Source organism: Macaca fascicularis, chromosome 7 (genome assembly GCF_037993035.2).
Source record: "Macaca fascicularis isolate 582-1 chromosome 7, T2T-MFA8v1.1".
Lineage (NCBI taxonomy): Eukaryota > Metazoa > Chordata > Mammalia > Primates > Cercopithecidae > Macaca > Macaca fascicularis.
In genome coordinates, this window is record NC_088381.1 from 123,551,060 (window position 1) to 123,623,148 (window position 72,089).

A 72,089-nucleotide genomic window follows, 5' to 3' on the forward strand; every position below is an offset into this window, starting at 1 on the left:
AAAAAGCACAAGATTCTGAACCAGTAAAGACCCTATCAGAGTACATGCCACTGTCCTGAATGTCTTGCTCCCTCTACTCCCCACCTTGCATGTCTTTATTTCTATTATAATAGCAGAATTCCAAACACCAAGTTCCTTCCATGTCAGATAACAGACTTTACTAGACTTACCATCAGCCTTTTGTGGGTGAGGTAACCAAGACAAAGCAAGTTTGTTTCTTGTTATAGATGACATACAGAAAGTCAGCTGGAAGTAGGACTTACTGCACCAAGGTTTCCGTCTAACTTACTCATAGGCTTAAGAGGGAAAATGTCTGCTCATGCAATTTATCCCAAGAGAAAGTTTAGAAGCAGGGGTAATTGCAGAGAAAAATTCCACAAACTGTGGCATTTTTACGATTGGCAAAATAAGCCACCCAACTCGATTTAAATGATTAGAATCAGCACAACTGAGGCTTCAATGTGGGACCATTTGTCTTCCTGCCAGAAAATGAACAAATGGCAGATTCTGTTACTACCATTTTAATGACAGCCATATTGTTTCCTTTTATTTGAAGTGTTTGAATGTTTAGAGTCCCAAACTTAAATTACCCTAATCATGATAGAGCAAATAAGCACATTTTAGTGATATTGACACTTCCCACAACCATAGCCCTCAGCAACATCAATAGCCAGATCTGAAGAGAAGATCTGAAGTTTGAGAGCCGCACTTTAAAAGCTTCATTAACTACAGAGCAGAATCAAGTTGAAATTCATTAAGTGTTAAGGCTTGATATCTTTACTTCCTTGAGAGATCATGTGATGATTTCACCTGGCTTCTTGGTGTGTCTGATGAGATCGTATTTTACATGCCTTTATGGAAGTGGCTGAGGGATTCAAGGTTACAAATTCCAAATGAAATCTGGAAGGGAGTTCACCAGCTGCTGAATTATAAGGTGAGTGATAGGACTTGGGATTGAGGCTACTTTCTATGCCATAACTTAAATAAAAGAAAAAAAACTCTTTTCCCAAAGCGGTTGTAGATTGAGGGTGGCCTAATTAGGCCCGGGAGGGACGGAGCTGAATGAGATGATGTGTAATTTGATGTCTTAGACATTATAAATGTTGAAATATTTTGCAGTTTGCAAAAAATTTTTAGGTGTTATTCATAGTCCTGGCCTTTGGCTCCCCCCAGGGCCCGTTCTACACAGGTCTTAGGGTCTGCGGGCTCAGCTGCTCTACACTGGCCTTCGCATCTACAAGTGTGGCTGGCCACCAGCTGGCCACCTTCTAATCCTCAGTTCTTTAGTAACTGTACACCAGGGTTTTTCTGGAAATTAAGACCAGTAAGCTCACCAGCCTCGTATTACTGCCATCCTTGGTTACCACCCCCAATTTAAAGGCCCCCTGAGCCAGTTATAAATTTATTGCTTCTCAGCTGCAAACCTACTTTTCATTGTTTGTCCTAAAATGGAGCTGGGTCCTTTAAACATTTCTCCTTTGGAGCAGATGCACTTATGTTAAGCTTTGTCAGTAGAAGTTGTTGGAGGGACATGGAAGGAAAAGGACCTTCTCTTCCTGGTTCTGGTGTTTTCTGTCTGCTTACTGCTCCTATGGTATGGCTGCCAAGAACATGTGTGTGTGTGTGTGTATGTATATGTGTGTGTGTGTATATATATATATATGGACTTACAGGGTTATTTACCTGTAGTGAGTTTTACCAACCACCACAGGAAGAATCTTGTAGATACCGTAGTGGCTGGCTTCCCCCACTAGGCCTGCCAGCCTAGGGGGAGTTTTCTAGTGTGATAGGCAGAGTAATGGCCCCAGATATGTTCATGTCCTGATCTCTAGAAGATATGATTAGGTTTTGTTACATGGCAAAGAGTTTGTTACATGGCAAAGGTTACAGATGGAATTCAAGTTGCTCGTCAACTGACCTAAAGATGAGGGATGATTTTGGATATCTGGCTGGGCCCTATGTAATCACAAGGGTCCTTTAAATGTGGAAGATGGAGACAGAACATTCAGTCAGGTAATGAGAAGTGACCATGGAAGCGACTTTGGAGTGCTGCAGTGTGAGGACTCATCCTGCCACTGCTGATTTTGAAGATGAACGGGGGCCATGAGGCAAGGACTAGGCTTTCTGGAAGCTGAAAAGGACAAGGAAGAGGGTTCTTCCCTAGAGTCTCCAAAAGGAACCCAGCCCTGACAGCTGGGTTGGGACTTGTGTTCAACTTCTGACTTCCAGGATTGTAAGAGAATAAATCTGTGTTGGTTTAGATTTGTGGTCATTTGTTATAGCACCCACAAGAAACTGATAGCACCACTTTTGGCTGTGGCTTCCTGCCCGTCTGCACCCTGGGTGGGAGTTTTGTACTTGTCCAACAGTGGAACAGCTCTCACCCAGGGCAACCCAGCTAGCTTCTCTGCCACTCCTGGGCTGCAGCCATGCCTTCTCCATGAGGTTTGAGCCTCCCCTTCCAAGTTTGTCTTTTCCTGCAAACTCTTCCTCAGCCCCAGAGTATTTTTTTTTTTTTTTTGAGACAGAGTCTCGCTTTGTTGCCCAGGCTGGAGTGCAATGGCGTGATCTTAGCTCACTGCAATCTCTGCCTCCCGGGTTCAAGCGATTCTCATGCCTCAGCCTCCCAAGTAGCTGAGATTACAGGTACCTGCCTTCACGCCCAGCTAATTTTTGTATATTTAGTAGGGACAGAGTTTCACCATGTTGGCCAGGCTGGTCTTGAACTCCTGACCTCAAATGATCTGCCTGCCTCGGCCTCCCAAAGTGCTGGCATTACAGGCATGAGCCACCGCACCCGGCCCAGGGTATTCTTTAGTGCTGTTTTTACCCATATGTAGGTCATCTCCTGTGGCAATGAATAACTATATTAAACTTTTTCTGTTCGAGTTTTGTGGGGTTTGTCTCCATATTGGACCTTGACTGATGCACTCTTCAATCAAATATCCTCCCCCAGCTTCTCATCCCCACACTGCCTCATGCTTCCTCACTTCTGACCCAACATCTTGTTTTCTTTTCACCTGGGCCATCCACTCCTTTTGATAACCCTTTCCTTTGGGAAACCGATACCCCTCCCCTATTCTTTAAAAGAAAACTCTGTTCCCCTGAGCCTCACGCTATCTAGAAACATTGCTCTCCCCTTTGCTGTCACCCATTCACCCCTTGGTCACTTCTCCCCATGTGTTAGAAACTGGCATCTGCCTTCCAGCTTCCTCTCCAGTGCAAATTCCACAGTCGTTGCAGGTGATTTGACTGACTGTGGATCTAACCCAGCGCTCTAGGCTCACAATTCTTAGACCTTGACTCATGTATAGTTTCTCACAACTGATGAAGCGAATTACCACTAGTGGCTTAAAGCAACACAAATTTTTTCTTTTACAGTTCTGGAAGCCAAAGTCCAAAGTAAGTCGCATGGGCTAAAGTCAAGATGTCATCAGGATTGGTTCCTCTGGCAGCTCCAGTGGGGAGTCTCTTCCCTGACATTCTCTAGCTTCTGGAGGCCCCCTGCATTCCTGGGTTTGTCGGCCCTTCCTCACAACACTCCAGCCTCTTGCTTTGTCATCATGTTCCCCTTGACCTTTGTATTGGTCTGGATTCTCCAGAGAAACAGAAGCAATAGGAAAGACATCTATGTGTAAAGGGATTTAATATAAGGAATAGACTCACAAGCTTATGAAGGGTGAGAAGCCGCATGGTCTGTGTTTGGCAAGCTGGAGACCCAGGACAGCCGACAGTAGTTTCAGTCTGAGTTCGAAGGCCTGAGAACCAGGAGAGCTTATGGTATAATTTTCAGCCAGAATATGAGCATGAAGACAGGAGAAAGTTGATGTCCCAGCTTGAAGACAGGCAGAGAGTGAATTCTCTCTTACTGAGACTTTTGTTCTATTCAGGCCTTCAATGAATTGGGTGAGGCCAGCTCACACCGGGGAGGGCAATCTGCTTTACTCAGTCTACAGATCCTTATGTTAATTTCATATAGAAACAGCCTCACAGACACACCCAGAATAATGTTTAACCAAATGGGTTAACTGGGTACTCCATAGCCCAGTCAGGTTGACTCATAAACATGATCTTGACCTATTGCATTAAACATAAAAGGCTTCTTGCCTCCCTCATATGAGGACCCTTGTGATTATATTTAGGGCCTATCGGGTAATCCAGGCTAATTGTCCCTTCTCAAAGTCCTTAATCACATTTCCCCTTGCCTGGCAACGTAACACATTCACAGGTTCTGGGGATTAGGATGTGGCTATCTCTTGGGGGACCATTATTCAGACTATTGCAACTCGAAAGACCTTCATCTTTTTCATGCTTAAGACCACAGCTTGAACCTTGCTATTGTTCTCCAGTATTCTACCCTCTGATACAACCTCTCACTATTCCAGATTTCTTAGCTGCTAAATTCCATTGTTCCTGTCGTTTGCCCTCATGGAGGTGTTAGCCCCTTGACAGCTTTAAAAATTGTTTTAAATAATATATATTTATTTATCTGTAATTCATTATAGACATGTCTTTTGTCAATATATTACATTCTTTTACCCTCTTGTCCCTCACACATGCTTTGCAAAGAGCTCCAAATCTGTGTATTAATATATCAAAGTGGACGCTCACATGTATAGAGACGAAATTGCAAAGTGGGGTGTGATTCCGAAACATGCAGGACTCTGAAAATGGAAGATGGAGAAATGATGTTGCTACTCCTAATTCCTGTATCCATGATCATATAAATGGGAGTTAGAAATTAGGAGAGAAGGGAATTTTTCAGAGATTGCTGTTATTGTACTGTGAGTCCCACTGCCGTCAAGAGTCAGGAATGGGGGAACCCTTCATCTAAAGAGGGAGGACCTTCCACGAGACCAACCTGGCAGTTTGTTATGCATCCTCTGCATTTGGAAAACAGAGTAGACTGGGGTCTGACTCCGTCCCAGAAAATACAAAGGTCAAGACATGGCTACTTTGATGGCAAAATAAGGGAGTGGTGGCTATGCTGGATGGCCTGCATTTCCCAAATTTTTCAGAACAAAGGGTGTGTAGATGTCTGCCATGGACCAGACATGAGTCATGTTAGAGAGAAAGCCAGTGGGATTGTCTTGGCATCTATCCAGTAGGGCCATCTGGAGGAAGAAGAGACCTCATCAGACAAAAGGCAAAGAAGCCACTAGACACCTATGAACTGAGGAAGAAGTCAGCGACTAGTTGGAATAGCATGTTCTTGCTCTCAAGGGAGTTGCAGGTGCGAGATCATTAAGCGTGGAAATGAAGGACCTGAAGTTGATAGAATCACACCAGGACACCAGGGAGCTCAGGTCCCAGAGTCACTGCCTGGAGGAAAGCTGAGCAGGGCAGTGCCCACAGCACAATTTGCATGGGTGAGAAATGATCTTCTATTCTGTTTACCCACTAGGGCTTATTAGTTAACACTGCATTTTATAGCCTTGTTGCATGTTCCCACAAACAGCATACCCATTGTACCTCAGAGGGTTGTGAGAAAAATGGGATGGCCTGTGGAGGGCCTGGTGCGTGTTGGGCCCTCAGCAAGTGTTCGTCTCCCTCCTTCCCTGTGAGCACACGCCAAGGGCCAGCCTGTGTTCCGAGGCGTGTCTGTAGCAGGGAGCTGGCCCTTGTTGCCAGAAAGCCAGTTTAGGTCCTTTGAGCACCGTCTCCTGATTGTTGGTTTGTCTTTCTTATTCTTTCTAATTTGGGTTCCAATATTAGGATTATGTATAGATGTCAATAGAAAGTAGCACCTTGGTTGATATTGAGCCCTATCTGGATTAAGCCAGTTCCTTCTCGGCTTCACTTCTAGGGTGGTTTTTGTTTGTTTGTGTTCTTGCTTGCTTTTTGGCTAGGAAGAAAGGCACTTGCCTAAAAATATGGGGATGCTACAGTATATCTACGGAGGATTTGTGATTTTTGTTCATTCAACAAGTTTTTATTGTACATCTTCTAGGAACCAAGCAGAAGTTCTGGGGCTAGAACCACAGCAAAGAACAATAGAGACATACTGGTGCTTCCATAAAGCTCAGGACAGCCGTGGGGATGACAAAGACAGAAAACCAAGCAGGAAGGGCACTGAGCCTAGGCTAAGGAGGGCTCCTAGAAGGACACAATGTCTAAGCTAAGGCCTGAAGCAGTACAGGGAAAGAAGAGAATGGAGGGTGCTGGAGAGCAGAGAGGGAGCAGGGGATGGAGCAGGAAGTACAGGAGAGGACAATGGAATAACGTTGCATGTGTTTCCATCTTTGTCCAAATAGTTCTGCCTTCCTGTTGTTGAACAGGTGCATGGTAATGATAATATGAAAATTCTATACATAGAATTCACTCTCAAAGCATTTCTGAATGAGAACTAGCACATTGATAATGGCATTCATTTATGGGTTATGATATGGTTTGGTTGTGTCCCCACCAAATCTCAACTTGAATTGTATCTCCCAGAATTCCCACGTGTTGTGGGAGGGATCCAGGGGGAGGTAATTCAATCATGGGGGTTGGTCTTTCCTGTGCTGTTCTCATGATAGTGAATAAGCCTCACAAGATCTGATGGGTTTATCAGGGGTTTCCGCTTTGGCTTCTTGCTCATTTTCTCTTTCCGCCGCCATGTAAGGAGTGCCTTTCACTTCCTGCCATGATTCTGAGGCCTCCCCAGCTATGTGGAAGTGTAAGTCCAATTAAACCTTTTTTGTTCCCAGTTTCAGATATGTCTTTATCAGCAGTGTGAACATGAACTAATACAGGTTATGAATTAGAAATCAAGATTTGGCTTAAGCATCACATCTGCTTTGAAACTTTCCTGCCCATGTGTGGTCTGGCTATCTAAATGTCACATCACACCTCCTTCTCCCTTACTGCCTGTCTACCAGAGGGGCTGAAAACCAAATATTCACTTTTCCAACTTCCCTTGCAGCTAAAAGTGGCCATGTAAACTAGATCTGGGCTGTGACCACTAAGTAAAAGTCTGCAAGGGAGGCTTCTGGAAAAGCAAAAGTTCTCTTGGAGTTTTTTTTTTTTTTTTTTTTTTTTTTTTAAGAACATATGAGCTGATCCAGCCCTTTTTCCTTTTCTCCTTTTCTTGCCTTGAACATAGACATGATGGCTGGTGATGCAGCAGCCATCTTGTGACCAAGAAGAAAGGCCAAAAGAATTGCAGGAGAATTGGCCCTAAAATCAATGAAACTCTCACCCACCCCTTTAACCTCTTGTCTGCAGACTTCTAGGTATGTAAAAACAAAACAAAACAACAACAAAAAAACAAAATAAAAACCTAAGACTAAGTACCATTGGTTTTATTTAAATCACTCTAGTGAACTGTAGGCAAAATAAGTCCTATTACATCAAACTGGGCAGAATCTGGTAGTCCTTCCTCTGAGTTCCCATCTCACATGTTGCATAGGTCTACATTCAATTACCATTGAGTGTTTGTTATTTTTGTTATTTGTTAACTTTCATCCTCTTTCATCTGACTTTCCCAATACTGTAAGTTCCTTGGAGTCACAGACTGACTTTGGTGACCCCAAATCTACTACTATGCCTGGCAATGTTAGCTGCTTACTGATGCTTTGTGATACTTAGTAATGCTTAGTGAACAAGTGAATGGCTGACCGAATGTGGTTATGTGGAGGGTGATGTGGGGGAGGAGTCGTCATTAGTGGCAGTGAGATCAATGAAGAGATTTTAGCAGTGAGAATCCAGGGAAGAGGTGATGAGAGCCCAAGCTGTAAAAAAGCAGGCCCATCTCAGGACAGAGAAAGGGATGGGTTCGGGAGTTATTTAGGAGACAGAAGAGAGAGGACCTGGTAGCGCTGAGGGTAAGAGTGAAAGAGAAGAGGGGCTCAAGGATGGCTGGAAGATCCTTAATGTGTGGTGGATTTGGGCATGCACCAGTCCTGGGATCTTGGACAAGCTCTTCAAACATGTTGCTGCCTTTGTCACCTCATCTGGAAAACAAGGATAACAGTAATGTGCACTGTGAGAAATAAATGACTTAGTGTGTGTAAATTGCTCATATCGGTGCCTGGCACAGAGTAAGTGTTCAGGCTGTGTTTTCAGTTACCATCATCATCATCACCGATATGGGGGCAGGATAGCAGGAAAGTGGGGAGACTGTTGAGAAAGAAGGGTGAGAGTGAGCAGGAAGGGGCACTCGGGAGGAATGGAGAGGAAGAGGTAGGTTGGTAGCAGTGACTTTAGGATGCTAAACACTTCCTCTCTCTCCCTTGGAAAGAAAGATTTCATTTAAAGTGGGACTGCAAGTTGTTTAATGAGCTCAAAAGGAATGGGATTAGGGACAGCCTGCTTTTATTCAAGGCGTGTGTCAACGGGTTATGCTGCTTTGATTATTGTTTTAAACATGTCCCAGGAGGCTTGGGGTGAGAAAAGAAGGGTTGAGGATGCTCATTTTTAATGTGAAGAGTTGTAAGCTATTCTGGGCACAGTAGGAGTCTCAAGAGGGTTGTACCTAACAGATTTCTGCAACAATTAATGAAGCCCAACAGCAAGAATATCATAGGAGGCACAGTATGAGGGCCATTAGCCTCGAGGCAGTGGAGGATCCTGCATGATTAGGCAGGAGGAAATGGTAGGGCAGAAACCACACTCAAAATACTGCAGCCGGGAGCCATGTACGAGCTTCCATGGGAACAGTGAGCTCCCACTTATGACGTGCCTAACAGGGTCCAGTATTTTACACGTTACTTTCATCCTCTTGATTTCCCTGCAAGAGTGGGCTAATATTATGCCCATTTTAAGAATGAGGAAACCAAGGATTGAAGAGATTAAGCAACATTTCCATGATCCACAAACCCAGAAGAGGTAGGACTAGGATTCAAGTCAGACCTGGCTACCAAAATGTGGCTATTTCCTTCTCACTGTGTTGTGCCGCAGGACACCATATGCAGGAGATTTTATTTGGTGAATTTTTGTCTCTGTATTACAGGAGGTGTTTTTCAGCTCATACTCAGTCTGAAGTTTACTTGCCACTGGCAAGAGCAGAGTATAAACACTAAATCACAGGCTGAGGATGGAGGGCCCAGCGGGAGACATGGCTGCAATGCAGGGAGGAAAACCTCACACTGCATGTAATGGTTACTTTTTTTTTTTTTTTTTTTTTTTTTGAGACAGAGTCTTGCTGCTCCATCGCCCAGGCTGGAGTGCAGTGGAGCTATCTCCACTCACTGTAAGCTCCGCCTCCCAGGTTCAGGCCATTCTCCTGCCTCAGTCTGCCGAGTAGCTGGGACTACAGGCGCCCACCACCACGCCCGGCTAATTTTTTGTATTTTTAGTAGAGACGGGGTTTCACCGTGTTGGCCAGGATGGTCTCGATCTCCTGACCTCGTGATCCACTCGCCTTGGCCTCCCAAAGTGCTGGGATTACAGGTGTGAGCCACTGCGCCTGGCCGTTATGGTTAATTTCATGTGTCAACCTGGTGCCCAGCTATTTGGTCAGACATTATTCTGGGTGTTTCTGCGAGGGTACTTTGGGATGAGATTAACATTGAAATCTGTAGACTGAGTAAAGCAGATTGCCTTCCCTAGTGTAGATGGGCCTCATTCAATCAGCTGAAGGCCTGAGTAGAACAAATACTCTGACCCTCCCCTGAGTCTTTCTGAAGGAAGTCAGACCCTCCTGCCTGATTTCCTTCAAACCAGGATAGTTTTTTTTCCTGCCTGCACGACTTGAACAGAAGCATTGGCTCTTCCTGGGCCTCCAGCTTGCCGACTCTCCCTGCAGACCTTGGGACTTACTAGCTTCCGTAATTGCATAAGCCAATTCCTTATAATAAATCACTTATAATAGAACCTGTCTACCCTCTTGGTTCTATTTCTCTGGGGAACCCTGTTGATACACTGCAGTACCTTATGTGTATATGCCAACAAGTTGTGGTAAAACAAGAAAGTGCCTTTCCCTTCAAAATGGAAACTTTTTATAGAAATATGTGGACTTGGAGCAGATATTAGTTATCCCTTGCATTTAGTGTTATGGACCCTGGTTCAAGGAAAGGAACAAGTCAGGGGGCAAGGCGTTGATGAACAGGGCAGTTGACAGCTCTTTTCCTTAGGCCCTAGAACTACTACCACCAGACTTCCATCACAGCCCCTGTGAATGCTCTGTTGACCACGCTGGTGTCTGATGACCAGTCTGGAAGCTCTGCCTTGCTCCTCGTCCTGGCATGAAGATAGATGGGGAGAGGGCCCATGTTGCTTGGAACAGAATCTGCAGAAAATGCAAAACCAAAGAAAAGAAAGACATTTCCTTTAACCATATCTGGCTAAAGCTGTTCAATTCCAACAAGGAGAATTTGGAAATTAATATGAGTCTATCCCAGTATGGATTATTTATCTTTTATTGTATATAATTATGATTGATAACTGTAATGATAGTAATATAGTAATAACAGTGGTGAGCATGAATTGAATAATTGCAATGTTTTAGCTGCTATGCTAAGCACTTTCAGGATATCATCTCATTAAACCTTCCACTAAATGAAGTAGATTCCATTATTATCCCATTGTACAGATGAGAAAACTGAGACCCAAAGGGATTCATTGACTTGCCCAAGATCGTACAGCTCCTAAGTGGCTTAATCAAGGCGTCACCCAGGTAATGTGACACTGGAACCTCTGTGCTCTCAACCTCATTCCCTAGAGTGAATGTGGTCATTCTTACCTGGTTCTTTGTGCTGGCTTCATAAAGTTAAAGAACCCTCTTCAGTTCTTGAATAAGGTAGCCCTCAACTGACAACTGCAGTCAAGATTTGGGTGTCCAGACTGGACTGAGGAGGTGCACAGCTTGCCTATTAAATGCTGCCTTAGCCAAGCTTGTCCCAGCCAGGTGAGCCATCTTTTCAGGTGACAGTTCCCACTCACAGTAACATTTGCTGCTTCTTAGGATGTCAGCATTGTAATCAAACCACCTTTAAGTAGATAGCCTTTTGTTCCAAATTCTTGTTCTGGTCCTCAAGCTGTGTAGTCATCAGTAACGGACCTAAACTTTTACAGCCCCAATCTTTGTATCTGTCCAGCAAGGATTCTAACACCTTCTCATAGATCATTGTGAGGACTAGTGGATAAACGTGGGTCAAGCATCTTACACTGCCTGGCATGTAGACGGTACTCAATGAATGTTCATCTCCCAGAGCAACAGCTATATTTTCTTGGTCTTATACCCCTCACCCACCAACACCTAAGACTTGGAGACATCTTAGGGTTTTTTTCAATGTGCATGAATAGAATCCTTCAATCAGACATCGTTAAACACAAATATGGTGGTGCAAATATGATGCTAAGCACCGTGAATTAGGCCTCTGGTTCCCAATTGTCCCGGTTTCCTGAGGTGGGGTCAGCATGGCAAGTCCCTGGTTTGTTACAGTTTGTCCACCCTTGGTGTGGGCTCACAGGGAAGGGTGGAAGCTTTGAAGAAACTGAGACTTGGATGGAGTCTGCTGTGTGCACTTTAGGGACTGGAGTATGAGTTCTCCAAGCTCATTGCGGAGAGGCATGCACGGGCTTGATTGTGTGGGCTGGTAGCTCACATCCCAGGGCGTAACTTTTGAGAAAGACCTTCCTAGTATGCAGGAAAAAGAATGATAGATTTCTGTCACTTGGAGGTGGCAAGGATGGTGTTTTCTTCAGCAGTAGGAAGGAAGCATCAGGATAAAGAAGTTTCTGCAGTTCCTGGATGTCATTTTACTTTCTCTCCTGCTTGTTATTTCACAAGGCCTCACGGGACGTGGCAGACTCTTGACTCCTCCATGAAGTGGAGACAGGCCAGCACCTGCGATGAGGGCTGCCTCGATGACTTGTGGTTGTGTCAAAGGTGTTTGCTCAAGAATAAGCTGTTTGCTCTTCATCCTGACATCTGCTAAGCCCAGGTGCTGGAGCTATTTTTGGTAGCTGACTTCAGGAATTACTTTTCGCTATCCCCAAGCAGATCTCATAAACCCATAATCGCTGAACCTCTGTGTGTGTGCGCGCGCGCTCGGGTGCATGTGTGCTTCATAAGCTTGCTCACTGATAATAAACCAGATTTAGAGTCTTAAAAAGCTCCCTATCTGATTTTCCACACTTTCTTACGACCACTAGTTCCTCTTTAACCACCAGGGGATAGTCTTTGAGGAAGAGAATTGTTCTGAGCAATGCCTGGTCTAATGTGCTCTTCTGGTTGCACTTGGCTCTCAGGGTTCCTAGGGTGGACAGGCAGACTTTACAGGATCTGAAGGAGCATCCGGAAAGGACATCCTGCAGTTTTGCACTTCTTGTCATGCCAAGGTTCTTCTGCTTCAGAAATGAACCCTAAGACAGGTCATAAGCCAGGCCAAGGAGGGAAAAATAACTGGAAAATGAGGAGAATTGAGAAAGAGAAAGTAGATTTTTTTTTTTTTTTATTCTGAGACAGGATCTTGCTCTGTCACCCAGGCTGGAGTGCAGCGGTGTGATCATGGTTCACTGCAGACTTGAACTCCTGGCCTTAAGCAATCCTCCTGCCTCAGCCTCCCAAAGCACTGGGATTATAGGCACAAGCTCCTGCATCTGGCTGAAAGTAGATTTAAGTAGTTAAAGTACAGGTTTTTCAGTTAGATACAAGGAAGAATTGTCTCCCAGCAGGCTGAGAAATCATGATCCTAAGGAAGTGAAAGGACACTTCTAACAGATGCCATTTAAAGCAGCAGCAGCAGCAGCAACAACAACAACCATGATCTTTTAAAAGGTCTTACCTCACACCAGGCACCGTGCTCAAGCCAGTACTGAATGATTCATTTAGTGGTTATTGTGTCTCTATGATATATGCCGTCTCAACCCCATTTTACGCATATGGAAATGGAGGCTCGTGGTTTAAGCCAGTGGCTCGAAATCACAAAGGGGTGCGTGGTGGCACCAGGCTTCAAATGTAGGTCTAACTCCAAATCCCTAGGTTGTTTTCTTTCTCCAATTTTGATTAATAGGCTCCAAAGCAATGTCAGTGTGAGATGATGTGGAGGTGGAATCCATATTGCCTATTTTACAGAGTAGTTATCCAGATACATGAGATTGCCTGTGTGAAAGCATTTTGAGGAGCATGCAATACTGTTCAAGTGTAAAGAGGCATCATCATCATCATTGTCATCATTGTCATCACCATCATCAGGGTCACTTAATTCCTCCAACTCTGCCAATGGATTCTTATGGCATTTCACATATCCAAGCACTAGGGGGAGGCAATAGACAATGCATATAAGCAAACTTAGTTTTGGAAGGAAAGTGTATTTTTCTTGTAAGTGATGCTCAGAGATTTAAAATAAATAAGCACAGGTTTGTATTAGGGACTGGCAGCCATTCCCATCAAAGTCTGATTTTGTTGAAGTGTTTCCCTGAAGGCACCTTCATCTATCACAAATACTTACGAATAGGGGGTATTGCCCAACAAAGACCTGACATCGACTTTTGTTTCATTGTTCTTGCTTCTTGCCTTCTTTCCCCACTGTGATTCTGCCTGTGATCACTTCTGCTCTCGTTGAGGTGCAGTTTTTCCTTTATTCTCCCCATTCCATTTTACTATGGACCATGTTTGTTGGTCACCTGAGGCAGAGCCAGTAAAGCATGTTCTCGATCTCTCCTGTCCCTTCATGGTGCTGCCCTGGGGTACCTTTGGCTGCCACAGAATCTCTTCCTCAGTCTGGGGGTTCCTGAGGTGACCTTCTTGGCTGTTGTATGAAGACCATTCTGACTCTTCGTACATCGTTCTCATCCACACTTTTCTTACTATGGTGATGTTGACTTCTCTTTCCATCCTTCTAGAATTCCACATCTGCCTTCATTTCCTTCCTGCTAGGTGGAGAGGATGTTGGACTAGGAGTTCAGGTCCTGTGAATACTACTTACTAGCTAGTTGGCCTTGAGACACAGGAGGACCCCACTGAGCCTTTGTTTCAGGCATAATTATAACTTCCATGTCTACTTCCCAGGTAAAGGACTATTTATTTTGTAGCCTAAATTAATCGGCCTAGGCTCTTCACGTAGAGTTATCTAAATAGTCCACCTTCTTTTCCATTTCGAATATTTCTGTGGGTCAGTCCCAAGGCTCTCATAAAGAAGCCCTCTCTGGGAGTGTCTGCACTGTTCCACCAGGTGCAAGTGATCTGCCAGCCAAGGTAGATTCTGCTGTGGCTTCCCTGGAAACCAAAGCTATTAGGGGTTGTGTCTGAGCTCATTAGGGCGGCTATGACTGATTATCATAGACTAGATATGGTTTATAAACAACAGAAGTGTATTTCTCACAGCTCGGGGGTCTAGAAGTCTGAGGTCAGAGTGCAGCATGGCCAGGTTCTGGCAAGGCCAGGCCCTCTCCTGGGTTACAGGCTGCTCACTTCTCTTTGGATCTTCCCACGGGAGGAAGAGAGCAAGAGTGAGAGTGAGAACGAGAGGGATAACTCTCTGGATCCCTTTTATAAAGGCGTTAATCCCATTCAATCCACCCACATGACCTATTAACCACCCAAAGGCCCCACCTCCTAATACCATCACATAGGGGATTAGGATTTCAGTGTATGAATTTTAGGGACACAAACATTCATTCCATAACAAGCTCTGTTGCCAAAGGGAAGTGCAGCTCTCTCCCCTGTGTGTTGCCTTCTGCAAGAAGGGTCCCAAAGCGGTGTTGCTTGAACCTCCATAAGCTAGAGTTCCTATTCCTCTCAGTTACCTCTCTCTCACCTACAGGCCTGGCTGGAGGTGGATTCCTGTAGTACCGCCCATACTTTCATTTTAAATAACGTCTATTCTCCTTTAACAACCGAGGACAAATACATTGTGCTCAACTCCCTCTTTCCTTAGGATGAGTCCTACCTTCCTTCCGCCCTCTGAAAATAGACTATTTGCTAGGCATGCCTTAATATTTTAAAGCCCATCAGGTGAAGAATCTTGAGTTCTTCCCAGACTTTCCATGCATGTTTCCTGTTGTCAGGCCTGTCCCTGTGGCTCCTGAATATATTGAAGTCCCAGTGGTGGACAACAGAGAGCTCTGACTGAAGACAAGAGCTCTGTTTTAGTTAAAAAAAGTTTCATTGTCATCAGAACTATCCCTCTCTTGTCTTGTCCTTCATGGCTCTTCTTCCTTCTTCAGCATTTCAACCTTGATTTCTTTCTTTCATCTTAAATATCACCATAAGGTGTTTAAAACTGAAGGTGTGTCAAAATGACAAAGGATTTGCTTCAAGGGGCTCCCCTGGACAAATTTCGGACAACCTGAGAATCAAAATTAGTAATAACAGTTATGAGTAATAACTCATTGCTATAAATAGCTCATTGCTATAAATATCCATCTATATTTATACTAAATAAAAGGGGAGGGTAGAAGGGAAAGCCTTTCTTTATAGAAGAATGCCAATTAATAAAAATGAATGATAGAATTACAAAAGCACCATTTTCAACCACCATGGTGATTGAAATAATTTTCATTATAATATTATTACAATTATTTTTATTAATTTTTATATTATTTTAATTATTACATAGTAATTCAGGCAAGAATTATTAGTGGTTTCTAAAACCATTGGCTGAGCCGTTGTTGGGGAAGAGGATGTTCACAGTCTCAAAGTATCGTCACATAGATTACTTACTAATTACAAAGGGAAAAGGGAACTTTTATGGTGGAGAAATTTGGCAGACACCGCTATAACTAAGTGATCAAACTTAACATCAATAATAGACAAATCATCATTATGGCCTTTGGTGTGACATATGAGGACACAACACCACCTGCATAGAATTCCTGCCAAAAATGTTGAATTTGAATCTAATCAAGAAGAAACAACCAAATAAACCCAAATTGAAGGACATTCTGCAAAACAACTGGCCTGGATTCTTCAAATAGTCAGTGTCATAAAAGACAAAAAGTCTGGGAACTATTCCAGATTAAAAGAAACTAACAAGACATTCAACTAACTGCAATGTGTAATCGATGATTGGATTTTGGATACTGGAGGAAAATTGGACTCTAAAGAATATTATTAGCACAAGTAAGAAAATTTAAATGTAGACTACAATAGTATTACATCAATGTTATAAATGTAATCTGGTTAATAAAGAAACAGTTAAAATTAAATTTAATATTCATTATTTATGCACATGTGTCTCAAATAATCTCTGTGTTGTTTTAAAAAATCTCTATATCTTATGGGCTGGTCCTTACTCACTCCTTCTCTAATCTTCTCTCTCAATTTTCTTTCCTTTACTTTTCTGTTAGAGGGAACTAACACAAAAATAAGGGAACGTAACCAAGAAATGGCCGTTTGAAGGGTACCATTATTAACTGGTGTTTCCCTTTGGGACAATTGTGGTATAGACAAAGCCTTTCATGGCCAGAGCCACTTCTGTTTTTGTTGAACAAGGGCTTGCATGATACTGGCTTGAGCTATTTTTACTTCCTTTGGACCCTGATGGTTGACTTATTTGAAAAGCACAGAATTTCCTTTCTTTGCTCTTTCTAGCTCTGTATCCAGGGCAGGAGCCTGGAACCAGGGAGGCTCCATAAAAGGGTCATCTGGATTCTGTAGCTCCTTGAACTAGACCATGGGCAGTGAAGCTGGCAGTTCCTTGCCAAGAAGAGAAAAGCTATTGTTTCAAAAAAATTATTACTTTTATTTATTATTATCTGAGTTCCAGCAGTCAAAATGCCTGAAGGAGGATAAGGTTGATTTCATAAACAATAGAATTAAAAAGAATGAATAATTATGTAAGGACAGACTTTCTTGCCAAATACAAATCTTTTTCATGGCTTTGGAGGCATTTCCTTGGTTTTGCTTTTTGAGTTCGGGGAGGAGATAAATGGAACTTGATGTCAGGAGTGTTTTAAAGAAAGGATCACACTGTCAGAGCCAAGCCCCTGGTTGGGGGGATGATGAGAGAGATCCAGACAGGTCTGGGTGATCCTTGAGCATAGTAACCTGCACTTTCCTGCCCATGGTACAGCCCAAGGAGACCACATACTTCTTAGAGCTCTTCACAGGCATCCTGGCCCCGCAGAGGTGGAGAAGTCACACATGACTGGGCAACAGCCAGAGGGCTCTGAAGTTAGCCTCATAGAATCCTGATACCCCATTTAATGCAAAGAGAGTACCCAAATGTCCTTATTGCCTCCTGAAAGGGCAGGATGGAGCTAGGAGAGGACCACAGTGGGGATGAAGAAGACACAGTGTGCATGGACTTTTATTTAAACTTGGCAAGATGAAATTCACTACCATCAGCAAAATGGGGACTCACATTCAGAAATTAAAATTAATTTCTGATTTATATACAGTTAAATACTTTTATTTAAATATTTTTTATGTAACTAAATTTGCTATTATTTAAAATTAAATAATAACATTTCTGATTTATATAAAATTAATATTCTACTTTGACAGTCAGAGGCTGTGAAATTTGAATGGCTATGCTTATTCAAGCATAGGTTTAGCTGGAGCCTAAATGAACGAGAAGGCACTATTCTGGTGTTACCCATGGCAGACAGTGTCTGAGTTTTCTTGGCTTATTTTGGTTTGGATTACACGATTTCTCAGGACTGTAAGACTGACTATTTGAGCCCAGTTCTCCTGGTTCACCTGGGATTCCTGAGAGATAAAGAGGGCTACGGGAGGCTTGTGATGGCTCCTCCCCCTTTTCAGGCCTCGTTACTCATCCTCAGTCTGCACCCAGTGGCCTGAGCTGTGAGAAGATGGGTGCTGTGGTCTGAATGTGTCCCCCAGAGTTCATGTGTTGGCAACTTAATCCCCAACACAACAGTGTTGACAGGTGCTACCTTTAATGGATGAATGTTGTTATTGTGGGAGTCGGTTTGCTATAAAAGCAGGTGTGGCCCTCTCTTTTGTCTCTCTTGCCATATGATATCTTCCTCCATGTTGTGACCCAGCAAGAAGGCCTCACTAGATGCCATCCCTTTGGTCTTGGACTTTCCAGCCTCTAGAACCATGAGCCAAATAAATTTCTGTTCATTATAATTTGCCCAGTCTGTAGTATTCTGTTATAGTAGCAAAAGATGAACCAAGATGATGGGAATGGCTGTAAAGGCCCTGGGGGCACAGGAACGTGAGGGTGCCCGCAGGAGAAGCTTATCATCAGCGCCTAAGAAGTAGGAGGCTCTCTTCTACCCTAGATGGCAGGGGTACCTGCTGCACATTTTCTTTCAGCCATGCAAAGCCTACCTTACTTTTCTGGCAGGCAGGGATGCAGAGCTGCGATGAGCATGGAGCATGGTAAGAGGCATCATTTGCAGATGCGAGCTCCCCTCCTCTTCCCTATCCCCTCTCACTGGCAGTTATACAGTCTCTCTTTACAGTACGCAAGGCTGCACTGGGTGGCTGCCAGCTGTGGGCGCCGTTTGGTAGTTGTAAGGGAATCACACAGGCAAGTATGACCTTTGGAAATACAAGGCGGTTACTCGGGAGTCTGTAGCTTTAGGAGCCTTGGGGAGACTGCAATTCAATCTGTATCCTGTGGCTTTGAGTTTTAAATCTCAACTAATAAACTGTCCATTACATGAAAGACTCACAGATCCAGGAACCAGAATGCACCGTTTTGGGGAGGAGAGAGTAGGGCAGGGTGCCTCCTTCATCTCCAGAACAGTGTTGTCTGTTACTAAATGGCTTAGGACAGCAATGAGGTGGGGAGCTGGCCTTTGGCAGTTTTGGCGGTCTGATGAGTGGTTTATCTGTTGTTAAAGACTCTTATTCCCTCTCCTCCTCCTCAGTCCTCCGCTGATCCCAGCGCTGCAGGCAGTGACAGCTGGATCCTGCCTGGCCGTGCTTGCCTTTTAATGGAGGTGCAGCCCTCTTTAGACACACACAAAGCAAGGGTCAGCTCCCAGCCCTCCAGGAATCTGGCCCTGTGGTGGGGGGCCTGCTCATCAGGCACCTACCCTACAAGGAGTGTGGGTTCAGGGCACAGATTAGCAGCCAATTCCTTTATCCAGAAAAATGGGAATGACATGGGGCTGGAGGAAAGCATGATGGGAAACAAGATAAAAGGAAACACACGATAATGCAAATACAACTGTACAGGAAATCAGGAGAATAAATGAATTTGTGAACGATGAGGGCAAATGCAACTGCGCTTTACCTCCCAACTGTTTGGCAGCTAGGACAAAGATTGAAGTATAATAATGGGAAAGAGAATTTCTATTAATAATGATAGCTAAGATTTTCTGCCTTCTAGGTAGCAGGCACTGTTTAGGCACTTTACCGGGATTGTCTCATTTTATTCTCACAAGAGCTCTGTGAGGAGGTACTAGTTTAATGCCTATTTTACATATGAAGAAACAGAGAGGAAGGTTACATAACTGGTAAGTGGTGGACCGAGTTACAACATTACTCTGTCTGACTCCAAAGCCCAACCTCAAACTCTCAATCTATGCTATATATACTGCCTCAGCATATGGAAAAGGGATGCATAGCTCTTTCTGTCTTCGTCATCAAACCAAAATCTAGATTGGGGTGCCCCACTGGCCCAATGGGCCAACCCTGATTTTACCCAGTCACTACTGTGTCTGTAGTCGGAGAACAGAAAGCTTGTCTCAGGGAGCAGGTGCAATGAGGCAATGGGAGTTGCCATTCCAGAAGGTCACTTAGAGGCAGAGGGGCAGGGAGACCTTGCTTCTTTTCAGGCTTTTGCCTATTCCAGTGATGAATTCAGAAGTGAGGACAGCTATGCTGAAAACTAGGCATGAGGATAAATTTTTTTTTTTTTTTTTTTGAGACAGAGTCTCACTCTGTCACCCAGACTACAGTGCAGTGGCACGATCTCGGCTCACTGCAACCTCTGCCTCCCAGGTTCAAGCGATTATCCTGCCTCAACCTCCTGAGTAGCTGGGATTACAAGCGTGCACCACCACACCCAGCTAATTTTTGTATTTTTAGTAGAGATGGGGCTTCTCCATGTTGGCCAGGCTGGTCTCAAACTCCTGGCCTCAAGTGATTGGCCCACCTTAGCCTCCCAAAGTGCTGGGATTACAGGCGTCAGCCACTGTGCCCAGCCGAAACCATTTCCTTTAATTAAGTATCATGTCATTTCATCTGACCCATCTCAGGTGCCCTCATTCTCTTGGCCTCACCTGCGTTCCAGACTCAGGGCTTGCTCCACCTCAGCTGCTGCAGTGACACTGGCTCTGGCAAGGCTCTGATGTGGGGCTGAGGCCCAGAATCTTTCTGCCTCCTCCCTGCGGCACTGCTGGATGTGAATGAGCATCATGCCACAAGGTGTGCCATCTGGCTCCCCGGGGGCAATAGGTCTTTTGATATAACTCCGAAATTCAAAGTGTGACTGTGGGTCACATTCTACCAATGAGAATGAAGTTAGGTGAATAAATTCCCTGTCCATTCTTCTCTTTGATGGACATGTTTTCTCTATATAGCTTGGCCTGTGATGTCCTGTGTGGCCAAGAAGATACACATGTTGGGAATTGAATGCATCTCTTGAAACTTGTTGAGGAGCAGTGGGCAGCATTTACGCTCCATCCTTCCCTGACTTGCTTTCCTTTTTCCTCAGGTGCACTGCCCTGGCACTGTACTTCCTAAAGCATTAGCCCTTAATCCTCGTCTCAGGACATGCTTTCAAGGAATTCAGGCTGAGAGTGCTCTAACATGGGCTTTAGAGTAAAAAGCGAAATTTCTTCTGAAGTTTTCCTCTAGATTACTGTCCTGTCCCATTTAGTTTTAAGGAAAGATGACTTTGGTTCATGGATTAGGCTGTCCAAGAAGCAGAGCCCTGTGGCTCTGATGTGAGAGGTATATACTTTGCTTAGGGGTCTGATCTCTCAACCTCAAATGCTTGACGTTACGCGATTATATTTTAAGCACCAGTTTGTTGTTTACCAGAGGAACATGAGAACAGCACAGACCCACTCCCTCCAGATGTCCAAGTGGCCGTGTATGTTTCAGGGACAACCAAGATGAAAATAGACTGATGCATTTGAAGCCAAAGACTGCTCAATGGGTTCTTTTGGGACAGAGGTACATTCAGTCTCTCTATGGTAAGTTTGATTGGGATGAACTGTTCATTTCCTTGCTGCTGACCTGGTCCTGCCTTGATGGCCCCATCTCTTCTCTTTTGTCTCTGCCCTGGTAGGTGTGCCCTCTGCCTTCACACACGACTGTACTGAGATGATCCAAATTCCTCTGGCTGAGCCTTGTGTCTTTCCTTCCTAAAAAGTTAAGTGGTGGTTCAGCCACAGAGGACTGAAAATCTGTTATGAATTGCTGGTATGAGAAAGCTGTGGCCACAACTTTCCATTTTAATCACTTAGAATGAGTTCCCTTGCTCTGACATCACTGCCAAATTCCTGTGGGACTCTTCACAGATGAATTCCAGATAGCTGAGCATCTTGTCGACAAACAGAAAAATAAGAACTGGAACATTTTTCCCCACTGAATTAAAAAAATGCTGCAAGTGAGATGTCCTGGTTTCCTATGACAACGCCCCCTCCTTTTGCCAGTCACTTTAGCTAGTCACATCTGTTGCTCCCTGGCTATAGAGAAGTCACTGCGAGGAACTGAGGAACCATGTGGTTGCTGGAGGCTTGTTTTCCATACCCGTTTCTATGGGTTCTCACACAACAGTGACACAACCTGAGATTTCATGAGCTAATGGATCTCTGAAAACCCAATTTAAATTTCTAGGGTTTGTGAAATGTTCCTAAGTGGTTCTGTAGCTATTACAGTGAAAATACTAGAGCAAAGCCTCCCCATAGCAAAGCGGTTGAACCTCCATTCCAAGCCAAATTATGAGAGGCTGCTTTGGTAATATCAATATGAAAGAAATGGCTTTATGTGTGGGAGAAAAAGGATCAGTCCATGACTTCAGAGTGCCCTAGGCTGGGCCAGATGGGAGGTAAGATGGAAAAAGGTCTTTGAGGATCAGAGAAAGCAACCTGGCAGAACCTACATCACTCCGTGCAAAACCCATACTGCTCTGTCCTTTTCCACTTCACAATCTTCAGGCAGACCGCAGTGAGGCGCAGAGGCACATCGTGGAAACAATGCCCCACAAACTGAAAATGGAGCTTCCCCTGGAGTCCCTGTTTAGAGGAAAAGTCACTGAAATTTATTCTCCGGGGGTCTTCAAAGAAGTCCCATTTGGGTGTATGGTATTTTGGGACTATGGCCTCAGAAGCAGTGGCTCTCCAGGCCCCACTGTGAAAGGAGCACGGTGGTACAAAAGGTTTAGGTGTGATGAAAGGTGGAAGACTTGGGTAAAGGCAGGCAGGAGGCACTTCCGGGTATGTGAAGTTGAAGCATTAGTTTTCACATGGAAGGGCTGCTCTGGTCCAGGAGCTGGAAGCAGACAGAGAGTTCTGAGCCCCCGTTGCCCAAGCCTGGGATTTCTTTCTCCACTCAACATCAACTCCAATCCCATTCCCCATTCTGGCTTGTGAGACTCCCTACCTTGTCTGGTTCCCAGGAGCAGAATAGATTTGGGGGCCCCATGGACAGAAGGATCCTCACGCAGGGTCTGCTTCTAGGATCAACATGACCCCCTTAGTTCCTGGAGTCTGAATTCTTCTAGGAAGAGCGTCCCGCTTCCCCATTTTAAGTGCCAATTTGTTGTTTACTGGATGAACATCAGAATAGCACAGGCCCATTTCCTTTCAGATGTCCAAGCGGCCACATATGTAGCAGGGACCATCAGGAAGGAAACAGACTGATGCATTTGGAGTCCAAAACCTTTTACTAAATGAGTTCTTTTGGGATCACAGACGGATAAACAGAAATATGTTCTCAGCATTTTCTTGTTCATATCTTTGGTGCCAGGGTGTCTGAGTGCTCTTTTGTTGAGAGCTGCATATAGAATTCACTTTAGACTACTCAGCCCGGGGTCTAGTTTCTCTCTCTCTCGGTAGATTCAGCAGGACGGTGAGTTGACAGGTCACCATAGCCCTTCCAAAAGCAGACATGGCCTCTACTCAGCTAATTTTGTCTCCCAACTTTTCTTTGGTCTGTGTGAACCTTTTAATAGCTGGGCCAGACCATTCCTACGGAGACAGTTGAGTAAATTCCTGTGGAGCAAGGTAACAGGATAGCATTTCCTTGGTGGTGTATTTCTACCATTTTTTCTACTTCTTGTTTTGCTCATCTCTCTTCTCCTTCCCCTAATGACTTTGTTTTTTTTTTTTTGGTTAACAGAGTATGGGCCCTGTCAGGCTGTTGAGGCACCCAGAGTTGCTGGTTCTTCCTGGAGTGTTGAATTAATATTCAGTGTCGAGTAAGAAAAATACCTTACTCTGGAAACTCAGGACATTTCTCTCTTTCTCTCTTTCTTTCTTCTCTCTTTCTCTTCTTTCTTTTTCTTTCTTTCGACAGAGTCTTGCTCTGTCACCCAGGCTGGAGTGCAGTGGAGCAAGTCAGCTTGCTACAACCTCTGCCTCCTGGGTTCAAGCTATTCTCCTGTCTCAGCCTCCCCGAGGGGTAGCTGGAACTACAGGCACATGCCACCCTGCCTGGCTAATTTTTGTATTTTCAGTAGAGATGGGGTTTCACCATGTTGGTCAGGCTGGTCTCAAACTCTTGACCTCAGGTGATCCACCCGCCTCGGCCTCCCAAAGTGCTGGGATTACAGATGTGAGCCACCGTGCCCGGCCAGGACATTTCTATAGACAAAGTTGCTTCTCTGTGCTGAGGCACACTAAATTCAAATCTTACTTTTCTAACAATCTGGAGACCTCCTAGAACAATGATTTCCAAATATTTTAAAGAATTAAACTCCTCCTCAAATGATGTATTAGACAGATTGCGCAGCAGTCCTGGCTGTGGAGTGGGATAGATGCCCCACCCTTTTGGGCTTCTTTCCATCTCCCTCCCTTGGCAGCCATCCATGCGCCGCTCTGTGAGCTGTGACTCTGTAGAACAGGGAGAAACTATGCTGGTGGAAAGTGTGAGCTGATATGTCTTGGTATTTCTTGACAAGATCATGATACTGCTAAAGACTATATATGTTGCTGGTTTGACAAAAGCATGCTTGTATGTCTATGGCACAGGTGAGCTATGGCCTCTATGCAGAGCCATTTGACAGTTAAATATAGTTCCTGCCTAGAGGGAAGGAACAACTTAGGTCCTGGAACAGGCACACAGATATGTGTATGGTGGTGGGTGCTGGGTGTCTACATTTCCAGGTCGTTTCCACCATGACCTAGCCCAGAAAAACGGGAAGATGTGAGGAAGGCTTTTTGGGAGCCACAAGTCTGCTTAGGGGCCAAACAGGAGAGATTCTTCCATCATTTTTGAATCAAGGTTTCTTGACAGTCAAAAAGCCAAAGCGTTCCCCTCTGGGTTTCCTTGATCCTATGTTGGTTCAGTGAAGCTCATCTATTCCAGTTGACTTGAAGGTCATTGATAACAAATTGATGATTTGGTGACTGTTACATGACTGTTCGATTATGAGTTTCGATTGACCTCTGCCTCCCCCACAGGTTCTTAGCACCCATGTTTCCTATCCTCATTGTGGGCGGGTACTGTGAACCATTCACTACTTGTGCTTGGGCTGAGTCTTTCTCAACAAGCACAGCTTAAGAAGCAAGAACAGCTGGTGGAGGTGTGTGCTCTGAAGGCTGTTGACTGACAAGGCCCTGTATGTGATATTAACCTACCCCGGCCAGCTGCTGTTACCTCTGCAGCCTGCAATCAGCAATAGTGATCATTCTCTGTGATCACAGACATTGTTTGTTGCAGTCCACTCTGTCATGTGAAAGAAGAAATGGGCTTCATCTCATAAATTACATCCCATTAAATTCTAAGTATTTCTGAGAACTCAGGAAGAGGAACAGAGTAAGTTCTGTTTGTTCATGACTGAATAATTGCTAATTGGTTATTCATTTTAAAACACACAGAGACTTACATTTAATGCTGTTGTCTTTATCTGGAGAGAGATTTGTTTTGTTTGACAGAGCATAAGCTGTGACATCTTGGAGAGGTGCAAATGACTTGATCCTACCTGAAATTCACAGGTTTGAAATTTTAAAATTTCCTTTAGGTGAGAATTAAAATAATAGGTACTAAATTACCTTTCTAATTTATTGGTTCCATAACATTGCAAAAGTACCTCTCAGGCCTGATGGAGCCCTCCTACTCCATCCATGGGGACTTTTTCTCTCCCTGGAGATGGGCAGGAATTCCTTCTCTTTCCCCACCCTATGACACTTCCTTAAAACACTCTGTTCCATAAACCATCTTTCTTGGTTTATTAAAAAAAAAAAAAAAAAAGCAGTGGTACAATGAGGTTCAATATGCAGAATATGCCATGCATAGCTTGTGTCAAAGGGCTGACAGAGTTGAAATAATGAATTTCATTTATAAAAGGAATGCAGTTGACTACTAATGGTTTGAGTTTTCTTCAATTAGTGATGATGAATTTCCCATTCACCCATTCAGTAAATATCAGTTGATCATATTCTCTACATTCCAATCTTACCCTATCCTTCTGCTCTTTCTTTACCTGCTCAGAACTTTCCTGCTGTTTAATTATCTGGTGCTAGGGAGGTGGTGAGTGTAATCGTGGATGAGAATACAACAATATGAATGAACCTCTGGTTCTTAGCACAGTCCTTTAACCTATAGAGCAATTGTATTAGCCGTCATTTCCTTTTTCTGGTAAGTGAGATTTCAAAATAATTACTGTACATTAGAGCCATCCTGAGGAGTCTAAGAACATGGGCTCCAACATACAATTCAAGCCTGAGCTTGAATTCTAACTCTGCCACTTACTGTACAGGACACCTTGGGCAAGACACTTCACCTCAGGGTGTCTCAGTTCTCTCACCTGTGAAATGGGATAATAATGCTACCCACCTCTTAGGGTTAGTGTGAGGATTAAATGAGATAATCCTAAAAAGTTCATAAAATAAGAAGTGGCACAGGGTAAATTCTCAGTAAATATTAGCCATGATTATAATTGTAATCATTTTTTGATCGCTTTAATTTTTCTTAGTTATCATGGAAAATACAGTTGTGAAGAGTGATCATTACATATAAATAATGACAATAACCTTTGAACTTACCTGATTCTTGTCTAAAAGCTTGCTATGAAAGATGCTGTCCTGGGGCATGGTATACTGTTCTTCCTTCTATCCTACATGCAAGAAAGGAAGGGCATAGCAATGAGATGGTAGGTTACCGTGGAAGTCAGGAGACACAAAGTTGGGTGTTATACCTTCTTGATTATGGAACAACTCTGTGTGAATTCTTCAGTCACTTTCAGGTCACCTTTTCCCATGTAAACAATCAAACTATCAGAAACCACAGTTTGTGGCAGTGAGAGCCTTGAGACGTGTATGTATTGTGGTTTATTATATACTTTCAACAATTTTGTGTATAATGTGGTGCAAGTGAGCAAAAGCACACATCCTTGTGAGCCTACTGGGTTCCATGGAAGTCTTTTCTTTTAACATGGTAAAAAAAAAAAAATCCCAAATGCTGTCATTTATTGAGCCTCTAGTATGTGGTTCTATATATTTACTATCTCATGTATTCTTTAGGGCAATTTGAGGACTAACTTGTATTATTCTCATTTTTCAGATAAGGAATCTGAGCCTCCAAGAGTTGCAGTGACATGTTCAAGCCACATGGCTAGTGAGAAGCAGAGAAAGGACCTAAGGTCAGAGCAATCTTAAGTAGGTCCTCTGTGGTCATTGTTAGTGTGGTTTACTTCCAGGCCAGACCATTTCCTTGCTGCTGCAAGATTCTCCAGAACTCTCCTTTTCCCCCTGGGAAGTGGTGATTGGCTGCTCCACCAGCCTGCGTCCTTAAGTGACTGTGCTGGGCAGAATGCCCTGCCAGCTTGAGAGGGACCTGTGGTGTGGAACATGAAATAAACCTTTGTGGTTTTCATTTATTGAGATTTGGGGGTTCTTTGTTACTGCAGCATAACCTGGCTGATCTCAAACACAAAATCTTAATGATCTGTACACAGATTGAATACTTGGTGCCTATTTCAAATATTTTTTGGAATAGGAAGGAAAACCCAGAATCCAGGAAAGCAAAGTCTTGAATTCTAAATTCTCATGTTTTTATTGACAATTTGGTAAAACAAGCAAGCAAACAAAAACACACATAAATAAACAAAAACAAAAACAAAAATTAGTCTTAAGAAGTTGTTTTTCAACCATGCAAATAATCACAAGAATCGTTGTTTTAGTTTTCACATCTTATCAGAGGCCTCTTCACCTTCATTTCTCTTGGTACTGTATCTATGTGGCCTGAGGAGGAATCATGGCTATGACATGGTTTGTGCCTGTGCAAGCAGATTGAATTTATTTCTGTCTGAGCCCATCCCTATCTGTCATCCAATTATCATCAATAAATATTTAAATGTCAGGCCAGCAGCCCCAGAAGGGAGCCCTGGGTATTAGGCCTTTGCGAGTCCCAGCTGATCGTTATTAATTCAATGAATGTAGTTGTAAATTGGCTAAGAATACACAATGGAAGCGATTACAAGTGCTCTTGTCAGTGTGGCTCATTCCATTGAAAGATGGTTCAGATTTGCTTTTGCCTCATTCTAAGGAAATATGAGATGCAATTTGCTTCAAACTAAATGCTCCCTTAGTTTCTTGCCCAAATATTCAACAAGAATAAGGCAGGTTGGAAGGGCTGTCTCTGGAATGTATTGTTCTGAATGACTTAGAGGTTTGCAGGGTCACTTTTTGAACTAATGTGAATTGGCAGGAAAACACTTTCCACTGAGATGAATTATGTGCTTAGGGTTACCTGATTTTTTATCTGAGTTAGAGAAGTCAGAGTAGATAAAAATGAAATGACCCATTATTAAATAATCAATGAAAAAGCTACACTCCTGCAATGTTTCTGGATCAATATACAAGTTACCTTTCAGATAGATGGATTATTCTTGTGTTGTTCAGAGCAGAACAAAGCCCACTTCCAGCCAGTCTCCCCAGATGCACTCTGTGTGAAAACAGAGAAAGAAAGCATTAAACCATTAGGGACGAAAAAGTGGGGTGTTGTCCACATAGCAGCCCTTCTCAAACGGTGCTCAATGAGACTATTCTTGGGAATGTGTTTGGTAAACACAGATCCAGGGCACAGCTGTTGAAGGTTAAGGGCGAGGTGTAGAAGAGGTTCTGGGGACACGGCATGTTCATTCCCCAAGGGCAGGAGCATCAATCAGCAAGAACTGCCTGAAAGACATATTTCATATGATCTATCAAAATTTAAATTGCTCTACACTTTGTCCTAGCAATCCAATTTTAAGAATTCGTCCTGCAAATGTAGCTACACACGTATGCAAAGATCTTTGTGTGAGGAAGTTTCTTGTTTGTGATGGTAAAAACATAATCACAAGTTGAAAATGTCCATCAAAATGGGAATGATTAGGTAAACTGTAATATATCAATACTGTCAAGTACTATCAGCTGTTAGAATGAATGAGGTAGATATGTATATGCTAACATGTGATCTTGGGAACTTATTTAATCTCTCATGAATAACTCATGACTCCTACCACCTTCTTCCATTCTAAGACCATGCCATGTCTTATTCAGCCCTGAATATTCAATGTCTAACATAGGGCCTGACTCCATAATGCTAATTACATTTGATTAAATATTTGCTTAAAAAATTGAGGATGCTGACAGAGATCCCCCTTGCCTTATGTTTTACTTACCCAATTTGTAAAATGGGATAATAATAGTATTTAATAAGTGTTAGCCGAGTGACAGACAAAATGAAAGGGGCTGTGTGTGTGTGCATGTATGTATATATACAATGTTTTATTTTTGGAGAGAATAAACTCTAGAAAAGTAAGGGAAAGACTCATAGACGGAGCTAAGTGTAGACTCCCAAGATCCTCACCTGGGAGTGTGAGATGGGAAGATGAAAGAGGAGGAAAAGTAGCCTGTCCTGCACGTGCAGACCACTGTGTGCAGAGCTGTCTGCTATATGCTTTTCACAGTTGTCTCATTTAAAACTCACCATCATTTGAAGTATTATCATTCCCATTTTACAGATGAGAAAAATAAAGCTGAGAGAAACTTACCCAAGATCACGCAGTTGGAGTAGCAGAACTAGGCTTCCAATCTAGCATTAAAGCCCATGGCTCCCACCACTTCCTTCCATTCTGAGACCACATCTTACTCATCCCTGAGTATTCAATGTCTAGCATAGGGCCTGACTCCATAATACTTCTTACATTTGATTGAAAATTTGCTAAAAAAATTGAGGACACTGAGCAAGATCCCCTTTATTTCTGTTCCTTAACACGTGTGCCTGTGCTCCCTTCCCCAAACAACCTAGATTTTCTTTAATGTTTAAGGTATTTGTTTTTGTATGTATCTTACCCACCTGTATCAGTCAGCATAGCCTAAGTTACACTGCAGTGGCAAACAACTCCAAGTATGTCAGTGAATGACTCCTTTGTTACACGTACTTCATGGACTGACTGCCAGTCTGCTCCATGCTTCCTTCATTTTGGGACCCAGGCGGAAGAATCAGCTCCTTCCTGAGACATGGTGGGGTTCACTGGAGAGAAGAGGGATGCAGGAATCATATAATGTTCCTTAAAACTTCTGCACAGAAGTAGCACACGTCACTTCCACTCACATTTCATTGGCCACAGTGAGTCTGATGGCAGACATGAACACTATGAAACGGGAATAGTGTGATCTTCTTGTAGGGGGTACATCTGCAGACAGAGCCCAGTAAGAAGAAACTGGGAAGAAAGGCAGCAAATAGTTTGAACAGTAATGCAATATACATCACCACATTACTGCAAAATAAATTATAAGCTTCTTAAAGTAGACACTGTTTTCTACATCTGTTTAGCTTCATATCTCCAATGGAACTTTAACTTTTCTAACGCTAGTGCCTTCTTCTCTACATAGTAAACGTTACTTTTGATGGGAGTCAGTCTTATTCAAAATCAGCAGTTCTCAAAATGTGTTGGGGGAACCCCAGTATTTCTGAAACTTTCTCCGTGTCTTTTTGAGGTCAAAACTATCTTAATAACAATTCTACAAAGATGTTATTGCCTTTTTCACTTGCATCCTCCCATGAGTGGACAGTGGGATTTTCCAGATGCTCTATGACATGTGATATCAGAACAGGTTGAATATAGAAGCAGATATGAGAGTCTAGCTATCTTCAAAGAAGCCAGGGGTGAAAGAGATGTGCGAAAATATAAAGCAGTGCCAATCTCTTACTAATGTTTTTGTTTTGGAAAATACAGTTGTATTCTGTGAAAATATTGATATGTAGTAGGTTAATTTTTTTAAGATTAAAAAATTCATATTTAAAATTCTTTTCAGTTTTAATTTCTAATGGCAAAAATCAATACTTACAATACATTTACACTAAAGCTCTTTCAGGTCCTTAATCATCTTTCAAGAGTATAAAGGGTTTCTGAGAGCAAAATGTTTGAGAACTTCTGTCTTAAAATGATTGTGGCAGGCGCTGCCTGTTTCAATGACAATGTTAACTGGAAAGATCATTAAACACAGTTAAAGTTTCCTTAGCTATATGGAAGACAGCATTGAGCCCAGTGGGTTCTTATAAATACTGTTATTTTTCATAATCATCACCAGTGTTCCATATCTGGTACTTCCTAAAGGGGGAGAGATGATTAGTTTGTTAAAGAAGATTGGTTGCATGAATTATTTCCAGCCTTGCAGAAGTTCACAGCTTGATATTGCATCAGTAATGAATAAGAAAAATGGTGGTGCATAACCCTGAAAAGAAAAATGCTGCCTTCTAATAAGAGGCAGTAGTAATTTAACGTTGTCTTGGAGCTTTATGATCATGTCTCACTAGCTTCAACACAGAAGAACTGAAAACAAACCATGCTTTTACACCGGTGGATAATAATAATGATGACTTTGTATGGAGCCTTGATTCAGGCGCTATGGCATTTTTCCATGTACAAATCAATTAAGTCTCCATTCACATTTGTGACCAACCTTCACTAGTTTATTTTTTTAAATCTCTCTCCTGCTTTTGTCTTTGCATTGTGCCAGTACTCTCTTCCCCAAACAAAAGGTATCACCCAACAAAAGGGCTCGAATTTATGGGCAGAGTTCTTTTTTCTCTGTTGCAGAATTTTTATCAAATAACTTTTCATGGGATGCAGTGTGGAAAGGGAGTGAGCATGAACAGTCTTCATTTCATGATCATACTGATGATAAGACTATGACAAGGCTGGACAGAGGGTAGGGGACTGGAGGAAGCCCTGGTCATTTAAGAGTTTAGTTGGCATTGTGCTGGTTCCACAGAGGGATCTACCAGAGAAATCGCTGGTGCTGGTAGAGAGCTTAGTAGCTGCTAAAAATTGTATTTGTTCTTTTGTCTAATTGCATTAGCCACCAGAATATTGCTGGACAAAAGCAGAGATGGTGGAGTTCTGAAGGAGCTAGCTGGACTGTGTGTGTGTGTGTGTGTGTGTATAATGTAATGCCAGGAAGAACTTCTGAGAAGTTAACAGTGCTCTTCACCCAGCAGTGAGAGCTATGCAATGTGCTGCATTTTGTTTTCTGCCTTGGCTTCCAGGAAGCTCTGTACTCACATTATATTTTGGTGATTTTTATTCTTGTTTATTCCAAGTTATTTCCATTTTGGATGCACACACGAGATGTAATATTAATAAGTGAACAACAACCGAAACCCCAGCCAGATGCGGGACAGCCTTTAAACAGGCAGTGGTGGTAGTGACAGCATTTGAGAGGGCCCAGCTAGGTCAGAAATTCCTTCTGGAATGCACCATGTACAAAAGTACATGGACGAAAGTAGAGATGGTGGAGTGCTGAAGGAGCTAGCTGGACCCGTGTGTGTGTGTGTGTGTGTGTGTGTGTGTGTGTGTGTGTGTGTGGTACTGGTAGAGAGCTTAGTAGCTGCTAAAAATTGTATTTGTTCTTTTGTCTAATTGCGTTAACCACCAGGATACTGCCCGACAAAAGTAGAGATGGTGGACAACTTTCCTTCTTGATTTTAACAGGATTATTCCCATGGTAATTCACAATATAAATGTTAAGCTAGCTCTTTTAAGATCTATATTTTTATCTATTTATTCTCCCTTCTCTAAATATATTTATTATGTTATAGATATCATGACATATTCCTTTATCCATATCATCTTACCTCATTAAGGGTTTTTCTGGAGAATGAGTATTACATTTTATTACATTCTGTTTTAGGCATGTATTTATATGGCCACATGAGTTTTCTCCTTTAACCTATCAATGTGGGCACTCTCATGAATAGATTTCTTAATATTAAATTACTTTTGTATTTTTGGAATAAAACTTGCCTAACATATTACCCTTTTTTTTTTTTTTTTTTTTTTTTTTTGAGACGGAGTCTCGCTCTGTCACCCAGGCTGGAGTGCAGTGGCCGGATCTCAGCTCACTGCAAGCTCCGCCTCCCGGGTTCACGCCATTCTCCTGCCTCAGCCTCCCGAGTAGCTGGGACTACAGGCGCCTGCCACCTCGCCCGGCTAAGTTTTTTTGTATTTTTAGTAGAGACGGGGTTTCACTGTGTTACCCAGGATGGTCTCGATCTCCTGACCTCGTGATCCACCCGTCTCGGCCTCCCAAAGTGCTGGGATTACAGGCTTGAGCCACCACGCCCGGCCTCATATTACCCTTTTTTTTATTATTATACTTTAAGTTCTAGGGTACATGTGTACAATATGCAGGTTTGTTACATATGTATACATGTGCCATGTTGGTGTGCTGCACCCATTAACTCGTCATTTACATTAGGTATTTCTCCTAATGCTATCCCTCCCCTAGCCCCTGACTCTACAGCAGGCCCCGGTGTGTGATGTTCCCTGCCCTGTGTCCAAGTGTTCTCATTGTTCAATTCCCACCTATGAGTGAGAACATGCAGTGTTTGGTTTTCTGTCCTTGTGATAATTTGCTTAGAATGATGGTTTCCAGCTTCATCCACGTATCTGCAAAGGACATGAACTCATTGCTTTTATGGCTGCATAGTATTCCATGGTGTATATGTGCCACATTTTCTTAATCCAGTCTATGAATGATGGACATTTGGGTTGGTTCCAAGTCTTTGCTATTGTGAATAGTGCTGCAGTAAACATACGTGTGCGTGTGTCTTTATAGTAGCATGATTTATAATCCTTTGGGTATATACCCAGTAATGGGATCACTGGGTCAAATGATATTCTAATTCTAGATCCTTAAGGAATCGCCACAGTGTCTTCCACAATGGTTGAACTAGTTTACACTCCCACCAACAGTATAAAAGCATTCCTATTTCTCCACATCCTCTCCAGCATCTATTGTTTCCTGACTTTTTAATGCTCGCCATTCTAACTGGTGTGAGATGGTATCTCATCATGGTTTTGATTTGCATTTCTCTGATGACTAGTGATGATGAGCATTTTTTCATGTGTCTTTTGGCTGCATACATGTCTTCTTTTGAGAAGTGTCTGTTCATATCCTTTGCCCACTTTTTTATGTTTTTTTTTTTTTTCTTGTAAATTTGTTTAAGTTCTTTATAGATTCTGGATATTAGCCCTTTGTCAGATGGGTAGATTGCAAAAATTTTCTCCCATTCTGTAGGTTGCCTGTTCACTCTGATGGTAGTTACTTTTGCTGTGCAGAAGCTCTTTAGTTTAATTAGATCCCATTTGTCTATTTTGGCTTTTGTTGCCATTGCTTTTGGTGTTTTAGTCATGAAGTCCTTGCCCATGCCTATGTCCTGAATGGTATTGCCTAGGTTTTCTTCTAGAGTTTTTATGGTTTTAGGTCTTTAATCCATATTGAATTAATTTTTGTATAAGGTGTAAGGAAGGGATCCAGTTTCAGCTTTCTACTTATGGCTAACCAGTTTTCCCAGCACCATTTATTAAATAGGGAATCCTTTCCCCATTTCTTGTTTTTGTCAGATTTGTCAAAGATCAGATGGTTGTAGATGTGTGGTATTATTTCTGAGGCCTCTGTTCTGTTCCATTGCTCTATATTTCTGTTTTGGTACCAGTATCATGCTGTTTTGGTTGCTGTAGCCTTGTAGTGTAGTCTGAAATCAGGTAGTGTGATGCTTCCAGCTTTGTTCTTTTGGCTTAGGATTGTCTTGGCAATGCAGGCTCTTTTTTGGTTCCATATGAACTTTAAACGTATTACCCTTTTAATATATTGCTGGATTCTCTTTGTTAAGGTTTTGCTGGGTTTTAAGTCATTGGTATTTAGGTTTTCTGAAAAAAACTGGAAAGCTTTACTTCTTTCTCTATGTTCTGAAGCAGGTAGTGTTGGAATGATCAGTTCCTTGAAAATTTAGAAGGATTCATCCATGGATACACCTATGTTAGGTGTTTTTTTTGTTTGTTTGTTTTTTCAGGGGCAACTATTTGCAACTTTTACAATTGCTGTCAAAGTTATTGATCATTCTTTTCCTATATTACTTCTTTGAATTTTGATAAATATTTCCCTAGAAAATTTTTATCTAGGCTTTCAAATTTATTAACATAGAGCTGTATACCACATTCTTTTATTATGGTTTTATACAACTTTATTTTAAATTTCTGCATAATATTCCATATGTGGATGTGCCATAATTCATAAATGTAAAAACAGTTTTACATTTTACTAGTAATTTTAAGGAGTGATTGGCTGGTAAATGAAGGCAGTTTTTCCTTCTTGAGTTCTACTGGCAACCCTGTCCTTTGTGATCTTGTTGAGAGGAGGATAACAAAAGGATATGGCCTTTGGGTTCAAATCTTGGCTCTGCCACTTGGTAGATTGGGACCTTGGGGGAAATAAATTAATCTCTCTATAGTTTAGTTTTCTCTTCTGGAGAAAGGATAATGATAGTAATTTCTGTCTCAGGAAGGGTTTAGTATAAGAAACGAAAATCCTTCTAGGTGTTTTAGCAGAAAGGGATTTAATACAGGAAACCATATACTTACACAATTGTTGAAAGGGCTGGAGGAGCAATGATTCCCTATCACAGAACTGACGTACGAGGGGAGCTGTACCTCTGAAGCCAGCACAATGGGAACTGGTGAGTTTAAAAACACACATCTGAAATGTTGTATTGCTACTGGTTCTGCTTCAAATACCCAGGAAGCTGGAGAAGGACTGCAGTCCTGCTGTAGAAAAAGTTCACATCTCCACACCCTTGCTTGCCAGAATGAAATTTCCAAAAGGGACAAGACGTGGCCTCTGCCTCATTTTCTCTTTCCCAAACTCATGCAAATACTTATAACTGATGAAACCTAATCTACATGCAAAGCCCAAGCTCCAGAGGAATTTGGGAAATAGTTTTCAGCTTTCTAGTCCGGAGGTTGAGCAAGCCAATTCACAATATCGACTATAATGCCTTCCATGAGATTGTTGTAAAGATGAAATAAAATAATTCATGTGAGTGCCTGGTAAAGAGTGTGATGCAGTAAATGCTATTTATTATCATTTATAGAGAGTGAGGCATGTGCCAGGGACTCAGCTTATTTACTAGGGATGGAAAAATTAATAATGTTTCTTCGCTGTCCTCAAAATATTTCCAGTATAAAGAAGGTAGGAATTAAATAATTATATCACAACCAAAAAAAGGTGCTATGGGAAGGTAGGGGACAGGGTAACTTGGTTGGCAGTGTGTTAATTCACTTACTTTTTCATGAAAAAGCATATCTGCTGACATAACTCAGTGTACTGACCAGGCCTATCGCTTGGTGCTGGGGTGCAGAACTGAACTGGACAGATGTCTCTGCCCTGTGATGCCCGGGTGTGCTCAGTGTGGGGAGTGATGACTGGGGGGAAGTCAGAAGGAAAGGCTTCACAGAGGAGGAAACGTACGGGCTGGCTCTTCAAGGATGAAGAAAATTTTAGGCAAAGAAGGGAAAGAAGGCAAGTACAGACTTACAAAGAATTTTAGTTCTTGGCTTAGGGCAGCATTTCCCAAAGTGTGTTCCATAGAACGCTAGTCCCCAGAGTGGCTCCTTGAAGGGTAGTTCTGCAGTAAGTCACCATCGAGGAGTCATGATGATGATTAGCCAATTAAAATGTTAAGAAGACTTATAGTAAAATGCTATTAACTTTTTAACTCAATGTTTATTATATTTTTTGTCACAAAAATCTTCTTTGATGGAATATCTATTAGCACAGAATACACTCTGCAAAACATAGACCCGAGGTGATCAACCACTTCATTCTATGGATGGCAAAATGGGGCACAGACAGGCTAAGGGCCACACCATTACATTATAAGCTGCAAGAAGTCAGGGACCATGTTTCTCTCCAGCACCTTTTTTTTTTTTTTTTTTTTTAAATTAAGGAATTAACCTAGTACATGGCACTAGACTATTAGAGATGAAGAACTGATGAATTAATGAACAACTAATGTAGAAGAGAACTCTGATATCTCAACTTTCAGGCCTATGTTTTTATTAATATATACCTCTTAGCCAATGGGAAAAGACATTCTCACCCCAAGGGTTATGTAGAGCCTTTTCCCTTTGAAGTAGTGTTGCCTGGTAAAATGTACGATGCATGCAATATTTGGACATATTTATGCCCCTAAATTATTCGCTGTCTATCTGCTGTTCAAATTTAACTGGCATTTCATACATATTTTTGTTTGCTAAATTTGGCAACCCTACTCTTGGGGAAACAATATGGAAATCTTTCTACCTGCTAATGTTACTTGTTAATCACCTTAAAAAGCCATTTATAAACAGACTTGTATTTTGCTTTCCAGTATATCACAGGGTCAATCCTTTTAAGTGGGTCTAAGAAGATAAACTGATGGTGTTCACCTTAGTTTCTTTCAAGTTCCTGCTGAGAGAAAAAGCTTTTGTGTAAACAGGGAACTGACAAAGCATTTGTTTCATCAGCCTGCACCCCAGCACATGTGAGAGGGTGCCCAGTGGATTCTTCCAGCCTGGGAAGCCCTTTATAATCCAAGGGAGAAACTCAGACCGAGATAGCAAGAGATATGTGAGGGAACAGGGAAGACAGTTTCCTAAGTAATGAGGCTATTTAGACCTTGCAGAGGAAGGACACTTGCTATTACGTACCCTAAGCCAGGTCTGTGTTTCCAAAATGTGATACTCTTAGCCACACAATTTCTTGAGTTTGGACCAGATGATTCCTTCATTTTGTGCAGTGCAGACCTGGATATAGATAACAAATTGTAATGCCCTTAAAAGCTCTCTTGTTCCCCATCCATCTTTGTCCTGCTTCACAAAGATGCACTGAGACCTCTCACAAACCATCCATTGCGACTTTGCCAGGGGATCCTGATCTTAAGACAATTAAACAATTAAAAAAGGTCAGTAAAAAAAAAAAAAACTCTCCTTCTCTGCTCCTTCTGCTGTTGGTTGCTTAGGCTGTTTGCTTTCATCCTCAGCTCTTGTGTGAATTATACGTGTTTTTGTAAACTCAAACTTAAAATCCAGTATGTCTTTAGATAGCTTTTTGCACCGCACCCTTTTATGTGGGTTATTTTTCACATGCACTAGAGTGATTTTGCTTTTGCACAGAAGGGTGATGACTTGCTTCAGGTATTGGTTAATTGCACTTACATTCATTGGTTTGTTCCTGTTACAAACAGAAAAGAAAAAAGAAGAAGAAGAAAAAAAAACCAAACAAACCAAAAAACCACAAAACATATTATGTACCAGGAACTGTGTGAAAGGCCCAGTTGAAACAGAGATACATAAAGCACAGTCCTTAAGGAACGGAAACGTTAAACAAATATTTGCAGTTCAGTGTGATAAGTCAATAGAGGTGACATTAGTACAGAGGTGCTGCGCAGAGGGGCAGAAGGAATAACTCCACCTGTGGGAGGTGGAGGGGGAAGAAATAGCTGCACAGAGATTTATGAGCTGAATCCTGAGGCAGAAATAGGCATTTTCTCACTGCACAGATTGCAGATGGGAACTCATGCAAAGACAAGGAAATATGAAGCTGTGTAATTTGTGTTCGGTGAGAGACCTCCACAGGCTAAAGATGGCCCATTGGGACCCAGAAAGAAAACAGCATAACTTAATTTTTATGTAAAAAATCTTTACTAATATTTAATATACGATTTACAGTTGGGCATATATAATTTATCAGTTAAGTATAGCTGTGTGGTGGGTTGCATGCTCAAAAATGCTTTACCAAAAGGGGGCGCTCATGATCAAACTAATTTGGCTACTACTGCTGGAGTGGCAGAATTGGGGGTCCAATTCAGGCCTGCAACAGTGCCAAAGGAGTCTAGATAATTATGTTTCTTGTAGTCCAGGGTATCTCAAAGTATGGTCCACATATATATACCTAGAATGCGTACTAAAGAAAAGTGAATTCCCAGGCCTATCCGACATCAATAAAATCAGTATTTCTCAGGAGAGGGTCTGGGAATTTGTGTGTTTAACAAATTCACCAGGTGATGCTTGTGGTCTTAGTCTGCTCAGGCTGCCATAACAAAATACCATAGACTGGGTGGCATAAACAACAGACATCTGTTTTTTCAGTTCTGGAAACTGAAAGTCCAAGATCAAGATTCCTGCAGGGCTCAGTTCCTGGTGGGGGCTCTCCTCTGGCTGGCAGATGGCCACCTTCTTGTTGTGGCCTCATATACTGGGGAGAGAAGCTCTGCCCATACTGGAGTTTAGTGGTGCAGTCTCAGCTCACTGCAACCTCCGCTTCCCAGGTTCAGGTGATTCTCATGCCTCAGCCTCTTGAGTAGCTGGGATTACAGGCACATGCCACCACACCCAGCTAACTGTTGTATTTTTTGTGGAGACACAGTTTCACCATGTTGACCAGGCAGCCTCAAGTGATCTGCCTTCCTTGACCTCCCAAAGAGTTGGGATCATAGACCTGAGCCACAGCTCCTGGCCTCTTCCTCTTCTTATAAGGACACCAGTTCTCTTGGATCAGGGCCCCACCCTTATGATTTGTTTAACCTTAATCCCCTCCTTAAAGGCCTTATCTCTGAAACAATCACATGGGGGAATTTAGAGCTTCAATATGTGAATTCGAGGGGGGCGGGGCAGGACACAATTCAGTCCATAGCACTTATGTTCACTGAAGTTTGAGGACCACTGCTCTAGTCTAACCAACAAAGAAACAATAAAGCCCGTGATAGCTTCTGATGGTAGACTCCTTTGTTTCTGAGTCTGCACCAAGAGGATGAGCTACAGAAACATGCGATTTCCAGCTGCCTGCCTTGCCTTTCAGACTAGCATTGTCCACTAGAAACATAATGGTAGCCACAAATGTGAGCCACATATGTAATTTAAAGTTTTCTATCAGCCACGATGGAAAAATGTTTAGTGAGACTGTGACTTCAGTAAGAAACGGGTGAAGTTACTTTTAATAAGTAGTTAATTTAATATATCCCAAATATTATCATTTCAACATAAAATCAACGTAAAAGATTATGAGTAAGACATTTTACATTTGTTTTTGTATGAAATCTCTGAAATTCTGTGTCATATTTTACACTGTTATTTTAGCGCAGCTCAATGTAAACTAGCGAGATCTCAAACACTTCGTGGCCACATGTGGCTAGTGGCTACTGTGTTGGACAGGCAGTGCTAGACTATCCCAAGCTAGACTATTGTGCTTTGAAGAAGCAAAACAGACCAGGTGTGTTGTGTAACATGCGGTACAAGTACCATTGTTTCTAAGAAAGGCTTCATGATTATGATTAGTCCTGAAATGTTTTTGTTAACATGACTCTCCTCTAACCAGAAGCTTAAGATGTCAAGTTTAAGCAGAGAACAGAAGCTGACGGCTCGTTCTAGCAGTTGAAGAAATTGTCACCGTTCAAAGTTCTGTTTACCATTTACATAAGAAATCACAAGCTGCCAGCCAGGGCTGGCTGATGCCTGAGCCATGCTGACTTGATGATGCTTTTCCCTTAAATTAAAACTGAGCTGCATTTGATTTATCACCCAGAGCTGTCACTTCTCACCTCCAGTGAACCTTTCCTAAGACCATAATAAATGTCACTTCAAAAGTTCAGAACTGGATTTCAGCGGTGATGAGCATATTCATCCTAAAACAGACTCCTTGAAACAAAACAGGGTTTGCCATCAGTGTTGGGAATGGGGAGAGGATATGGAGACACTCCCCTGAATGTTGTATAATGAAGAAAGCATTTGGCTAATTACGAACTTTACCCATATCCCACAAGATCAAGTTTGGGATCCTCAAAGGCAAAGGGTGTGGTATTGGTGCTGAGCTCTGTCTTGGGAGCCACTAGAGCCCGAGAGCTTCTAGTTACTTTTGAGACAAGAAATTATTGTTTAGTTGGAGGAACTTGGGGGCATTTGGTTAGAGAAGAGAAAGTTTGGTGAAGAGGGCATGACACATCACCCTCATGTATTTTGAGGGCTTCTTGGAAGAGGAATTAGACCCATTCTACACAGCCAACGGGGCAGAATTAGAACATATCTTTAGTTCAAGATAAAGAAGACATTTTTAATGAGATTGTGATATCAGTAATAAGACACAGATATCAGATTGTGCTTCTGTATGGAAACATTTGTTGAGTACCTACTTTGGGTCAAGCACTGTTATTTATATTAATGAAATTTCATAACATTTCTGTAAGGTAGGCATTATTACCTCATTTTCATAGATGATGAAGTTGAGGCTCAAGGATGTTGAGCACCTTCCAGAATAGGTGCTCTGAGTTGGAGGGAGGTCTCCCAGTCACTGAGCCTGTTGAAGCAGAGGGTGCAACACCATCTGTATGAGCTAGGAGGTGTCAGTCATCTTGATAAGCTAATAACTGCTACTCTTTAATTGTGCTTGTTTTGTGATAGAAGATATTACAAATTTTGATTTATGTATAAAAATGATGTGGCCAAAGAGACTGAGTAATAGTTTTCAAACTATTAAAAAGAGAAATTTTTTTCCTTCCCGCAGATGGAAGCTTCAGCAGCAGGAGCCAGGCTCTACACTCTCTTGCTCCCGGTTGGTCTGTGGTGGGATATGGTGAGGCTCAGCTGTTTTCTGGTCGCTTCCCCTGGTGACCAGTTAGTACCCCAGAGGAACTGCAGATAATAGAGTGATGTGAAATGAACTTAAAAATAAATCTGTAAAACACTCAGAGGAATAAAGGGAAAATAGAATCCATAAAGCAAAACAAGATCTTATAAAAAAGAACAGGCAGATTTAAATAAGAAATAGAAATTTAGAAAACAAAATATAGTAATTAAAATAAAAATCTGTCTTAATATGTTTGTGCTGCTATTAATAAAATACCTGAGACTGAATTTATAAGGAACAGAAATTTATTTCTCACAGTTCTGAAGGCTGGGAGTTCAAGATCAAGGTGTATGGCAAGGACCTGGTGTTTGTTTCCAAGATGGCTCCTTGTGGCTTCATCCTTGGGAGGGGAGAAACACTGTGCCCTCGCATGGTGAAGGATGGAAGGGCAAGAAGGTGAACTCTCTTTGCAGCCTCTTTCATAAGGACACTAATCCATTCATGAGGCCAGAGCCCTCTTAACTTCATCACTTTCCCAGAGGCCCCACCTTTTAATACCACCATGATAGGGATTAAATTTCCACAATTAATTTTGAAGGGGACACACATTCAAACCATAGCAGTGGTCTAGTCCAGGGATCAACAAACTCTAGCCTGTGGGCCAGCTGCCTGATTTTGTAAATAAAGTTTTATTAGATCACAGCCATGCCCATTCTTTAGCATATTGTCTTAGGCTGCTGTTGAGCTACAAATAGCAGAGTTGAATAGTTGAATAGAGACCATGTGGCCACACACTCTAAAGTATTTACTACCAGGCCCTTTAAGAAAACATTTGACAAAGGTTGATCTGGAGTGAATGTGGGAGAGAATTAGTGATTCGGAAGACAGAGATAAAGAAATCACCCAGGATACAGCACCAAAAGATAGACAAATGGAATATGGGATAGTAGGTTGAGACATGGAGCACACAATAAGCACAACACATTCATGTCACCAATATCTGAGTTCCTCCTCTTCTACCACGTGCACTTCTAGACCACACAGCTTAGCTGGTTGTGGTCAGGTGGACCTTGTGATTGAGTTATGGCCAATGAGACATGAGCAGGAAGGAGGAGCAGCACTTTCCTCTTGCCTGGACGATCTCTCTTACAATCTCCCACATACTCCCTTCCTTCATGAGAAGATGGAAGTTCTTCTGGCTTCCTGAGTGACCGAATCTCCCTTTCCTCTGCTGAGCTGCCTCAGTCTGAATATGAATTAGAAAGAAACCACTACTAAGCCACTGACATCTTGAGGTTGTTTCTTATGGCAGTTAGCCACTGATAGGGTTTGGCTGTGTTCTCACCTAAATCTCATCTTGAATTGTAGTTCCCATAATCCCCACATGCCATGGGCGGCACCCAGTGGGAGGTAATTTAATCATGGAGCAGTTACCCTCATGCCGTTCTTGTGATAATGAGTAAGTTCTCACGAGATCTGATGGTTTTATAAGGGGCTTCCCCCCTCACTTGGCTCTCATTCTTCTCTCTCCTGCTACCATGTGAAGAAGGACGTGTTTACTTCCCCTTCTTCCATGATTGTTAGTTTCCTGAGGCCTCCCCAGTCATGCTGAACTGTGAGTCTATTAAACCTCTTTCCTTTATAAATTACCCAGTCTCAGGTATATCTTATTAGCAGTGTGAGAAAAGACTAATACAGCCACCCTGACTCATATACATTTAATAGAAGTTCCAGAAGGAAAGAATATCAACTAGTGCTTTTCACATTTTAATGTGCATATGGTTCACCTAAGTCTCATTGAGCTGTTGGTTCTGATTCCATAGGTCTTGAGAGTTGCCAGCTATTTTGCATTTCTAACAAGCTTCCAGGTGGTGAAGCCGCACCTGGTCCTAGATCACATTTTGAGTAGAAAGATAGAATGGGGAAGAGGCAATATTCAAAGAGAGAATGGCAGAGAAGCTCCCAGAGTTCAATATGCCAGAGTTTACTCTTTGTCTATTTTCTTCTGTGTTCTTGTTTCCTAAGTACGTAGACACTTACCTTCAAACAGATGAGTATGTTTCAACAGATTGGGGGCTTTGGCTCAATTTCATGTCCCTGCGAGTCACTTTGGCCATCTCAGTGACTCACTCACATTTATGCACACATGCACACACACAGAAGTGATTGTGGAAGCCCAGTGCACAATGATTTTGTTGGCTCTTTTCCATAGTTTACGATCTTCTTTGCAAAGATGCCTGTTCAAGTGCAACACACCATTTCATCTCCATGCCTACTCCTTTGTGGTCACAGATTTAGTGATTCTGGACCTCACTGGACTCTGTGATCCCTGGACAAAAGAACACCTAGAAAGCTTGGGTGCAGGGCTGACCCTGAGGCTCTTAGTCTAGACCACATGGAGTTAGAATGGGATTGGGACTACCCCAGCCTGGTGGGAATCCCCTGGGACTGAGAAGGCGAAGCGCTGCCCAAGTCATCAATGCTGTGCCCCTCCAGGCTCTTCTCCAAAGGCGGTGTTCCTCTGCCCTAGGACCATGGTGACAGCTAACAGGGGTAAGAAAGGTGTCAGCCCTGGGGCTGGAACCTATGGAGTTCTCAGCTTACCCAAGCAGATTTTATCCCTTAGGAAGTCCAATGTAAATGTCATTTGCTTTACATGCTGGATTGGAAAATAGACAACTTGTGTGTCTTATACAGTGGAACTTGAATTTCACAGGTGAAAGAGATGCATAAAAAACTTTACAAAGTTGTAAAAGGTTTTCATTTAAACCAGTACTTCCCATTCCCACAAATGACAATGTATACTATGGCAGAGTCTAAATTTTCTTCTTTAGGTGCACCTAACAATTTTTCCTAGCCTATACAATTTGTATCTCCATAATTATCTATCACCTATCTCTCTCTCTATTTTATTTTTTATAAATACAGACAGGGTTTCACCATATTGCCCAGGCTGGTCTCAAACTCCCGGGCTCAAGTGATCCATTGCCTTTGCCTCCCAAAGGGCTGGGATTATAAGCATGAGCCATTGTACCTGGTCCAATCTGTTTTTGCTAAAATATATCTTGCAGTGTCTATGAAAGAATATGTTCAGAATTCATCTGTAAAATGGATACTGGTTTTACGTTCATCCTACCAACAGAACGTATTGTGACTACAGCTACCTCCCATCTCTTGGGGCATGAAGTGAAGCCTAATATCTTTATGAGATATAAACATATAATTAAACATTAATGGTTAATATTATTGAGTAGTTACCGTGTGGCAGGCATTGTTGTAAGGGCTTTATGGTTTTTTGTTTTTTTTTTTTCTTTTTTTTGAGATGGAGTCTCCCTCTGTCACCCAGACTGGAGTGCTGTGGTGTGATCTCGGCTCACTGCAAGCTCTGCCTCCCCAGTTCACGCCATTCTCCTGCCTCAGCCTCCCGAGTAGCTGGGACTACAGGTGCACACCACCACCCCTGGCTAATTTTCTTTTTGTATTTTTAGTAGAGACGGGGTTACACCGTTTTAGCCAGGATGGTCTCGATCTCCTGACCTTGTGATCCGCCCGTCCTTGGCCTCCCAAAGTGCTGGGGTTACAGGCATGAGCCACCGCACCAGGCCTTTATGGGTCTTAACTCATTTGCTCCAATACAGTCTCCCATAACATAGCTACAGTTGTTACTCCCATTTTCTGGAAGAGGAACCTGAGGCACAGGGTGGTTAGGTAATTTTCCCAGGGCACAAGGAGTAAGTAGTAGAGTCAGGATTTGAAACAGGCAGTCTAACTCAATAGACCATAAGCATAATGGCTATACTGGGTGTTGGCATAGCATAGCATAGCATAGCATAGCATAATTTTTCTCCTACCTTACCAGAAAATGAGCACACTGGGAAGCCTCTGTTGAAGCCTGGACTTTGGCTGTCCAATGTGGTGGCCCCATGTGGCTACTGAGCATTTGAAATGTGCCTAGTACAAATTGGGATGTGCGGTAGGAGTAAAATACACACTGGATTTTGAAGACAGTATGAGAGAAAGAATGCAAAAGACCACTTTTAAAATTATTTCATATTGATTAAGTGCTAAAATGATAATATTTTAGATATGCTGAGATGAAAAAAATATGTTCTTATAATTAATTTCACTCTTTTTTACTTTTTAAAATGTAGCTTCTAAAAAATTTAAAATTCCATATATGGCTTGCCTTTGTGGTCAGCATTTCTACTGAACAGCGCTGGCCTTGACAGTTTGCTCATCCATTTGTTCACTCATTCATTCAGCATGTGTTGGCATCCAATAGGTGCCAATGGAAGCTAGACTCTGAGGATACAGCAGTTAACAAGGCCGATTTGATTCTTGTTGTCAAGTAGCTCAATATTCCAGAAAGGCGGGTGGGAAAAGGAGGCCTTAAAGACCCTAAGAAATAATTATGTAAGTAGTTAGTTAATTAACATCATTATTAAGTGTTCAAAGGGAGAAGGGGGTAGCTAGGAGAGATCGCACTAAGGGCATCTAACCCCTGGGGGTCATTCAGTAAATGTTATCCATTCGATAAATATTTGTTGAGGGAATAATTGAATCTGGGGGATCAGAGGAGCTTTCCTGAGGAAATAACTTTCAGATAGAATTCTACAGACACGGGAGAGAGTCAGGTGAAATATTGGCAGCTTCTCCTGTGATCACAGGTGCTGCTGTGCAGGGTGGCTTTGGCTACTCCCCCTTTATATCAGAGATAGTTGTCTCTGGTTGGGTTTGGGTCTGCGCATTTTGATGGGGTGGGTAGAGGCATGGGGAGCTGTGTTCCTTGGTATGAAGAAGGGTGGTCTCAGCCATTGTGGGCATCCCAGGGAGATGGGCAGGAGGGAAGGCACCTTCCCATCCCTTCTCCAGCATCGTGTACTGTCCAGCCCCTGGGGCCTGGGTTTCTCCCACGAGGAGGCTGTGCGTTGCCTCCTCTCCCTTTCCTTCTGCCCCTACTAGGTTTGCCTCTGCAGCATTTTCCTTTATTCCACAATCCATTTGACACGTTTTTATTTTGTTGTTGTTTCTGCCCAGTGTAAATGAGATCTCCAGTAGGGAGAATGACTTTTAAATCTTTTGTGACCCTGGAGTACAAAACGTTCCCAATTCCTTCCCCTGAGCAATTTTTATTTCTGTGGCAAGTCACAATAGCGTGCTTACTTTTGTCAATAACAGTTGGGCAGCAGGAGAGGTGAGAGAGGCTGGCCCCATGAAGCTGGGTGGCTGGAGCTTGCTGCCGGTTAACTAGCCTGAAATGGGAGGGAGCTGGGAGCTGGAGCTGGGCTGGGGACAGAGGGCAGCTGTGGGCAGCTAGGGAGGAATGTGGGCACCCGCCCTTGGGCCCCTGTGCAGACCCCGGAGAGCTGATCTTGGATCAGCCTCCTCTGGATTTTTGCAGACACGATCCCAGGTTGCCAAGTTACCCAATGAGCCAGAAAACAATAAAACCACCGTAACCCAGCTGGGGGTGGATTTTGCTTGGTTCGGAGCCTATCTCGCCTGGATCTTATATTGGACTTACACAAAGGGATTTATTCCGGGATGGGTAACTATTTTGGCAGGAAAATCAGGCACTGTGCCCTAAACATACTGGGCGCCTAACAAATATTTGTTAAGTCAGTGAATACAAATTTGCGGTAAGGAATACCATTTTCAGTTAATTTGCCACACAAGTACTACCCGGTGGGAAAGCAAGCCAGCAAAACATTGAAACCTATAAGGTGTTTCAGTGAAACCTGTAATGTAGCTTTGTTCTAAGATGGCCCTAAAAACCCTCAGGGCAGTTGGGCTGCCCTGAATGAGGTCTCAGCTGGGCTAGTTGTCTCAGCAGTCTTTTCCTGCTCTGAGATTCTGTAGTTCTCTGAAATATGCCTGGTCATAATTGCAGGTGGTTTCTGCTGGGATATATATCATATGGCGTGGAGGGTGTGTGGATTTATCTTCCCAAGCACTATATTTAGCACACATGAAAACTGTCTGCTCTTAGTGCCCACTGGGTGGGTGGGAGGCCTGGGGCGGGGGAGGAGGGCTCCTGCAGCACAGCGAGGCTCTGGAGGTGGCTAACTGCACACGGACAACGCCCGGCACACTGCATCGTCCTCGGTCCACATCGCCCTCCTCTATTCCTTGGGGAGGGCAGCAGTTCTAGACCCTGAATATCCACTAAAATCACCTTGGAGGCTTTTCAGGACTTCTGTTTAATTGGTAGCAGCTAGCACCTGAGCATTTTCTCTCTTGCTTTCTTTCTCTTCTTTTTCTGTCTCTTTCCTTTTTCTTTCTTTCTTTCTCTTTCTTTCTTTTTCTTTCTTTCTTTTTCTTTTCTTTTCTTTCTTCTTTCTCTTTCTTTCTCTCTTTCCTTCTTTCTCTCTCTCTCTTTTTTTTATTGACTGAGTCTCACTCTATTGCCCAGGCTGGATTTCATCTCAGCTCACTGCAACCTTCACTTCCTGGGTTTAAATGATTGTCCTGCCTCAGCCTCCTGAGTAGCTGAGACTACAGGTGTGCACTACCATGCCCCGCTAATTTTTGTATTTTTAGTAGAGACAGGGTTTCACCACGTTGGCCAGGCTGGTCTCGAACTCTTGACCTCAAGTGATCCACCTGCCTTGGCCTCCCAAAGTCCTTGGATTACAGGCGTGAGCCATCGCACCCAACCGCATCTGTATTTTTCTGAAGCCACTCAGGTGACCTATCTGCGCAGCTGTCGCTGAGAGCCCCTGGTGTGGCAAAGAGCCTGGGCTCTGCAGTCGGGCACCCCTGGTTCTAGTCCCAGCTGGCCAAACTGCTTTGAGGTTACTTGTTGATGAAACTGGGAATAATAATTGCCCCCTCCCAAGCTGTAGTGACAGGTAAAGGAGGTAATGTTTCAAGGAAGCTCTTATTGTGAGGTGCCTAATAAGTGCTTAGTAATGCCCCTCTCCTTTCAGGCCGTCCTTCCCCTAGCTACATCCTTCCCTCCCGGTCTCATTCCCTCTGGCTCCAAGCTGGGTCTCCGGGCACTCTTTTGGAATCTCCATGTGACTGATGTGGGTTGTCTCAAGTCTTGACTCCCTGTGGAGCCTCTTCTGTTTTCTGCACCTGGAAAGAACCAGTTTCTGCACACTGTTGAGGTCCTAAGCCATAGCAGGGCTCAGAGGGATTTCCCAGGTACTTCTAGCAAAACTGACCTGAGGGGCCAGCAGTGACTGCCAGGGCAACACAGGAAATACATTCCTGGCTAGGAGTATGTCTCCATTTGGTCTTCTATTTGTGTGTGTGTGTGTGTGTGTGTGTGTGTATGTGTGTGTGTGTGTGTGTGAATAGGGAGTGGGTAGGTGGGGCAAAGTAAGTCTGGGTCACACTTAGTAAGCCTGGGTCACAGGGGTCAGCTGAAGGTGACACGAAGAGGAGAGGTTCCATTCATTCTGTTGCTCACTTATCCTTTTATTTTTTTTAAAATGGCCCCCTGCAGATGCCGGTCCCTGGAATTAGAACAATGCCTTGGTTATGTTCAGTTAGGGAGTGATAAATATCCTAGAGAAGAATGCTCTTGTGTAGGCCTGTTGGTCTCCATGGGAGCTACTGACCCAACACAGTGTTTAACCAGGGCCAGCGGGTTCCTGTGGACATCTGGCCTGAGCCCGCAGTTAAACCTACCCCTCACCACTGTATCAAGCAGAAATTCTTAGTCCTGGGTGTATTTGCATGGAGTTGAAGTACCCTGTAAATTAGCATAAATGTTAAAACCTCACCCAATTATTTCCCTAGTTCATTCTCTTCCCTTGGATTGCAGTGCTTGTCAAATAGAAGAAATGAATGTTCTTCCATGGTTTACCAGAAAAAGGTCATCCTGGCAGCAATTTTTTTAAACTGGATACTCTGGGTAGATTCTTTGACTTTGCCTAATACTAATAAGAAACCTAATATGAACATTTTATTTGACCACTCTTCTGAACCAGAGGTGATTTTTGCCTTTCAGAGGACATTTGGCAATGCCCGGAGACATTTTTGGTTGTCACAACTAGGGGAGGATGCTACTGGTATCTTAGAGAGTAGAGGCCAGGGATGCTGCTAAACACCACACAATGCATAGGACAGCACCCCACAATAAAAAATTAGCCCAAAATGTCAATAGTGTTGAGGGTGAAAAATCCTGTTAGAGAAGCAAGTGTCCAGTGTTGGCACTGGGATGTGAATTCCAGTGGTTCTGTCTAACTCAACCCCAGCTCGCACCTGCTGGAACAGCTCCCTTGGCTTGGTGATGGTAATGGTTGGATCTGGGCACACTTGGCCAAATGATGATGATAACTATGTTCATGATTGTATTTCATTAGTACCTACTGTGTGCTGAGTCCAGAGCTGGGCCCCTTACAGATATTATCTTGTTGAATATGCCAGCATCACAGCCCTGAATGATGTAGATGAGGGAGCAGCACCTCAGACAAGTGAAATTGCCTGGCTGCAGCCACACAGCCAGTAAGCTAAGGAATCCAGGTTTGTACCCACGCCCCTTCCCTGCAGAGCATGGGTTGCCTGTTACCCACATAACCAAGGGAAAAGGCAGTGGCTAAGCAGCTGCATTATTTATTAATTTTTTCATTTTTTATTTTTTTTTGAGACCAAGTCTTGCCCTGTCACCCAGGCTGGAGTGCAGTGGCACAGTCATGGCTTGCTGCAGCCTCAAACTCCTGGGCTCAAGCAATCTTCCCATCTCAGCCTCTTGAGTAGCTGGGACTATGGGCGTGCACCACCACATCTGGCTCACTGCAACGTCCATCTCCTGGGTTAAAGGGATTCTCATGCCTCAGCCTCCCAAGTAGCTGGGATCACAGGCATGCACTATCACGCCCAGCTAATTTTTGTATTTTTAGTAGAGACAGGGTTTCACCATGCTGGCCAGGCTGGTCTCAAACTCTTGACCTCAAGTGATCTGCCTGCCCCAGCCTCCTAAAGTGCTGGGATTACAGGCGTGAGCCACCACGCCCAACCTTGTAGCTGCGTTCTTTCATTCAGCTTTAGGACAGATGTTTTTCAGGAGTTGGTTGTTCCCTCCTTTAGGTAATCTGCTGTTGGATCCAGTCTTCACCTCTGTCACTTTTTTTAGACGCAGGGTCTCACTCTGTTGCCCAGGCTGGAATGCAGTGGTGTGATTGTAGTTCACTGCAGCCTTAAACTCCTGAGCTGAAGCGATCCTCCCACCTCAGCGTCCTGAGTAACTGGGACTACAGGAATGTGCCACCACACCTGGTGAAGTTTTTAAAAAAAAATTTTTTTTAAGAGATAAGGCTCTCACTCTGTTGCCCAGGTGAATCTTGAACTCTTGGCCTCAAGTGATCTGCTTCGGCCTCCCAAAGTGCTGGGATTACAGGCATGAGCCATCCCACCCAGCCATCTTTGTAACTTATAACCCTACCTTGATGCGTTTTTTATGAATAGTGATTTTGGCCAGTACCCTTTCAGAAGTAACGGTAATATTTCACATCACAGGCAGGGTAACTTGCTTGAGTCTGTCAAATTGCCGGCTGGCTAAGGAAAGTGGGTGGCAGCCCCTGGCTTTCTCTGTTTACCTCCAAGTGTTCCCCACCAGCCAGAATGCTGCTGCTCCCATTCACAGAGGCCGTGGGGAGACGGAAGTTTGGGGACCTTCCAGGCTGCCCATGTGTGGTGTCTGGGAAGACTCCTGTCACTTCCACGCTGTCACCCACCAGCTGTGACTCAGAGGCTCCCTCTGGACAGCTATGGAGAGGTCCCAGGGCACACTGGGTAGCTAGGCCAGAGACTTGATTCTAACACAAGTTCTCACCAAAGGCTTGTCACATGGCTTCTTTGGGCCTCAGATTCTGCATCTGAAAATTAGAAGATGTGCCAATTTACAACTCTTTTCCCTTTTTTGTGTCTATCATTCTGTGGACTCAAGACAGAGAAACATTTGAGTTCCAGTCTAAGGAATACAAGGGGAAAGGGAAAGCTCAGAGAGATTCTCATCGGCCAAGTCAGAAGGGAGGCTGATTCTTCAGACTTTCAGAAGCTTCTGTGGCCTTTTCAATGTCCTCCCTTTGTTATTTTGTTTTCTTGTGATTAGCAGTAAAACCCTGAATGTGGGGTGTGAATGAGAGGAAGGAGGCAAACTGATTCTGGGTCCTTCAGAAACACTATCCTTGGCTAGGCACAGTGGCTCACACCTATAATCCCAGCACCCTGGTAGGCCAAGGTGGGTGGATCACCCGAGGTCAGGAGTTCAAGACCAGACTGGCCAACATGGGGAAACCTTGTCTCTACTAAAAATACACAAGTTATTTTTAGTGTGGTGGTGTGTGTGTGTGAATAGGGAGTGGGTGGGTGGGGCAAAGTAAGCCTGGGTCACACTTCGTAAGCCTGGGTCACAGGGGTCAGCTGAAGGTGACACGAAGAGGAGAGGTGCATGCCTGTAATCCCAGCTTCTCAGGAGGCTTAGGCAGGAAAATTACTTGAACCTGGGAGGTGGGAGTTGCAGTGAGCTGAGATCGCACCACTGCACTCCAGCCTGGATGACAGAGTGAGACTCTGTCTCAACAACAACAACAACAACAACAAAAAACACAAAACACTATCCCTTAGATCTCACTCCATGTTCAGTACTCCCAGAGCATCTCTGTCTTAGAGAGGGCCAGGGGACTATCTCTCCACTTCTGGCAAAATACTCCTGAGTAAATTCTCAATCTCTCTCTTTTCCCCTCTCCCAGATATACTCTGAGCTGGCTTGCCCTCTCCCCACCTATAGGGTGAGACTCTGCTGTGCTCACAGGCCCTGTCATGTAGGCAAACACATGACCTCCCACTGCCTGAACTCCACTATTCTGCACCTAAGGGGGGTCCTTATTTGCCGACTGGCCAGAGGGCAAGCTCCATCAGAGTCCCTCTCTGGGGAATGTTCCAGTTAGAAGTCCCAGGAAGTTGCTTGTAAGTAGAAAACACTAAGGCCAAAAGACCCTGATGAGACGGGCATCAGGTGAAGCTGAGGAGAAAGCTGTGGACACGGGGCTCTGAGGACAAGTGGTCTCGAGGCCCGGGAGAGAAGGAGGGGTTTTTCTGCCCAGCAGCTTTCCTGTCCCAGATGGCACATGATGTGCTGTCGTGGAGTCCCAGGGTCCTCCAGGGTCCTTGCAGTGAAGCCACCATGCATCCAGGCTGAAGTATGGGTTCCTGTGACCGGAGGGACCTGAAGTAGAGGACTCTGTGCTTCCCCTGTGATCTGAGGAGCAAAAGAGATGCCACTTTATCAACTAAGAGGGACCCTAGGGTTAAGGAAACAAAAGGTACCTGTGGGTGGAGGGTTCAGTGCTTGACTGGCATGCCAGTTTCCTAAATTCCTATGGCTATAGGAAAACCCACACTCTTGGAAAACTCCCTAACAGGAAGAACTATCAGGTAAATTGTCAGACCCCTCCTAACTGTGGTCTACATCCCAGACCACTACGACGCTGACTGGACAGAGGACCGGCCTTGCAGACACTCTTTTCTAAGCCACTGCAGACCTTAAACCAGTTTCAGCCAGCTTACAGGCGCTGTGCACAAGCTGACTCTATGTCCTATAGTTCATCTTTCAACATAAACAGCCAAAGTCCACTTTGTGTTAAGGACAAATCCCCACTCCAAAGTGAACATGGGATGTATGCTATGTATATGTTTACCCATTATACATCTGTTTGGCTCCCCTCATAAATATGTGAAGCTTTCCCTCCAAGCCTGCTGAATATGTATGATACAGACCCTGTGAGGAATAAAACCCAACCTGTTCTTCCCCTCTTTGAAGAGAGAGGACCTTTGCTCTGCACTGGAGACTTTCTCTTCCTGGTTTGCAAACTGTATTGCCAATCAAGCTCTCCGTTCTACCATGTAGCCATCCTGGGGTCTTTTGGATGGCACTCTCTAGCCGAGAGCTCCAAGAGCAGTATTCTTCTTCCTCATCTGACTCTTCCTTGAAGAAGGAGGTATTTCTCACTTGGCGGCACTAGGAAACCAACGTCACAGTCCATTTTCCAGGTGAGGAACTTGAAAGGTGAAAGATACTCATTGAGGGTCAAGATTTGCATTTGTGATGGAACCTGGACAAGTCCGGATTGGCCATTTCCTGCCCTGAGCATCTGCTGCACTCAGGATTGGCCGCTTCAGGGCAGACAAAACAAGTTAGACAAGGCCTCTGCCCTCTGTAATGTGCACCAAGAGACACAGCAATTAGAAGAGACTCTAACAGGATTTGTTTTCTGACTTGCCCTTTGCTTAAACGTCTCTTAGTACAAGTGGGAATTTGGATTTCATGAGGAATAGTGCAAGTATAAAATCTATTCTTTAAAGCCCAGCTTGGAGCAGGCCCTGGGCAAAATTGCGATCTCTGTGAAGCTGGCTTCTAGCTCCACGAGGCCCTTGTTTCTGCCTGCCTTGCCTTCTTTCTTTATTCTTCCATCTATTCCCGCAGCTCCACAGCCACCTTTCCCCTTTACAAAATTTCCCTCTCTAGTAGAGTAAAAAAATGACTGTTAAGACAGTGTTACTTACACTCCTGGAGAATTTTACTTTTTGAGGACAAGCAGCCTTAAACCAAAGCACAGTTGCATTTGTACAGTAGAAAGAAAAGCCCAGTGCAATAAAAATAGCATTTCTTCAGCACCTTCTGAGCACCTGGCAACTGCGGTCGACATTGTTGCTTCTCTATCTAGCAGCTGTTCCATGCCAACCTTCCTTCTCCCTGGTTTTGTGTTTCAGGAAGGTGACTGTATCCCAGAGTTAGGAGGAGCACGTTGTCTTGGTCTAATTCAGCCATGCTCCCTGGATTCCTGTGGCTGGGAACTGGAGATGTGATGTAAACTTGCCAATGACACGTAAGGCAGCTTGTGGGCAAGTCTTTCCTCCTCGGTATAAGCAGCGTCTCGGGACAATCTGCCTTCCTGCTCTCCTGCTGGTTGTTGCTCCATGGGATTGTGCTGCTTGGAGCATCTTCCGCCATCTTGTATCCATTCAGAAGCTGCGCTGAAGATGGCACTGCAGAATGATGCTGAGTGTTTGAGTCCTTAATGACATTAAAAGACACAGCTCAACAGCTTTGGAACTTCTCGTTCTGGGAGATAATACATTCCTTATAGATATTTTTCATGATACTTTTAGTTGGGTCTTCTGTTATTTAGAGCTGAAAGCATCCTAATTAATGCCCTGCTGAATGTTTTATGTAGATCATCTCACTTGATCCTCACAACTTTATGTTGATGAGAAAGTGAGGGCTTGGACAACTTAAATGACTTTTCCAAAATCATGCAAGGAGCAAGTGGCGCCTCAAACACATTTACCTGCCTTCGAAGTGCTTTGCCATCAACGGTTATGGCCCCAAATCTGGCTCTTGCCTCTACCTCATTCTGTGACCTTCAATAAGTCCCTTAACCTTGTTGGGCTTCAGTTTCATCCATGAAGAAAGGGACTGTGCTGGGTGACCTCAAATGTCCTTTTCACTCTAAAACTATAAGAATAAAATTTCAACTCTAAAATTCCCCACAGGGGACCAAGTCCAGGTACCATTGTGCAAGAGAGGAGGTCTTGATTTTGTTGACTCCTTGGATGCAGATAAGATAATCCAACTCTGGGTAATATAAGTAGAAACAAACGTGTTGTAACATATCAGGTGGATTACAGTCAGAGTAATGCCTAGGAATGACCCGGTGGGGGCTCATACCCCATAGCTGCCCACTGAATTCTGCAGCTGACGTCAGTGCTACCACCACACTGGGCACTGGAGGCCCTTGCTGGCGGCCTCAGAATGAATTCTAGACCGTTTTTAAATTCTTCACCTGCTCCAGGGTGAAAGTCTCAGACTGAAGCATTTAGGTCCTATGGACTTAAGCTGTAGGCCCTGGTTGCCAGGATCTGGGAGATCAAGTATCTTAGGCTGGGTTTCCCCTGGAGCAACCCTGAAACAAGGAATTGAGTGCCAGTGGCTTATTTGGGAGGTAATTCAAGGAAACACTGGTAGGGGAGTGGGGAAGTCAGATAGGGAAGGGAGTGAAACAATAAAGGGTTTGTTATCAAGCAAGTTCCCCTGCGAGCAACTCCAGCTTAATCTTGCCTGGGAATTCTGAAAGACAGTGCAGGCCATGTGCTCAGGGTTATCCCACTGAGAGGCGTGGTGGGGGGTCTAGGCTGTTTACCCATCAGCTCTTGGCAATCATTGGCTGAGGGTCTGCTAGGTAGGGAGGTGAAGTGTACATCTCTGGCATTCTCTGCTTGTCCTGCAAAGTGGGCTCTGCAGGCCAGAGCAAGCCCTCAGGCATTGAGTTAGAGGAGTTGGCAACTGGAGTCTGACATTGCACAAGCACCTGGTGTTTACTGCTTCTCACCAGCATTCTTACAAAGATGGGAAGAAAGTAAAGATGCCAGGCAGCCCCAAATGATCAATACCCATCACAGGTGCCTTGTGAAATCTTGTCAAGCGGACAGCAACACTGTGGGGGAGGCTGCAGCCCACACAGACCTGGGTCCTGGGGTGCCTGCCGCAACTGGCTCGCTTTTAGGAAATGCAGCTGTGCAGGCCCCATGGTGTCTCTTGGCTTCCTATGTAACCTCTCATCTCTTATGGGACCATAAGCTTCTCAAAGGCAGAAAGAACCTTCAACATTTTAAATTCCCTTACCTCTTACCAATTGCACTCTTTACAATGCTCGGCACATAGCAGTCACTAATACCTTAAAAGATTAAATTCAGTGTTTTCATAAATACCATCATTTTTACTTTATAGAGGTTGATGAAAAATTAGAATTGTTCATATTTAGAAGGACCCTGTAAGTCACGCAGAGCAGACCGTGTCCACGCCAAATCCCCTTCGATAGCACCCTTGTTGTGACAGGTGGTCACAGGTATTGTCCAAGGACTTCCAGGGGGCAGTGTGGTGTCATGGTGAAGAGTGGGGCTCTGTGGGCGGCCTGCCTGCTTTTGAATCCTGGCTGAGCAATTTATGCATAGTCTCGGGCAAGATGTGCAATGTTCCTTAGCCTTAGTATTTTTCTCCACAAAATGGGGATAATTATGGTATCTGCTTACATAAGGCCATAAGGGTTAAATAGAAAAAACAGATATAAACATAACTCCATATACAAATAATATATATACATATATATTTATATATCTATATCTGCATCTATATAAATACAGATATTTAGCACAGAGCAAATAACAAACATTCCATTCCCAAGGTGGCTATTATTATTCCAGAGACAAGTTATTCCATCCTCCTGAGGTGGACTTTCTCACTGGGGAATAGCTGCTATTGTTAGCAGTGCGTCAACATATCAAGCGCAGATCTTTCAATATATCAAGCCCAGATCTCTTGTCCATGCAAGGGTTCAATCTTCAAGCTACATTTTAAATTTAGCTCTCCCAAAGAAATAATTTTTTAGCTTTATTTCATTTTTAATTGACAAATAATATTGTATATATTTATGAGTATAAAGTATTATTTCCATACATGAATACATTGTGGAATGATCAAATCAGAGTAATTAGCATATCCATTACCTCAAATATTTACCATTTCTTTGTGTTGAGAACATTTAAAATCCTCTCTTCTAGCTATTTTGAAATATCCAACACATTAACTGTAGTCACTTTGACATGCAATAGATCACCAGTACTTATTCCGCCTGTCTGAAACTTTGTACCCATTGACTGATGTCTCCCCTTTACCTGTTCAGCCCCCTCCCACCCCAGCCTCTGGCAACCACTATTCGACTCTCTACTTCTATGAGTCTGACTTCTTATGATTCCACGTACAAGTGAGGTAATGCAAGATTTGTCTTTCTGTGTCTGGCTTATTTCACTTAACATAATGTCCTCTAGTTTCATCCACATTGTTGCAAATGACAGAATTCCTCTTTTTTATTTTTTTAAGCTAAATAGTATTATATTGTGTGTATCTACCACACTGAATAATCCATTCATCTGTGGACGGACTCTTCGGTTTGTTTCCACATCTTGGCTGTTGAGGATAGTGCTGCAGTGAACATGGGCGGGCAGATGGCCCTTTGGCATATTGATTTGTTTCCCAAAGGAATTATTTTTAAACATGTGTTGATCTTGTTTGGCCTTCTGGAACTACAGAGGATAATTCTTTTTCATTTGCATGATTTGCCTTTTTGTTTTGTTTTGGTTTTGTTTTTGAGACAGTGTCTGGCTGCAATGTGATGCCCAGGCAGGAGTGCAATGGCGTGATCTTGGCTCACCGCAACCTCTGCTTCCCGGGTTCAAGCGATTCTCCTGCTTCAGCCTCCTAAGTAGCTGGGATTACAGGCACTTGCCACCATGCCCGACAAATTTTTGTATTTTTAGTAGAGACAGGGTTTCACCATATTGGCCAGGCTGATCTCAAACTCCTGACCTCAAGTGATCCCCCTGCCTTGGCCTCCCAAAGTGCTGAGATTACAGGCATGAGTCATTGTGCCCAGCTGTGATTTGCATTCTAATAAGAAAAGTGTGTTATCACTCTTAAGTGTGTTTCCCAAAGTGTCTTCTGAAAATGCTACACTCCAGAGGACAAAAGTCACAACGCCCATTTGTACCTTAAGGGCTCTGAGGAGTCCTGGAATAAATTGTTCCTAAAACTAACTTGAAGAATGTGACATCTTTTAATATCCCTGCAGTTCCTTGGCATAGATTTTGATTTGTTTGCTCTCTTTTAACCAAGTTTCTTGGTGTTGGCCACAAATACTACAGACATTGAAAATAAGTGTTTTTCTTTTTCACAAAAATATAATTTAATAATCTTTTTTTGGAAAGAAGTTAAAAAACTTCTTTTTCCGCATCTTCCTCTTGCTCTTTTCAGAAGCGCATTTTCTACTGTGTGCACAATTGGAAAGAAACAAGAAGGGGACACAGAAAAAGCCTGCTCTCTCTGCACTTTCTCCTGCCCCTCCCGGGGAAACCTCGCAGCTAGAGATCAAGGAGAAATTCCACATAGTACTAAGCTTGCTGCTCTCTCCCCGCTACTGCTGCCCTTGGAGAGTGGCTTTCCCACATTGTGAGCATAAAAAATTAAAACTCAAAAAGGCGGGCATGTTTTCACCAGAACCTTCTCCTCTGCAACCTCTTCTCAGTGCTCCTAAAACATCAGTGCTGGAGAGGAGTATCTGCTCCGTTCATAAAAGGAGCGACTGGGCTCCTCACCCAAGCCAGTGGTTTCATAAATACCATAAATTCAGGGTTTTCATAAATACCATAATTTTTACTTTATATAGGTTGATGAAAAGCTAGAATCGTTCATATTTAGAAGGACTGCATAAGTCAAGCAGGGCACACACCTTGTCCATGCCAAACCCCCTTCGATAGCATTCTTGTTGTGACCGGTGGTCACAGCTATTGTCCAAGGACTTCCAGGGGGCAGTGTGGTGTCTGATGTTTTCACAGCAGAGCGTGGCATCTGGGTTCCAAGAGGGAATGTTCTAAGCACAGGTTGAGAAAAAGGTCAGTTCCGGGATTTGAATGACAATGGCTCCTCCTCATTGTTTCTGCCCTGATCAAGGCGCTCCTTTTACAGGTAAACCGTGTAATTAGGTTTGAGGGACAGTGCCTTGGGAAAGCACAGAGCCACGGGAGCTCAGTGCTGGAAAGGAGACCTGGAGATGATCAAGCCCAGACTTTCCCTTTTACGAATGAAACAGCTGCAGCCCAGAGGGGTGAAGTGCTTTGGCCCAAGCTACACAGCAGAGATGGCTTCTTCCTCTTGCTCCCAAGATCTCTTCTTTCCTTTCCTTTCCGCTGTCCTGTGGTTGGGGGTTATGGAGAGAAGGGAAGGGCATATGGTTTCACAAGTCTGATTTTTTGCCTTTCCACCACTTGCAGCCAAGAAATGGATTGCTGTGCTTAAGATCTCTTTCATTCATTCAATAAATATTTATTAAGTGTGTACTGGGTGTCAGGCATTGTGCCAGGGCATTCTTTCACTGCGTCTGTTAAACACACATGATTTATTTCTCTCTGAAGCTGGTAGAATGAGGCCTCGGGCTAGTTGCTATATGCACAAAAGCACAGCAGTTTGTATGTTCTGCTTCCTGGCACCAGACACTTTGGCACCAGTCACCAAAGAACCCCACTGGTGTTTCTAGCACCTTGGTATTTCTTGAACCCAGTCCATGTCTGAGGCCTCTGACTTAAAGCTTTACAGAGACGACCCACACAACCTTCGTGTACCTGTCTCTTTGCAGGGGATAAGAGGTGTCCTTGAACACCCTGGTGGTAGTATAGCCCAAGGATGGCACACTCGTGCCAGCCCCCACCTCCACAGTGCACGAGGCTTAGCTAAGCTCACTGGGGCTGTCCCCCAAATTCTTAAATTTGGCTTCAATTTGGTTGGGCACGGCTCACACCTGTAATCCCAGCACTTTGGGAGGCTGAGGTGGGTGAATTACTTGAACCCAGGAGTTTGAGACCAGCCTGGGCAACATGGCAAACCCCATCTCTACAAAAAACACAAAAACTAGCCAGGTGTAGTGGTGTGTGCCTGTGGTCCCAGCTACTAGGGAGGCTGAAGTGGGAGAATGGTTTCAGCCTGGGAGGCAGAGGTTGCAGTGAGCTGAGAGTTTGCCATCACACTCCAGCCTGGGTGATAAATAAATAAATAAATAATATTTAAATTCAATAATTATTCACTGAGCACCTTCTATATGCCAGTCACAGGTCTAGGTACTTGTAGGTATCATTGAACAGAACAGGCCAAGATCTCTGCCCTTGTGGAATGCACCTAAGAACTGGCTGGCACCTCCCTATGGATTCACTGGTAACTGAATCCAGAGAACAAATGGTGCATAGGACAGGCCCCAGAGGCTGCTCACCAGGATGGAGTAAGGAAATGATAATGAGGGCTTCCAGAGGAATGAACTTTTTCCACCCCCCCAGGTTTTCTGGGCTCTGACTTTGCTGTGCTCTCAAGCAGCTATTGCCCATGTCTTTCCTTATAATTGAGAGCTCTGATCTCTGGACACTCCCATAACTGTGGGCAGTGGAGGCTGTGGGAGGACCAGCCTTACCTCCATCATTCAACCTGTAGAAGGGGGCTCTGTCGTAACTGGGGACAAGGTATCCAACTTATTTCTGCCACTGACCTGGTGGACAGAGTCTAGAAGGATGCTCCACTAACACTGTGGAACTCAGAAGTATTAAAATCCAGTATTTCCCTGTCCCATCAAGTCAGAAGACTGAAGAAGCAGCTGTTCCATTAGAGCCAAGGTTTTCAAAGTGTGGTCCTTGGACCAGCAGCCTCAGCATCGACTGGTGTGTGTTACATATTGTTGCTTAACGAGTTACTCTAAAACTTAGTGACTTAAACAAGAAACATTTGTTATCTCACAGTTGCTGTGGCTCAGGAATCTGGGCATGGCTTCGCTGGGAGCCTCAGGCTCAAGATGTCTCATGAGGTTGCTGTCAAGCTATCAGCAGGGGTGGAGGTCTCATCTGAAGGCTTGACTCAGTCTGGGAGGGGGATCCACTTCCAAGTTCATCACTTCCAAGTTCATGCATGTGGTTGTTGTTGGGCCTCAGTTTCTCACAGCATGAGCCTCCACATATGTCTGTCTCATAGCATAACTTCCCACAGGGCAAGCGTTCAGAGAGGGTGAGAAAGCACCTGAGATGGAAGCTACAGTCTTAGGAGAACATACGCTTGGAACTGACATTCCATTACTTCTGCCATATTCTATGCGTTAGAAGTAAGTTTAGTCTACATCAGGGGAGGCTATTACAGAAGGGTGTGAATACCAGGAGTAGGGATGATTGCGTGCCTTATGCAAGAGGCTTATCTTAGAGGCTGCCCACCGTACCTGGGAACTTATTAGAAATATGAATCGTTGGACTCCATTCCAGACCTACTGAATCAGAAACTCTGAGAGTGGGGCCCGGGAATGTGTGTTCTACACTCCTTCTGGGTGATTCTGAGGCATGCTTAAGTTTGATAGCCATTGGCTTAGAGTAGGGGGTTGGTGAACTTCATTTTAGGCACCAGGGGCCCCTGCTATCTCTGCCTCAGCTACTCAGCTCTGCCACGTAGAGGAAAAGTAGTTATGGACCATATGTAAATATTGGATATGGCTGTGCTCTAACACAACTTTATGAAAAGAGGCAGTGGATGGGATTTGGGCCCCCAGGCTATAGTTTGTCCACCCATGCTTGAGAATAGCAGGGGCCTTTTATGTGATCAGCATTAGATGGTATTACCTCCATATTTCTTTTTCTTTTTAAATCAGGCAAAGCTGTTTTCTCTGTTTCCTTCCAGAATAGTTTGAGATAATTCTGACTCCCCAGCTCCTGAGAGATTACCAAGACTCAGAATAAAGGACTGTGTATATGCTTGAGTTTTCTGATGTATTTTTTTTTGTTTTTGTGGCTGCCAGTAAATCGCAAGCTCTTTAAGATAGTATACAATGGAGGCTATAAATGTGGGCTTTGGAGATAGATAGATGTGAGCTTGAAATCTGGTTCTACCAGCACTGTGAACATGGTGACTTAGCCTCTTTGTGCCTCAGTCTTGTCATTTGTAAAACGGAGATGATACTAGCATGCACCACACACAGTTATAAGCAGTTGTTCTAATAACCTACTGTCATGTGACCAATCACCAAATTTAGTGACTTAAAGCAACAACGGTTCGGCAGGTCTTCTGCTCCAGTGGTGTCATCGGTGGCTGCAGTCATCTGTAGGCTGGGTGGCGGGACATCCAAAGCAGTGTCCTCTGTCACTCACGTGGCTGCCAGTTGGTGCTGGCTGTCAGGAGCACCTTGTTGTCTTCCACACGGCCTTTCTCTGTGGCTTGATGTTTACACAGCAGAACATGTGAACCTCTTGGGTTCCAAGATGTTCTAAGCACGGACAAGTCTTGGGAGCTGCACAGGATCACTTCTGCAGCCAGTGTCAGGAGTAGCTCAGATCCCAGAAGAAAAAAAAAATGCAGCCATCTTTAAGCCACTCCAGGAGTAAATGAAAGTAATCACAAGACGTGCTTGTCGCATGCCTGGGCTACGACAGAAAACAAATACTAAGTACTTACATTAGGAAGCAGGAACTCTCTTGCCTGATTCTTTGTATCCTGTCCACGAGGGCTTATTGCTATTCAGTCAACAAGTGTTTCTTCAGGGCCTGCTGGATATTTCTGGAAGGTCACTAGTAGGATTCCTCTCCTCTCTACACTCTTTAATGATGTGGTCAGTTTCCTACACTCTTTAATGATGTGGTCAGTTATCACGACACTTTGGTTTCCTGAGAGCCCTGTAGGCCTTGCACTCTCCATTCAGAAGCTACCTGCCCTTCAGCAAGCCCAGGGAGAAAAGAGGTGGGTTGGACTAGAAGGATGCTCTGAGATGATTTGATTGGAACAAGGTTCTTGTCCCCTCTCAGCTGCTGAGATAAGGATTCTCAGCCACAGAAAAGGGCAGTCTGTGGGTAGACAGAGGGTCAAAGAGGACTGTCAAAGAGAGGAAATGCCCTCTTATGCTAATTCTTCATAATAGAGACTTCTGTGAAATCTGCCCCTTTGGAGCCCGTGCGGAGGGGAAGTGCCGACTACTTAATTCCCACTAGGACACATCTTTGGGACAATAAGCAGCCCCCAAAATTTCACAGCATAAGAAAATGAGGCTTGTATTTGGAAAGTTTATTTTAACTGGGTGTGAAGGCTTATCTCAAGCTAGAATAAAGTAATAGTTGCCAAAAAAAAAAAAAAAAAAAAAGAGACCAGGCAGGTAACATGAGTTAAGGGGCTGGGTGTCCCACAGTAGGGACTGGTGCGGACTAAGGGAAAATGGAGAGTGAGGCCCCATTACAGGGGCAGTTGCTGTCTATTTCCACTTGTGGCTCTATGGGCTATTGTGGCTGGATCATCACATTTTTAAAGAAAAGCCTGAAATCTAGACTTTTAATTGGAATTTTCCACTTACAAAATGTTGGCAAATAATATAAAAATGTAAAACAACCATGTTGGCCCTTTACACACACACACACACACACACACACACACACAGACACACAAACATCAGTGATCAAAATACTCCGGGCAGATGTCCTGCAAGTTGATCTGCAAGAGATACAGGCAGGAGATTGGACCCTTTTCCTGAGCAACATTGCTCCTTATTGTTTTAGCTTGAGAGTCATATCACAGAAAAAATAGAAGAAGAGCAGGGAGACATTGGGTATTTATGGAATGTTTTGGGGGTAAAATAGTTCTGAAAAAATAATACAACCTTTTATCCTTACTTATTTAGTCACCAAAATGATGTCACCTTGCATGAGTGCTGATCTCTAGAGTATTAGCAAATGATTAAGTTTTGATAAGCTTCACATAAAAGAGCAAAGAAATGTCCATGTCTACCCCACTGACTGTTCGAAGGCTTGTGGTGTCTTCCTATTTTAAAGAGGAGGAAATAGAGATTCACTGAGGTTCTTTTAGGAACTGACTAGAAATCTCAAGGAAATCCTATTCTTGAACTGAAATACTAAGAGTATCTATGCTTGTATCCAGGTAAAACTACATGTGTTGAAGAGAAGTAATTACGACTAATATTAACTTGTGAAGATGGGAAGGCAGGAGAGATTTAGGTTAAATATAGGAAGTATTTAGAGATTGGAAGGGCTAAACAATGGAAAAAAGTGGAAAGCTTTTTTTTTTTTTTCTTTTTCTTTTAACATGGAGTTTCTAAAAGAAAGAATGAACAGCTTTCTTCCTGATGTGCCCTGCAAGCAATTCTGCTCCGAAGGGGGTGGGTGAAGCAGGCGCCCTATGGATACTTTCCCACCCTGTGAGTTTTTTCTTGGGCCTAGCAAACAAAGGCCCCCCCAATTTACTAACTTACCAAAATGATTTACCAGCTGTCTCTTCCCCCAGGAGGTAAACAGGCAATAAAATAAATGAAATTCCTATTCTTCATTACTTGACCCCCATAAATCATCACCCACCCAGGGTGAGTATTTATCTCTAAGGTGTCACAAAATATTTTAAATGCTATTTCCTTTATTTTTGAATGAATAAACAAAGAATCCAATGATGGTAAGTGTAAGATAATTCTGCAAGCAGTAACTGATGAATTTCAGAAAATGGAGACTGTGTGTGTGTGTGTGCGTGTGTGTATGTGTGTGTGTGTGTTGCGGGGAGTAAAGATTCTTGGGGGCTTCTCAGTTTCTTTTATTCTGTGCCAAACCTTTCCTAGGATTAAATCACTTTCGGAACTTCAGGTCCTCACAGAGCAGTTGATAGATAAGATCATGTGGGATATTACTTTCCACATTTGGTTACTTATGCAGTTTATCTTGAACTAAAAGCTATTGTGCCCAAATAGGGGGCTTTTGTGTGGTGCTGGTGAACAGGGGGTTACTATCCTGTCACCATGACAACAAGCATTTGCATTAAGAGCAGGCTCCTCAGGCCACATTACAGTCACGTGGTCTAGAGGGACCCCTTTGAAGCCCCTGTAATCTTTTCCGAGCTGATTGTTAACATCTTCTAAACATAATCATTAACCATGTTCTGTAACAGATAATTACCTCCTAGAGTTAGCATATTCTATCCCTGGTCTGTGACATTCATATAGGGTAAGACCTATTTCAGTGTTACTTTACCTAACAAAGCAAAATAAAGCAATTTGACTTCTTAAAATCTGAGTAAGTTTCCCTTTTACAGAAAAATATTGTGTTGACCCTGGCATCATGTGTATCTGTCATCCTGTGCCCCAGGGCTGTTCTTTGCCCCTGTATTTGAATACCTACCACAGGGAGCTTCCGAAATGCCATGGGCTCCTTTCTTCCTTCTGTATCTCCTCATTTTCCCATGATGTCTGCATACTTATTGAACTTCTAGTGCCAGTTTGTTTGTTTCAGATTTATTGCATTCACTTACAATAAATATTAGGGGCATATAAAGATACTTTTCTTTTTTTTAAATAAGTTTTCCCTGTGGATTTCTCCTTATCGCCTAACATCATTCCCTAAGACTCCCCAGGCTTGCGCCATGACCCAGGAAATTCATGTTTCTCTCTTGGCTCTTGTACAAGGGAAAGTCTCCCGTTTCAAATTCCCTAACCTCAGCTTATCTTTGAGGGGTACATTTAAAATTTCAGGAGAGCTAGATGAAAAGGATGATAAAAAGAGTGCATGAGAGAAAAAAGGAAAGAAAAAAGACAACTCCAAATCCGAAGCCATACTGGAGATTGATCTTCCTAACATCTAAGGATATGATTAAAGCACTGAACTATAATATCTTATTGTCAGACAAATAGGATGCAGAATCATTACGATGATAACGAGTGCTTAGGTGTTTTAAATGTCACCTGGCTGGGGTACCCAGATTCTGGAGGTCAAGCATTTGATTGTGACACCCCGAGATACCTCTTGAGGGGTTGGCGTGGGACCAGGAGGAAGGAGATTGTGAATCATACATGTCTACTCCCCACCCTGCTCATCTTTCTTTGCCAGTAAAATTTGACCAAAATGAACACCAGAGCTATACAAGTGCCATATTTTCTGAAATCCAAATTAAGACCCATGGTAAAGCCATCATGCTTGTGTTGGTGATAGAATCAATGTCTCCAAACTCCTACTGCTGAAGGAAGTAGTCAGACCTCTACTGTGAAAGAGAAAATGGCCCAGGAGAAGAGGCAAAAAGTCTACCTGCTGGATGAGGGGTGTGGGGTTCCCTTGGGGAGGAGCTGCTCTGTGCTGAATACATACATATATATATATATATATATATATATAATGTCTATATGTCTAATATATGTATATATGTGTGTATATTATGTGTATATATAATTTTTAAACGAGCCAGTCTGGTCTTTAAAACAGCAGCTGGCTGGGCCACCTCTATCTACTCGATTTGCTTCTGGCTCCAGATGACTGATTCCTACAGCGTTACAGCTCCTCTTCCTCCACCTCCTCCTCAAAAAGCCCAGAAAACGGGGCCAGCTCCCTATTTGTGCTGTACTCCAGGCAAAACTTCTATCATAATGAGCTCCCTTGTGATGCAAAAACCAATAAACTTGTGCTATGAATGCCCAGTAGTGAACCAAATGATACATTTCTTTTTCCCAATTGAGCATTGTTTTATTTAATATGCTCATACCTTTCTAATGGTAGGTTTAAAATCGTCATGTGTCTGGGAAAAACAAATTGAGCTCTGATAGTTTGTGTATGCACATGTGTAGAAACTTCTTTAACACTAGCACGAGTGAGTCCTTCTGTGGTGAGGTGTTAAGACTGGAGGCACAGAGAGCCCATACGGCCATGTTTCTGAAGGCCTAAAGCAGAGGAAATTCTTGAGGTACAGAATATAATTATCCCAAAATGGAAGGCAGCTGAGGTTCTGGAGTTAAGATTTCCTGCTCTTACACAGAGTCAGGTATTTCAAGAACCTTGTCATAACCGATTGGACACACTTTTTAGGGATGAATGGCAATGTGCTGAGGCAGGGAGGCAGCAGCTGGCTGTTTGGCCAGTCCATTGTTGTGCATTAATTTCACTTTATTTATTTATTTATTTTGGTCAGAGCCCCAGTGGTGATGAGCTCATTTTGAATCTCTCTGCCTGCCACATGTCAGTTCCAGAAATATTCCAACACGATGTGGCATTTGTTATGTGTTGTGGGATCCAGGCTGATCAACTGGATCCAATCAATGTAGATGAGCTTTATTCACTAACAAAATTAATAAACATACGTTGTGACTTGAGCCAGTCAGAAGACAGCTTATTCATAACATAATAGTTTAGTGCCTCTGGGATGAACTGATCCAGTTCTTGATTCATCTCAGGCAGGCAACAGTTCTGTTATGAACACAAATCAGTATGTGCGGGTCCGCAGAGGCACTGTCAGAGAGCTGCACTGATATCCATCAGACAAACCGATTAAATCTGCACTCATCAGAGCGCCCAGTGCAAGTGCCGTCAGTGCCCTTGAATATTGCCAGGAGTATTAATTGCATTGGTTTGGAAAAATAAATGTGTTTCTATCATTGATGGAAGCTATTATCTGGTGACAATGTTCTAGTATCTTGGTAACGTCTTTTAATTAAAACTGAGGAATAAATTCTGACCATGACCACATGTGTATGCTATTCAGGGAGCAGGTAGAAAGAGAGATTGAATTTTTCTATTTCTTACATGGAATAACACACAAACTCCATTCAATGGCTTACAAGAGTCGGCATTACTGACTTCAGTCTGCCATCTGATCATTCCCTGTCCCTCTCTCTTCGTGCGCTATTCTCCCCAGATGCTGGCTGTGTTCCTGCCTTAGGACTCTGTGCTTGATAGCCTCTGCCTCGAATGGTTTGTCTCTCAGATGTTTGCATGACTGGCTCTCTCTTGTCACTTACATCTCAGCTCAAATGCCACCTCCCCGTGGAGACCTTCCCCCATTACCACATAGTAAGGCCCCATTCCCTCACTCCCTATTATATCATCCTGGTTTATTTCCTTTCTAGCACTTAGTGCCCCCTGAAAGTCTCCGAATAGGTTATTTGTCTATAGCATAACTCTCCTGAGTTCTCCACTGTGTCCCCAGCTGCTGGCACTGAGTCTGGCATGCAGTGGTGCTTAATCAACCTTGCTGAATGACTGAATTTCTCTGGCTCCTATACCTGCTTTTGGACAAGTCAGTGGATGTAGGGTTTAGAGGGCAGAACATTTCACCAAAGGGGTTAGATGCTGCTAGTATGGATGCTACCTCTAACTTATGGGGTGGCCTTGGATAAGTCACTCAACCTTTTTGGGCTAATTGACCACCTCCTCAGCTCTAACACAATGTTTCCAAATGCTGGCTTTGGTTGAGATGGGAGCAAGCTGGGTAATAGGTATTTTCTGTTTTAATCATCTGAGTTTTAATCTTGAAGGGGATGGGAATGGGCTATGGAATTTTATCCCGGATGAGATGGGAGAGAGGTACCTACGAAGGGGCCAGTATGCAAATCACTGAATAGCTTCCACACTATTTAAAAATATCCAGTCGGCATACCATCTGGGAGAATGGTTTTCTTTCGTGACCTGTAGCCAATGAATATTTACAGGTCAGTAAAAAGTTAGATTATTAGTAAATGAAAAAACTAACACTCACCTTAGAATAGTTTCTGCCTAGATCCCCAAGATCCAGTTCCTCTCACACAGCTTGTGAAGAAAGCTTAGGCAAAGCTCCAAGGAGAAGCTGAGCTGTGAGTAGTAGGAAAAAGGTCCCTGTGCTCCCCTCCCCATGGGGCCCCAGGCTGCTCTTTTATCCTGTGCTGAGGACAACCCCATCTTTCATTCTTACCCAACACATTCAGGTTCAGGAAGCCTGAAAAGCAGATTCATGAGGGGGTGGCTATATCCTTCCCAGCTTTAAAAGGCACTGCACCATAATGTGTTTTTAAAAGACCACAGCAGGTTGAAAAATGGTGAAACACAAATGACAGAGTGCTTGTGTGAAAGTGGAGATACTACTCCCAAGGGCGGGGACTGAATACTGTCTTCTGAGAAAAACAGAAAATGATGCCGTTAACTAAAAACAAGAACAGGACAATCAACTACACATATATTCTTCAAAGAAAATGACGCGCTTTTCACTAGAAGTTTTGGAGCAGTAGTTTTGTTTCAATAGATATGAGTGGAACTGACGTAATTTTCTGATATTATTACTTGTTTCTTGCATAGCAACCATCCAACCTGCCCCACTACATTCATACACTAAGTGGAATACTTTTTATTTTCCTCCTGAAAACCAAAACAGGAAAAAAGGAAACTTTTCAGAGGAGCTTTCTATTGAAAGAAAACTCTCTGCAGCCAGTGAAGAATTTTCCTGTGCTCTACACAAAACATACAGTTATTTTATATCCAATCAGCTTACGTTCACCCAGAAGTTATTATTATTATTATTATTATTTGAGATGGAGTCTTGCTCTTGTCGCCCAGGCTGAAGTGCAATGGTGCAATCTTGGCTCACTGCAACCTCTGCTTCCCAAGTTCAAGTGATTCTCCTGCCTCAGCCTCCTGAATAGCTGGGATTACAGGTGCCCGCCACCATGCCTGGCTAATTTTTGTATTTTTAGTAGAGATGGGGTTTCACCATGTTGTCCAGGCTGGTCTCCCATTCCTGACCTCAAGTGATCGCCCGCCTCAGTCTCCCAAAGTGCTGGGATTACAGGCATGAGCCACTGCACCCGGCTGCCTAAGTTATTTTATTGGAGGGAGAACATGATACTTTTTGTTAAAAACTATTTTGTTTTTTAAAAATTGACTATTTCATACACATTTATCAGGTTTCTGGCTATGATAATTCTATCGCTTATAGCAGACCATTGGCTCTGCCAGGAGCACCTAGAAAATCTGGGTAAGGTACAAAATAAATGTAGGTTTAAAAGCATCAGAAAGATACCACGCCTGCTAGAACTTGAAGGGCGAGATTCTGGATAAAAGAAAGGCTCATTGAAATAAGGCATTTTTAAAACATGCTACTTTCTCCTTGGCACATTTTGTGAGTTTAGGCCTGGGACAAGAAGCTGAGAATTCGGGCAGAGGATTGACTTCCAAGATCCAGGGCAGACATCTGAGTTTTAAACAATCTCATGAAACTGAAGAGACAAAATCTAGAGTCCATATTTGCAGGGCAACCAGGAGTAAGGGTCCAAGATTCTAGAGAGAAGTGGAACAGAAGCACTGGTTTTCCCTTCAAGGCATTTACTGATTAGTATCTGATAATCTGATTAATACTGAGGCAAAAATGCAACCAGAAAACTGATGAAACAGAATGGAATCAAAGGCAGTTTTGAAGAGACAAAATTTCAGTTCAGAGCCCATCAAGAAGGAATAGCCACAGGAATCATACTAGATTCTATGTTGGGACCCATGGATCTTGATTGGGCTGAGGAGATGAGCCTCTATGAAATGCTTGGCAGAGAATAGGGTGCATCTCTGAAGGGCTATTATATAATGTAGAGCTTCTACGACTTTTCATGTACAATATTCAGCAGTCAATTAAAAATTATGAAGTATACCAAGAGAAAAAAGTAAACTGGAAAAACAGACCAAGAAATGACCCAGACACAGGAAAGATCAGACATTGGTTTTAGAATAACTGGGGTTAATTATTCAAGAGAATAGATGACAAAATGAAGAATTTAACTGAGAATAAGAATTTATATTTAAAAAGAACCAAATTGAAATTCTGGAAATAAAAAACACTACAACTGAAATTTAGAACTGAGTAGATGAGTTTAACAGCAAATAAGACACAGGTAAAAAGAGTATTAGTGAGTTGTACAATAGGTGACTAGAAATTTTCATAGTGAATCACGGAGAAAAAAGATGGAAAATACATGAACGAGTATGAGACATGCAGAACATGGTGAATATGTCTAATATTTGAATTTGAATTTAACAAGGGAAGAGATAATGGGGTAGAAGAATATTTGCAGAGATAGTCAAGAATTTTCCAAAACTGATCAAGGACATCAAGCCATAGATACAAAAATTCACTGTGAACCCAATGCAGAATAAATATAATGAAAACCATGCCTAGGCACATTATAATAAAACTAATGAAAACCAAAAACAAAAAATCTTAAGGAAAGTCAGAGGAAATAAAAAGATATGTTACTTTTAAAGGAACAATAACAAGACAGAAAGCTAATTTCACAACAGAAACAATAAGATCCAGAAGGCAATGACATGATATCTATAAAGTGCTGAAAGAAAATAATCATAGTTAGGTGTGGAGGTGCATGCCTATAGTTCCAGCTACTTGGGAGGCTGAGGTGGGAGGATTGCTTGAGCCTGGGAGGTGGAGGTTGCAGTGAGCTGAGATTGCACCACTGCACTCTAGCCTGGGTAACAGAGCCAGACCCTGCCTCAAAAATAAAATAAAATAAAATAAAAAAGAAAATCATCATCAAGCTAGAATTTTACATTAAAAAATTGTTCAAAAGTTTAACCTAGAAACAGACATTCCAGACAAATAAAGAACTATATTTCAATGGCAGAGAGATAAATAAAAATTTTAAAGAATGGGCAAAAGGCATAAACAAGTATTTCCTAAAAGAAATACAAATGGTAGATTAACATAAAAAAAGGAAAAGAGAGTAAAGAATCAAAATAGAACTGTTGTAAGTTCCAAAGCATATTTTCGTAATTCATTAGATCTTTTGGCTGGATAAAATAATAATAGACACTACCCCAGCCTTGAATAATGAAGCCAGGAAGATAGAGCTTTATCTTTTCATTTTACAGAACTCATTTTATGTCATCTGCTTTACAGGGAGGAAACACAGAGGCAAAGAGGTCAAGATACTTACCCAAATTTATGAAGGAAGACGTAGTAGTGGGACTCATATTTTACTGTCCCTGTAGTCTTAGATCTTCTTAGACCCTTCAACTGTTACTGGAAAAAGGCAGTTCAACACTGGTCCCTGTCCTCTTGGGACTTACATTCTAATGGCAGGAGACAGACATCAAACAAATGATAAGGACTTTGAGGAAGAATGAAGCAGGTAAGAGGATATGAGGCATAAAATTACCTTTTCGGATAAACAGATCGGAGGCGTTCTGTCAGAGGAGGTAGTGTTTGAGCAGTTATCTAAATAAAGTGAAGGAGCCTTTCCCAGGCGGCTGCAGAAGATGGCAGAGGTGCAGGTCCTGGTGCTCGATGGTCAAGGCCATCTTCTGGGCCGCCTGGCGGCCATCGTGGCTAAGCAGGTACTGCTGGGCTGGAAGGTGGTAGTCGTACACCGCCAAGGCATCAACATTTCTGGCAATTTCTAGAGAAACAAGTTGAAGTATCTGGCTTTCCTTTGCAAGCGGATGAACACTAACCCTTCCGAGGTCCTACCACTTCCGGGCCCCCAGCCGCATCTTCCGGCCGACGGTGAGAGTCATGCTGCCCCACGAGACCAAGCGAGGCCAGGCCTCCCTCGACTGCCCCAGGGTGTTTGATGGCATCCCACCACCCTAAGACAAGAAAAAGCGGATGGTGGTTCCTGCTGCCCTCAAGGTCGTGCGTCTGAAGCCTACAAGAAAGTGTGCCCTTCTGGGGCGACTAGCTCAGAGGTTGGGTGGAAGTACCAGGCAGTGACAGCCACCCTGGAGGAGAAGAGGAAGGAGAAGGCCAAGATCCACTACCGGAGGAAGAAACAGCCCATGAGGCTATGGAAACAGGCCGAGAAGAACCTGGAGAAGAAAACTGACAAATACACAGAGGTCCTCAAGACCCA

At 43.2% G+C, this 72,089-nt stretch overlaps 1 long non-coding RNA gene and 1 pseudogene across 4 annotated transcripts; both read left to right on the plus strand.

The window, feature by feature from the left end:
* The first annotated feature begins 803 nt into the window (after window positions 1-803).
* LOC141407286 (uncharacterized) lies at window positions 804-53,746 on the plus strand. Of its 4 annotated transcripts, none has more exons than XR_012415818.1 (3): window positions 804-934; window positions 26,525-26,603; window positions 53,614-53,746. It is a non-coding gene; the product is annotated as an uncharacterized lncRNA (long non-coding RNA). The 4 variants fall into 4 exon arrangements; XR_012415816.1 differs by lacking the exon at window positions 53,614-53,746 and adding an exon at window positions 40,828-40,965; XR_012415817.1 differs by lacking the exon at window positions 804-934 and adding an exon at window positions 5,233-5,369.
* A 17,727-nt stretch (window positions 53,747-71,473) lies between these two features.
* Window positions 71,474-72,089, plus strand: part of LOC102145506 (large ribosomal subunit protein uL13 pseudogene) — a 632-nt pseudogene continuing 16 nt past the window's right edge.